The sequence below is a fragment of the Panthera pardus genome, unplaced genomic scaffold, assembly GCF_024362965.1.
Source record: "Panthera pardus isolate Hobbes unplaced genomic scaffold, ASM2436296v1 HiC_scaffold_25, whole genome shotgun sequence".
NCBI lineage: Eukaryota > Metazoa > Chordata > Mammalia > Carnivora > Felidae > Panthera > Panthera pardus.
In genome coordinates this window covers 49,822,081-49,894,169 of record NW_026526821.1, presented here as the reverse complement: position 1 = coordinate 49,894,169, position 72,089 = coordinate 49,822,081, and the positions used below count along the sequence as shown (strand labels likewise).

The 72,089-nt window shown below is 42.7% G+C and overlaps 1 protein-coding gene across 6 annotated transcripts; it reads right to left on the bottom strand.

Annotated features, from left to right (window-relative positions):
* Nucleotides 1-11,851: 11,851 nt before the first annotated feature.
* ENTPD6 (ectonucleoside triphosphate diphosphohydrolase 6) lies at nucleotides 11,852-50,478 on the bottom strand. Of its 6 annotated transcripts, none has more exons than XM_019437196.2 (16): nucleotides 50,318-50,477; nucleotides 48,897-48,994; nucleotides 47,939-48,029; nucleotides 37,958-38,278; nucleotides 36,286-36,362; nucleotides 34,065-34,208; nucleotides 32,857-32,932; nucleotides 32,162-32,197; nucleotides 31,172-31,260; nucleotides 30,307-30,386; nucleotides 29,589-29,653; nucleotides 18,757-18,858; nucleotides 16,107-16,247; nucleotides 14,419-14,475; nucleotides 13,122-13,234; nucleotides 11,852-13,011 (listed from the first exon to the last, which is right to left on the bottom strand). In XM_019437196.2, the coding sequence occupies exons 4-16, from the start codon at nucleotides 38,247-38,249 to the stop codon at nucleotides 12,913-12,915; spliced, it is 1,371 nt and encodes a 456-aa protein (XP_019292741.2). In that variant the 5' UTR covers nucleotides 38,250-38,278; nucleotides 47,939-48,029; nucleotides 48,897-48,994; nucleotides 50,318-50,477; the 3' UTR covers nucleotides 11,852-12,912. The 6 variants fall into 6 exon arrangements, with proteins under 6 accessions (XP_019292741.2, XP_053746456.1, XP_019292747.2 ...); XM_053890481.1 differs by lacking the exon at nucleotides 48,897-48,994 and adding an exon at nucleotides 38,926-39,071 and having other exon boundaries at nucleotides 47,935-48,029; XM_019437202.2 differs by lacking the exon at nucleotides 48,897-48,994.
* Nucleotides 50,479-72,089: the final 21,611 nt, after the last annotated feature.

Genomic DNA, 72,089 nt, shown 5'->3' with positions numbered 1-72,089 from the left:
GGGATAAACTGTATAAAAATCCTATAAGAGGGTAGGGTAAAGGGCTCCATTATTCTTTAGGGCTCCTTGAGTCAGATCTCCACATTGTCATGTGGGGGCACACCTCTTAGAGGACTGTCTCACTTGGGTAACAGTTATGGCAGGCCCCTCAGGTGGTGCTTCCTAGAAGGTACAAAAGAATCATCTGGGGGGTCATGTCAGAAGGCAGGTTCTGATACAGCAGGTCTGGGGTGTGGCTGCAGTCTACATTTCAAACAGCCCCCCAGGTTCTGGGAACGCACCCTAAGAGGCAAGGCCTTAAGGCATAAGCACTGCTCAGAGTTTTTAATGATGGAAATTACTGGAAAGGGGGTTTTGAAGAAACAATTTCCCACTCCCTGCTGCTGTCCTGAACAGGGAGGGGAGAAGGGCAGTTCCTCAAGGCAGCCAGGCTGGATGTAAGTGTCCCTCCAGTACATCCAACTATCTCTTCTGACTTGGAGTTTCCAGGCTGTGCTGTGACTCTGAGTGAGCATACCTATGGACTGTTAGGGACAACCAGTACCTTTTGGGGGACCAGGTATGCCACACCATAAATACATCAAATTATTTGTTTCTTAACTGGCATCTCCTAAGACTTGCTATATGGCAATTTACTGCCGTCTTCTTACCCCCGGATGAATGATTTAGCTGAGTTTCTTGACGTGCAGAGCTGAGGATGAGGTCCTAGACTTGTGGTCCGAACTCCTGCTGGCATCTCTTCTCTTCTCCAGGCCATGAGACTGTCTCACTACCCCTCTGCTCTTGTTCCTCCTTCCCAAACCCAGAGTCGCCTGGTTCCTATGGGCAGACCCTGGGCTTGGGGACCCCTTACTCACTGTTACCAGCAACCTCAGGTCTGCACCCACTAACATCACTGCTGGTGTTCTTCAGGGCCATATTGGGGCCCTGGCTTCAGTCTTGCTCCCACTGACCTTGATCTCATCTCGTTGGCCTCTGTAGTTTCTACATCAACAAGTGCACTGGCAGGTTGGTACTTTGAAAAACTGGTAGTATTCTTTTATTATTATTATTATTATTATTATTATTATTATTATTATTATTAAGTTTATTTATTTAAGTAATCTCTATACCCAACATAGAGCTCAAACTCATGACCCTGAGATCAAGAGTCGCATGCTCTTCAGACTGAGCCAGCCAAGTGTCCTGGTAGTATTAAATAAACTCTGAACCAGAACTGAACCTGCTCTGAACCAGCTATTCTAGTCCAAAAGAGATACCCAACAGAAATGAATGCTTATGCTGACCAAAAGGCATGCACAAAAATGTTCGAAACAGCCCTATTCAAAACAGTCCAGACTGGAAACCATGCAAATATCCATTAACTCTGGGGTAAATACTTTGTGGCATATTCCCACAGCTGAACAGTCTGCAGCCCAGCCCTTGAGAATGATCAGCCATACCCAGTAATCGGCATTAGAGCTCATCCTGTATGATTCTGTTTACATGATATTCTAGGACAGGCAGACCTCTAGAACATCAGCCCTAAGAATGGTGTTGAATTTTAGGGGTGGATACAACTGGGGACGATATGAGTCTGTGGGATCTGACAAAGCTATTGCAGTGTGGTGTGAACAAGTGTAAAAGTTCATTGTGTGCTCACTAGAAGCCAGCCCCATGTGGGGAATATCTGTGGGTGTGGTGAACACCACAGACTTGGGGGTAGGGCCCGGGGGGTTTACACTGTGCTGCCCATGGCCTTCCACCGTCTTCTTCCCAAGCTTTTCCTGTTTCCTTGTCCTCCCTGTGCAGCCAGTAGGGCTCCAGATCCTTTTTTAGGCCAGGAGCTTCCTGCCTGCTTCCAGATCAGGCAGCAATGCCACACAGGTTTGGTGGGCACATTCTCCCCTAAGCTCCCAAGGATTGTCTCAGGAACTGGTCCTCCAAGAGCAAGTCTGAGGCCTCCAGCTGTGTTGTTCCTTGTGGTTCTAGACTCCTTTTACCCATCCTCAGCTGCTCTTTTGGGTTCTCTTGCTAGGATTCCTGCTGTAGTTTCCTAATGGGCTTTCCTGCCTCCCAAATGCTCCCCAGAACAGTCCTACACAGGCTGCAGAATTGGACCCTTCCTCAGGGAAGGGCTGAGCCCAGAACTGCTCCTATAAACCCCAACCCCAACTGAGCAACCTTCCTAGGCCAGTGTCAGCCAGTCCCTGGCAGGTCTTGTGGCGAGCATGGGGCTAGCCCAAAGTAGGACCTGATAGGCAGGCAAGGTGATAGGAGGCACCGGACTACAGGGGGTCAGCTTTCTGACACGTCTGATTCCAAAGGGGCCAGGCAGAAGCAGGAGTGTCATAACTGAGGTGAGGGTGGGGAGGATCCCCAGAATTGTGGAGCTTGGGGCTGACTTTGTTGTTGAGAGGTTCTGTGAAGGACACACAGCCAGGCTTTACAGGCCTTCCCATTCTGGTTCTCGCTCTGCTGCCCCTTTCAGCCTTTCCCTCAGTGGACAGCATCCTAGCCCCTCACCCTCAGGGTCCCTGACTGGAGGAGTGGGATACTGCCCCTCTATCCCATGGGCACCAGGCCCTCAGTGAGTCTCCTGCCTGGCTTAGGGCTGCCTCTGAGCTGACTGCCTCTGCTTACCTAGAGCAGGATTAGCAAACAGCAGTCCTCAGCCATTGTATGGCCCTCAAGCTAAGATTACCTTTTACATTTTTAAGTGATCAAACAAATCAAAAGAATAATAATGCATGATACATGAAAACTATATGCAATTCAAATTTCAGCATCCATAAATCAAGTTTGATTGAATGCAACTGTAGTCATTCATTTACATTTTGTCTAAGGCTGCTTTCACACTTCCACAGCAGAGCTGAGCAAATGGGACAGAGACCGTATGTTCTGCAGAGACTGAAGTATTCACTATCTGCTTCTAACCAAGAGTTTGCTGCCCCTGACCTGGAGTGTGTCCCTAGCATTGCCTTATACTTGTGGATCCCAGTGGATCTATGTTCAGTGTGGCAGCCAAAGTGGACCGGGGCGGGGGGTGGGTAGGAGATGTGGCTGGCCTAGGTAGGATTCTTGAAGCCTCTTTAAAATTCATTACATCACATCAAGGAAATGCATGTTAAAACCACAATGAGGTAGGACACTGGGTGGCTCAGTAAGTTAAGCATCTGACTTCACCGCAGGTCATAATCTCATTGTTCCTGAGTTCAAACCCTGCATCTGGCTCTCTGCTGTCAATGTAGAGCCTGCTTCGGATCCTCTGTCTCCCTCTCTCTCTGCCCCCCCACCCTCCTGCTCACTCTCTCAAAAACAAATAATAGTATTTAAAAAAACAAACAAAAAACCCCACAGAGGGTTACCAGAACTCACCAGCTAGAATGGCTAATATTAAAATAACTGACAGACAGTACCAAGTGTGGATGAGGATGTGGAACACTGCAGTGTAAATGGTAATTCACATTGGAAAACAATTTGGCAGGTTCTTATAGTTAAACATACACTTACCATATGAACCAACCATTCCACTTTTAGTTCATATCTTGAAGATATTGTAGGTTTGGTTTCAGACCACAATAAGCGAATACTGCAATAAAGCAAGTCAAATGAATTGTTTGGTTTCCCAATGCATATAAAAGTTATGCTTAGACTGTACTGTAGTCTATTAAGTGTGCAATAGCATGATGTCTAAGAAAATGCATGTACCTCAATTAAAAATGCTAACCATCATCTGAGCTGTCAGTGAGTCAATTAATCACTGATCACAGATCAGAACAAATTTAACAATAATTTTTTTTGAATTATTGTGAGAATTACCAAAATGTGACATAGAGATACAACGTGAACAAATGCTGTTGGAAAAATGGTACCAGTGGACTTGCTCAGTGCAGGGTTGTCACACACCTTCAGTTTGTTAAACACACACGCACAATGCATTGTCTGTGAGGTACAATAAAGCAAAGCACAATAAAATGAGGTATGCTTGTATTCATCCAAGAGAAGTAAAAACATATGTCCACAAAATAACTTGTGCAAGACCCCATATTGGAAACAGCCCAGGTGGCTATCAACAGGAAAAGGAGGATACAAAGTGTTGTATATCGAAATAATAGACTACTACTCAACAACAAAAAGAAATAAACTGCTGATCTGCATGTTGATATGGGTGAATCTCACAAACATGTTGAGCTGAAAGCCAGACCCAAAAGAGCACATACTGTATGATTCCATTTAGATGAAGTTCCAGAACTGGCAAAAGTTATGTAGTTGTGATGGAAATCCGAACAGTGGTTGCCGGGTGCCAAGGGTGGGGGGATTGTCTAGGGACTGTCTGTGGTGAAAGAATAAGGGTATGGGCCACATGGCTGTTTTTGCCAAAACTGTTTGAACTGTATACTTAAGATCTGTACGTTCTACTATATATACCTCAACAAAAATTTTTTTTTTTTTTTATTTATTTTTGAGACAGAGAGAGACAGAGCATGAACGGGGGAGGGGCAGAGAGAGAGGGAGACACAGAATCGGAAGCAGGCTCCAGGCTCTGAGCCATCAGCCCAGAGCCCGACGCGGGGCTCGAACTCACGGACCACGAGATCGTGACCTGAGCCGAAGTCGGATGCCCAACCGACTGAGCCACCCAGGCGCCCCAACAAAAATATTCTTTAAAAAATTCACTAGGTCAGAAGTAAAGCTTAGAAGATCTTAAATACCAAACACAGCTTCCATCATGCAGGCAGCTTTTTGCAAGTCTAGACCTCAAGGAAGCAGCACCAAATTCCTTCTGAAATTCACTTTGTGTAAAGGAATTCCAGCTGAAGCTTTGAGTCAACTGTGAAGACTCCATCTAAGAGGGAAGTGAAGAAGTCTTGCAGAAAGCCTATTTGCTTTGTTGACAGTTTAACCTTGCTGTTTGGCTTGGGTGGAGTCCTGGCCAGGCACTCCCACTGAGTAAACAAGAGGATTGTTGGCTCCACAAGGAAATTTGGAGGATGGGAAGGCAAGGTCAGTATCCCTATTCTCAGGGTGTTTCAGTTCTCCTGCTTTCTTTCAGGTAGCCTTTTATTACTCAGTAGGCAGTTAAGAGACCCTCCCCAGAAACTCAGAACTTGCAGGAGCCAGGGGTTCACCAGATATCTGGGAGCAGACCTGACCCCTCCCCAGGAAGGGGATTTTCTCTTAGCCCAAAGGTCTAAGGGCTAAGGGGCCACCATGACAATACAGGAAAAAGTCTAAGGGTTGCCTTTCCATTTTGTTGAGTATTCCATTTGCTATGCAACAGCTTTTTAGTTTGATGTAGCCCCGCTTGTTTATTTTGCTTTTGTTGCCTTTGCTTCTGGAATCAGATCCAAAAATCATCACCAAGGCCCATGCCAAGGAGCTGACCACCTAGTTTTCTGGTCTCAGGTCTTCTGTTCTTTAACCCACTTTGGGTTAATTTTTGTGTATGGTGTGAGATAATGGTCCAGTTTCTTTCTTCTGCGCGTGGCTGTCCAATTTTCTCAGCACCACTTATTGAAGAGACTGTCCTTTCTCCACTGTATATTTTTGTTTCTTTTGTCATAGATCAATTGACCATACAATTGTGGGTTTATTTCTGGGCTCTCTATTCTGCTCCATTGATCTATGTGTCTGTTTTTATGCCAATACCAAACTGTTTTGATCACTACTGCTTTGTAATACAGTTTGAAATAAGGGCTTTGTTCTCCAGCTTTGTTTTTCTTTCCCAAGATTGCTTTCGTCGTTTGGGTTCTTGTGTGTTTCTGTACAAATTGTAGGAGTGTTTGTTCTATTTACCTTTTTCGTTTAAAATTTCTTTTGTTTATTCAGTTTTTTGAGAGACAGAGACAGAGTGTGAGTGGGGGAGGGGCAGAGAGAGAAAGAGACACACAATCTGAAGCAGGCTCCAGGCTCTGAGCTGTCAGCACAGAGCCCGACATGGGGCTCGAACCCGCTAACTGTGAGATCATACCCTAAGCTGAAATCAGACGTTAACCAACTGAGCCACCCAGGCGCCCGTGTTTTTTCTATTTCTGTGAGGAATTTTGATAGGACTTGCATTGAATCTGTACATTGATTTGGGTAATATGGAGATTTTAACAGTATTGATTCTTCTAACCTATAAATATGGAATATCTTCCCGTTTGTGTTTTCATTTTCTCCCTTCAATGTCTTATAACTTACAGTGTACTGGTCTTTCAAAACCTTCTGCACAGCAAAGGAAATCATCAACAAAACAAAAAGGCAACCTACTAAATGGGAGAAATTATTTGCAAATCATATCTGATAAGGGGTTAATATCCAAAATATATAAAGAAACCATACAACCCCATAGCAAAAAAGACAAATAATCCAATTAAAAAATGATAGAGGATCTGAATCAACATTTTCCCAAAGACATACAGATGGCCAACAGACATATGAAGATCCTCACCAGTCACCATCAGAAAAATGCAAATCAAAACCACGAGACATCACCTCAAATCTGTCAGAATGACAGATTATTGATATTGTCTTATTATCAAAAAGACAAGAAATAATGAGTGTAGGAGAGAGCATGGAGAAAAGGGAACCATTTTGCACTGTTGGTGGGAATGTAAACTGGTGCAGCCACTGTGGAAAACAGTATGGAGGCTCCTCAAAAAGTTAAAAACAGAACTACCAGATGATCCAGCAATTCCACTTCTGGGTATTTATCTGAAGAAAACAGAGACATTAACTCAAAAAGATATATATACCCCATGTTCCTGGCAGCATTATTTACAATAGGCAAGATCTGGCAACAACCTGTGTCCATCAGTGGATGAATGGATAAAGAAGATGTGGTGTGTACATCTGTCTGTGCATATTATCTATAATGGAATATTATTCGTCCATAAAAAATGGACTCTTGCCATTGTGACAACATGGATGGACTTTGAGGGTATTATCCTAAGTAAGTCGGACAAAGACAAGTACCATATGATCTGACTTATAGGTAGAATCTAAAAAACAGAACCAAAAAAGCCTGAGCTCATAGATACAGAGAACAGATAGGTGGTTGCCAGAGGCAGGGGGTAGGGGGTGGGCAAGATGGGCAAGGATGGTCAAGAAATTATAAAATAAGTCATGGGAATGTGATGTATAGCACACTGACTACAGTTAATAATACTGCATTGTATTTGCAAGTTGCTAAGAGAATAAATCTTAAAAGTCCTCATTGCAAAAAAAAAATTTTTTTACCTATGTATGATGACAGATCATAACTAGACTTACCATGGTGATCATTTTGCAATGTTTACAAATTTTGCTTGCCATACTATGGTGCTGCCTATTCTGGACATCTTACGTAAGCAGAATCATGCAATATGTGATCTCTGTATCTAGCTTCACTTATTAGCCTAATGTTTTCCATGTTCATTCATGTCGCAACATGTGTCCGTACCTCATTTTTACTGCCAAATAATATTCCAATGTATAGAGAGTCCTAGAAATCTCTTCATCCCCAGAAAGCTGAAAACCTTGGTTTACATTCCCACTTCTCCTTGTTGCTTTAGGATGAGCACTGTAGGCCTCTGAGTGTTGGCATTTTTACTTGCAAAACCATCTGATCCCTAGCAGACCTCCAGATGGATCTGGGGAACCACACAGCTGTTTTGAGCACCTAACACCTTGGAAGCTGTTTGGAGCCATCCCACTGCTGTGTTCCATGCCTTAAAATGAGGCTCTGGAGCTCTGCTGACCTTTAGAGGCTTCTCAAGACAAGATGCCATATAGGGGGATGTCTGCTCTGTGCTATGTAAATCCTGAGGCAGACACAAAGATTTACAGAGCTGCACTTAAGCTCTTAAGCGGAAACCTTTATCCACCAATCAATAACACAGAAAAGTGGGAATCAGGCTGTCAAAATGATAAAGAGGCAGTTAGGCCTGGAGCTAGTTTTAATTTTTTTGACTGTTTAACTACTTTTCTAAATATCACAAAACACATTATTACAGTGATAACGGATTCCTTAGTGGAGAGAGCTGCTTTTGATAAATAGCTTCATGCAAGACCGAATGTAAGGAGGAAAAATTAATCTTCCACCACCTCTAATTTTGGAGGCAATGTGGCACACTAATTTGGGGTTTGGAAGCCTCTGGATCTGTGTCTGGGTGGGGCCCTTCACTCTTTACTTGCTGACCTTGAGTCCTTAGGGCCCCTTGACCAGTCGGTGCTCCATGGGCTGCCATGACAGTGCAATCACTGGCTATTCCAAAAAGCAGTTGGCTCCATGCCTGACCTAAACACTCCACAACACAGGCCATTGTTATTTCAACTCAAAACTGAGGGACATTATGTGTAAGTATGCTTACCTGCTCATAACTTTCAAGATAATTTTCAAGGCGCATTCAAGGATCTTGAGAGTAAAGAGGCCTTAGAAGTGCCAGATATGACCTCTTATCTGGACAGGGATCCCTTCTTGAGTACCCTTGAGTGCTGGCAAGGGTGGGGATGTATATGACAGAGAGCCTATCTTCTTTTAGGACATCTTTCCTTGTTAGAAACCTGAAAATGGTCTGTAACTTGTGCCCATGTGTCTAAGCTCTGGCCTCTGTAGCAACAGAGGCAAGTCCAGGATCTCACAATCCTTACAATATTGAAGATGCTGTCAGATTCCCATCGGCCATAAAGCCTCTTTCCAGGACTGTGATTTTGTGATTCGTAACAGGAAACATAGATTTGGCCTTCATCCCTGCTCTTGGCCCCACAGCTCCTAAACCCTAGGGGGACTTCCTAAGTCATAAAAGCAATGGGAGCATCTTTTGTTATAACATTTGGTCTTTGGTCCCAGGTGCCATAAGCTCATTCAACCACCCCTGAGTCTATGTTAATGAGGTGATTTCTGGAAAGCCCCTAGGTGACCACAGGAAGGGGAACAGTTGCCAAGGAGAAACAGCCATGCAATCAAAAGGATGGATCTTTCAGCCTCCCCCACCCTGACCTCTGGAGGAGAGAGAGGCTGGAGGTTGACCTAATCACTAATGGTCAATTATTTAATCAATCCTACATAATAAAACCTCCATAAAAAATCCCAAGTAGGGGTTTAGAGATCCTGAGATCAAGAGTTGCTTGCTTTAATTAAACTTCTGGTTTAATTAACATGTGGAGGTGCTAGGAGGGTGGTATGCCCAGAGAGGGCACGGAAGCTATGGACCCTTCCCCTATGTCCTGCCCCACATGTCTCTTCCATCTATTCTCTGCAATAAATCAACAAGAGTAAGTCAACTGTTTTTCCTGAATTCTGTGAGCCTCTTTGGCAAATTATCAAATCTGAGGAGAGGGTCATGAAAACCACTTAGAGCCAGTTATTCAGAAGCACAGGTGACAACCTGGATTTGTGACTGGTACCTGAAGCAGGGGTGGGGGTAGTCTTGTAAGACTGAGCCCTTCACCTGTGTGGTCTGCACTAACTCCAGGTAGATAGTGTCAGAACTGAGTTGTAGGCCACCTAGTTGGTGTGGGAGTATTGCTGACACATCTAGCATCAGAGAAAAGTACCGAGAGTAGAAGGCTGAGTGGAGAGCAGAGAAGAGTTTTCCTCCACAATGACGAACTGCCCCAGGGACTTCAATCATTCCTCACACTTCATGCTCTCCAAACAAGTCATTAAAACAACCTTACCAGAAACTGCACACACAGTGTGGCTTCCCTAGGAGACTCTTCCTGACACTGCTATGATTCTGCACACTTCTGGGATTGCTCATTACCTTATTGCCAGCCTTGATTTTATCCCAAAATGGTATTACCCTAGTTTGAACATCACATTTGCCTTTCAGGGACTCTGAAATGGTTCTAAAAGTAAAATCCACCTTGAAATAATGATTTACTGTGCCTGAGGGTATTCATAAGTATATATTGGGAGTTCTTAAAGTAATAAAATCAAAACCATAAAAAACAACAACACTGTTGGTTAACTTTGAAAACTATCCCAGTGGGGTAGCCTTTCTAATTATGACACAAAACCTGGAAGTCATCATAAGTCTATATAAAAATATAAATTAGTTAAACTTAAATACATAAAAACAGTAAAACTGTGCATTGAGAAAAACACCATAAATTCAAAAAGTAATAAAATGGGAAAAAATTTGCCACACATTCTGTCACAATGGCTAATTTCCCTAATGTATAAACATTCTTCTAGTAAGAGAATGACCACAATCTCTCAGAAAAATTGGCACAGGGCATGGACAGATGTTTCACAGAAAAAGAAATGCTCTTAGACATACATATGACATGAATTAGGCCAGTGCACAGGAAAATTACCATCTGACGACATGGTCACAATTTAAAACATTCCTGTCTTTGGATCTGGCAATGTCAGCATGGCTCACGTATGGATGTGGTGCTGGAAACAACCTGATGCCGGGGGTCCTGTCATCCAGACATATGGATGACACCAGCCACTGGAGGACTGAGGCAGCTTAGTGTGCATCAACGGTGTAGCTGTTCTGAGTGAGAACAGGGAAGTGCAGGACATGTGGGCAGGAGGTGGTGTGTGGGACGTGCTAGAAAGATCTGAGCACATAGATGCACACGGCTTATGTGAAGTGGGGCACACCAGAGGGAACAAAATTCTTACTGTATCTCTAGTTTGACTTTTATATGTTAGGATGTGCATATGTAGTTACTTCTTTTTTAAAAAACAAAGCCTACTTTGTAATCACAAAAGACACAGCAAAATGACTTGCGTACTTTGCTGGAACTAAAAATATTCCATGACTTATTTGGTGATCTTTTGGGAAACTTCCAGTTGTTGCCACTTTTTCAGATGTGAGATCACTAACCTATAAATGGACCAAATCAATTTTCACTTTTACCTTCATACATTTGATCATGGCCTCTGGAGTTCCTTAAATATTTAACTTGTTAGATATTATAGAAGGAAAAGGCTGGGGAAACCCTGCCAAGGCAGGGATGGTGAGGTGCTGGTAGTTGGATTTTCTTGCCCTTTTCAAATGAAGGTTTCCTAGCTGTAGTCCAAATGTGGCTTTTTATTTAGGTAAAACACCTTCCCTTCTTTGTCTTTTTCTGCTTATGTCATATGCACACCTCCAGACCTCTGCCCCAGGGTTTAAATTCTGGGGAAACCACTGGGCAGAGGGTGATTAACCTTATCTTGTCAGTGGATTTTGTACTGGGGTCTTCCACCAGCCTTCTGAAGTTGGGCCAGTGACGATCAGACCACAGAATCAGGACGCTCAGAAAAGGGGGTAACTGCTCCCCCATCTCCGTGGGCACAGCACTTCAACATCAAAGGTTTTACACTTCGATCCCTCCCTGCCTCCACCCCTGGGGACGAAGGGCTCTTGGAGGTAAGGAGTAAAACTAACCTCCTGTATCTCTCTGCAGAGCCCTTTCCCCAACACAGGCCTCCACTCATGGGCTCATTCAGTAGTCACATCGGTCCTGGTCCTGCAGTGGCCCTAAGTAGTTGAGGGGCCAGACCCTATGCTCACACCCAGTCTTTGTCTGGCATGCGACCCCTTTCCAGCTGTCCCAGATTAAAGCCAGATCCTCAGAGAACACACTGCAAGCTGGGTCACAGCATCTTCTTGAGAACTCCACACTGCACATGGCTGCGGGTCACAGTCTCAGGGAAGAGGGGAGCTCTGCTGGGAAGACAAGGGGCTCGCCTATAACCACAGGCATGCATGATGGCCTGAGGATGCCCTCCCTATGCCCTTCTGTTGTTTTCTCCTTATGAGGCACACTGACAAGAGTTAATGTGCCACCTGTCACCTGGCATGGACAGTTCTTTGTTTCAACTATAGTAAACAGGGATCTCAGGGGCTTTTCCACCAGGGGATGAACATTGCTGATGCTCACCTAGAAGAGTGACTGGAGAAGAAACCCTTGTAAACCCTTTATTTTGAGTGGAACACATGAGGTTCAGCTTATTCCATATACCATACATTCACTGCAGAACGACTGTGGCCCCAGGGCCTATGTCTCACAGACTTCACGTCCCGATGCAAGAGGGCCCAGAGCCAGTGTCCTACAGAGGCCCCAGACAATGGGCATAGCCCTGTACCCCAGCAGAGCCTCAAGAAGGCAGTTCTGGGGATTGCAGTCCACCTGACCCACAGGGGGATGGTGTGTGTCTTCAACACTGCTCAGCTGCAAATGGCTCACGGTAGCAATACATTCACTGGGGCTCAGAACACAGCTGCTACACAAACACCCAGCACCACACAACAGAGATGTCACTCACACAGCACAGCCATAAATATTGTAAGCAGGTCATGCTCACATTCAGACCTCCTCTGAAGAGCTGGGACACACAGAGGTATTTCCCCCAGCCCTCTTCTACTCACAAGGCCAACTTCATCAGCTTGCCCCAAGCCATCCAAGAACCTGAGAAAACAGACCTCTGGATGACCTCGCATGTCCATAACCAAAGAGGAGGCCAATGCATTCAGGTCCGCCCTATTCATTGTCCCAGAGGACATGGTGGTTGCCACTTGGCCCACCCTGAAAGCAGCCAGGACAGCCTGTAAAACCTCCCCACCAAGTCTCTGGGGAGAAGGTGGAGGTCCACCCTGGGGATGAGAGGAGGGACCAGACAGGGGCAGGGAGACAAAACAAGACTCCTGTCACAGAAACACGTTACAGTCACCCAACCCTGCATACAGGGGAGGGATGGGGGATGGTGTGCCTGTGTCATACTAAACTTGACATGTGCCCTTTGCCCTGTCTGGTTTACTGCCCACCTAGGGCTGAGGCAGGAGGAGACACTAGGCCTGGTCATGTTCTAGCCCTCTGCCTGTCCAGGGGCAGGTCTGCAAGGCCAAAGGGAAAGGGGTGGCAGCCCGAGCAGTGGCTTCCTCCCAACACATCAAGGCGTTCCACACAGGTCTGTTCTCATGGAGATGGAGCCGCTCTGTAAGGATGGCTGGGGCAGCTTGGCCACTATGAGGCTGGATTCTTCTGTCTTCTCAGGGAGTCGATGTAATGAAAAATGGCCCCCAGAGCCCAGCTGGTCTCAACATTGTTGATTTTCCGAGTCAGCTTGAAAACACAAAGGAAGGCGCAGAGTGGGCATGGTTGGGAGGCTGGAAGCAGTACCCCCAGCCCTTGGGGTCATAAAGGGCACAGGAGCACCCAGAGACAGTCTTTACCTTCAGCACTTTGTTCTCTGGGAAGCCAAACTCTTGGAGCAGCAGGCTGATGTAGGTGAGGTCCATGCACAGAAAGGGGTTGCCTGGAGGATGGGTCTCCGCTGTCCTGCACACTGGGGGTGAGAGAGCCCTTTCCCAATCAGATTCCAAGTGGTTCATTCCTGGGTGGGATGGGGGGGCTCTATGCAGACTAGACTCCACCCACCCCAGGTGCCCACCCTTCACAGGGCTCTATGTTGGCCCAAGATTCTCACTGATTTAGAAAAGACTATAGCCCAGAGTGGGAAGGTGATCTGCCAAGAGCACACCAAAGGGTAGGGTCTCAAAGCTAACCAGCCTCCCCCGGGCCTGGCCTCCAAGACCAAGAGGGACTTGTGTGTCTTGTCTTGGTGTCATGGGCCTAAGGCCAAAGTCTCACAGGGCATAGCTCTGCACCTATGACTTCTAGATACCTCTCTCAGGGGTGGATCTGGGCTTTCTGGGGAATGAAAACACCAACAAATCTGGCTCAGAACATTCTACTCTTATTCTCAAGGAGGATGAACAAACCTACCAATAGCCTTCCCAGAATTCTGCTCAGAACCTTTTCCTGTTGAAAAGTCATGACAAACCTCTCTAAGTGACAAGAAAACTTGAAAAAAAAAAAAAGCCACTTTGAAGGGGAAGGGGAGAAAGGACTTTCTATAGAGAAACATATGAAGTTTAACTCTTTTGATCTGCAATTAACAACAACAACCAAAGAGCAGAATATTTACAGACAGCCTTCATTTCACACCCCAGCCAGCCAGATTGAGTGTGATGGACAAAGGAGGAGAGGAAGGGGGACTGCTGGGTCAGTCACCTGCAAACTCAAGGGGAATAGCTCTTCACTCCCTACATGTTGGGCTCTGCTGTGCAGGGGTTGTTGGTGTGACAATTGTGAATTTGCTGGGACAGTATCAGGGGAAATCCCTGAACCGCAGTGAAGAGGTGTCAGAAACAGTGAAATCAAGGGAGTCCATTCCTAACAACCTTAGAACTAGAAATATGCCGCATCACAGCCAGGGACACTGAGGCTCCCCTCTCCCCCTGCTGTGGCCACACAGGATGTGGCTGACCTGTGGTCTGGGCCCAGCACAGTGACCCCAAGCACCCTCTCCCACCTCTGAACACTCATCTGCCTGGCTGAATCAGGAACTAAATCCAGAAGTTCTCAGTACTGCCTCACAAGCACCAAGGTACATCTGCCACACAGAGGGACTGGGTCCCTGTCTCCCGCTCTGGCTCTTCTCACCCAGGCAGTGCAGCCATCACTCACCATACTTGGCTGCGATATCAAAGTCTCCCACGACGAGGCTGCCTCCCTTCTCCACATCTGTGGGATAAGACCAAACACCTGGTCTGCACCAGCATCCCTGGAGCACCAGCATGCCCTGAGGCTGGTGCCCATGAGAGGATGATGTAAGGCGGCGTATCCAGGCTGACTGCAAGTGGGGCAGTGGCCCTCCCATGCACTGATCATTTGTCCAAAGTGACGTGGCTGGGGGTGGGTAGGTGTTCCATGCAGGACACCACATGGGGATGATTAGCACAATCATGGGGCTTAGAGGGTCCCTCAGAGGAAAGGCACCAGGATCCCTGGACCCCAGAGACTGGGCAATCTCTTAATTTTAAGTTAAAAAAAAAATAAAAGGGAAGAATTGGATACATTTTCTCAAGCTGTGGCCCAGAGTTCAGCAATGGTATTCTGGTATCAATTTTATGAATGTGGAAAAAAAATTCTATAAAAAAAGTCAAATAGTGGTTTGCCAGGTCTTAGATCAAATGGTCAGAGAGACTTTACAGGGCTCTCCAGAAGGGAATGGCCCCAGCCTTCTGTGACATTCCTAGGGAGGGAGGCATGGCAGCTGTGTCTCCCAACTCTCAAGAATGGTGATTGTTTCTTCAACGCACCCCAAAACCTCTACTTTTCAAAGAGGAGCCTTGAGATATCCCACACACTTATGTTTCATAGGGGGCAGCTGCTCAGTGAGCTGAATTTTCCTTGACTTTGGGCATTTGCTCAGTCAGCAAATGTCACATTGAAGATGGATACCATTTCTGAAAACAGACCTAAGCAGCTCTTTCAGAGCCATGTGTGACCACAAAAGGGAGTTGGAAGAGCTTTTCTGAACAGGCCAGCATCTCCCAAGGTCACTCTGGGAGGTTGTTGGTCCCCTAGGGAAAGGGCAACCTGCAGCCAGTGATAAGGTGATGCTGGGAGGTGTCTCTTCAAGCCAGCCTAGGAGAGTGGAGTCCCCCAGTGTGCTGCCAGGCCAAATTTGTGTGTGGTAGGCCCTGAGCATCGTGATGTCCGCAGCCAGTGGCACAGTCAGGAGAGTGGGGATCAACTAACATTGCTCCAGGTATAGGGAGCCTGCAGGGGCCCTCAGTCCTGGCAGGTCAAGTGGCCATAGGGCCAGCTACCAGGAGGTAGCTTGTTCTATGCCAGAGAGAGAGACCTGGGGCCTGAGCAAAGGGTGAATAGAGATCATTTTCCACCTGGACTACCCACCCTTGGGTGGTAGTGTTCCACACTGGTCCCAGGCAGCAGGTGGCTCAGGGAGCCTGGAGACGCCACAGTGCCCATAAGCTCCTGAAGCTGGTCAGTGGGCTGACCCCTCCCCATGCCAGCCTAGGTGCCAGATGGGGAAAGATGGCCATGTAACCAAGGGCTCCCTCAGCTAGAGACCTGGGGGCCAGGCAGGAATGGCTGAGGGTCTGAGTTACACAGGTGCGTCAGTTCTGCCTTAGAGCAGAACAACTCAACAGCAAGTAACTGTTTTTGCACTGACATTGTATTACTAAGTGGCTCAAAAACCTGCTTTATTTTTGAAAAGGGGGCTTACTATTGCCTATACGGATGACAAGACACTTGCCCTCCTGTCTACTTCCAGTTGTGAGGGTCACTGATGACATGATTACTCTCTGCCGTGGGCCCTCTGCACACCTCAGCCCCACCCTTACCTATGAGGCCAACATTTGCTGCAAGGTCATAATAGTAGGAAAAAGCATAAAAATCCACATCCTTCACTTCTTCTGTTCTATGCACTTTGTTTCGAAGGATTTCCGACACTCTGCTGGCACACAGCTCATGGAGGTTCACTGCTGAGGCAAAGGAAAAGCACAAAGATAGCAGTTCGGGGGCTCAACACCTGGGCCACGCAGCCTCCAGGGCTCTGTCCAGTGATTTGACGCCCTGACCTGGAGGGTGTGGCAGGGCAAAAAGCCTGCATAGCACCTACCCTGAGTCAGGGTGCTCATCAACACCACACATATCAACAGCAAACTTTCAGGAGCCACAGTACTGTGGGCCCAGGTCAAGGGAGAGAAACCCAAAGCATGAAGGTGGCCAGAGACGGTGTGGTCCTCAACCCTGAAGGACATCAGCCCTTGGCTCAGCACACACAGCTGTCCTAATGCAGCCCAATGGGTTCAAGTTCACACTGTTTACTCTCTGCTAGCCCTTACTGAGCTCTGAACATGCAGGCTATCCCATCAGCCACTGTGGAAGTGGGACCTGCACCCTCCTTATGTCACAGATGAGGAAACTGAGGCCTAACAGGCAGCTTGCCAAGCTCACACAGCTGGCAATTAACCCCTTGCTCGGAAGAAGGACAACAGAGAGCCCCAGAGGTTATCAAACGTGGATATCCCATAGCCCACCCCTGGACTCAGCTTCCCATCTCCCCCAACAGACCTGTCCATGGCCTGAAGGCAGCTCCAGCCAGTTCTCCCCTTGTCCTTGTCCGCTGGATCTCATTTCCCTCCACTGTCCCTTGTCAGGACAGCCATACTTCCACTTCCTCATTCCTTAAACACAGCAGCCATCCCAGGGCTTTTATACTTGCTGCTCCTCTGGCCTGGAGAACTGCTGCTTTAGATCATCTGTGTGCCTTATTCTCCATCTCTTTAGGTCTTGGCTCAAACACCACTCCATGAAGTGAAATATGATATTTAAAACAGCTATCTTCCTCTCAGGTACCCCCTCCCCACAACCCCTTCTGTTTCTTTCTTCAAGTTACTTTCTTGTTTATCAATTCCTCTCACTGAAATGTCAGCTGTATGCCAGTGGCTGCAACAGGGCCTGACGCATAGGACGTGCATGAGCAGCTGGCTGAGTCGGTGACCTCCATGGTCAATAATAAGAAACATATATTTGGTCTTTGTTCTGGACACAGCTTCTAAAACCCTTGGGATTTCCCGAGGGATGGAGATAAAAGGAAGATCTTCTGTTACTCAGGATAAATCCGCCCCTTTTTCTCAAGTATACCTGAGTTTATGGGAATGAGTGGGCTCTTGTTGGTGGGTCCCTGAGTGGCTTCAGGATGGCAGCTGGTTGTCAGAGGAGCCAACCATGTGATTAGAGGGTTGGAACTTTCAGCCCACCCTTCAAAATTCAGGGAGGGCAGGGGGTTGGGGCTTGAGTTAATCACCAGCAGACAATGATGTAATGACCTATGCCTGTGTAGTAAAGCTTTATAGAACCCTAAACAATAGGTTCCGTGAGCTTCCTGGGTGGTGAACACATGAAGGTACTGGGAGGTGGTGTCCCCAAGGAGTGCAGGGAGGCTCCACACCCCTTCTCCAACACCCTGCCCTATACATCTCTTCCATTTGGCTGTTCCAGACTTGTGCCTTTTATAATAAAACAGTGATATTATGTAAATTGCCTTCCTGAGTTCTGTGAGCTATTCTGGCAAATTATTTGGGGGTGGTGGTGGTGGTTCGTGGGAACCCCTAATTTGTAGTCGGCTGGTCAGAAGTATAGGAGGCCCAGGACTTGCTATCTGCATCTGAAGCAAAGGGGGGTGAGGGGAGCCTTGCAGGTCTGAGCCCTTAACCTCTGCAGTCTGCACTAACTCCGGGGTGAGTCTGAACAGAATTATTCATGTGTGGAGAACTGGTGGGTGTGGGGAACTCCCTCCCCTCCCCTGCCCACATTTGGTGTCAGAAATGTGAGTAGGAATAGCTCTGTCACCAAAGACAGACAAACCTCATGCCCATTATGTCCAGCCTGGAAACAGTTCAATGTTTCTTTTAGCAAAAACTAAAGGAGCACAGAGCAACCGAAGACCACGTGGGGCAAGAGGGGTCAGGCTGGTGAGACAGCACACCCAATGTCACAGGCTGGGGGGGCTATGCCACCTGGAGCAGCCTCTCCTGTGCTCACCAGGCAGCCTGAGGTGATAGGTGGAGGGAACTGATTCCACTGAAGAAGCCATTTCTCCCTCTTTTCAGAGATAAGCTCACACTGCTACTGGGCCAACAGCCCCAACTTGGCCATTTGTCTTAAGAGTGGTGGAATGTTCAGGTCCTACCTCACTGGAGGCTTGTTAGGAAGTGCAGTCTTTTGGAAGAAAGTATGTGGCGACAGACAAGGGAGCCTTGTGCAGAGACCCCATGGGAGCCAACAGTTCCCAGTGTGTTCTGGCGAGGGCCTCCTGCAGCCCTGACAGTTCACAGAGGTGCTTCCATTTCAAGTGAGGGCTTGTCTGTGAATGAGGCTTGGCAACAGCCTCCCTGCTTCTGAGAGGTATTCAGAAGGTACAGGAGAGAGGGAAGGCTGCGGATCTTAACCCTCATAAACCACTGATGAACAAGAACTCCACCATACCTGCCTTCTGTCCTGAAATTCTGTATGTTATTTCAGCATGTTGCCACTCTCCTGTGAAACCTGGAGACAAACAAGGGCTAACCAACTCCTTTCCATCCTCAGCTGAAATAAAGAGAAATAAGAAGAAAGGCACGTTATCACAGTAAGAATGGGGCACACATGGATTCTCCCGAGAAGAGGCCTATAACACAGAGGATTATAGGCTAGTGAGGGGAAGATTTTTCTCTCTCCCTTAACTACCTAGAAGAATTTAGATAGTGTGTCTAGCCTAGAAACAGGGCTGTTACCAGAGATATTTTAATCTAAGTGACCTCTGTATGGATGGGCAAACATCTAATAACCAAACCTCTGTTCTTGTGTCCTGTGAATCACCTCCTTCCCTTTTAAAGCCCCCAGGCCCCTGGTCTATTTCTTAGCTCAGGATGACACATAGCCTCAATTGCCCAACTTGTCCTTGGTGTCATATTTCTCTGGGGCTCCCATACATTTGTAATTAAATGTCTTTCTCCTATTAATCTGTCTTATGTCAATTTAATTAATATACTAGCCAGAAGAACCTAGAAGGGCAGGAAAAATTTTTCCTCCCCAACAGTTGGGGAGCCAGCCAGGAAAAACTTCACTGGCTGCAAACTGCTTGTTCTGAGGCTGCTGCAGCTGAGAGATCCTGAGACTTCTGACAGGTGTGGCACAAGGTACGAATTTTGTCAGGCTCCTGAATCTCTGCCTGTAGGGTCCAGTGGAAATGAGTGGTGAAAATCTACCCCCACCCTTCTAAATTTAGATTAGCAGGAGAAAATATTTGTACAAGTTCCTTGGGTATGGTGACTCTGGTAAAGATTTATTATTAACACTCTTGACTTTTTTATTGATCCTTTTTGTTGCAGAGATGGTCACTGCTTTTCTCTGGTCTGTCATCATTTGTCATAAGAAGGAAGACCACAGGGTAGAACGCAAGCCTAGGTCCTATAAGCCTGCTGAGTTCACAGTTCCCACCAGACTAGTGTCTGTTTAGACAAATGTTGCTGTGGGTCAATATGCACATGAGGTAAAGGAAGTTGCTAGGGGACATCTTGGAAGCCAAAGCCACAAAACAGGTAGGCATGGGTCAAGCACTTAAAAGCTGTCAGAGTGCTCCCTGTCTAACCCAAAGACTCCTGTGTTAGGATGAGTTAGTCACAAAACAGGCCAGACTGACACTAGGTCACCTGTGAACCTTGAGAAAACTGCCATACGAGGTACTCTGTAAAACACTTCACAATCTCTAACCCAGCAACACATCCCTCTCAGGTACAATTTGGCTGAGACACCAAAGGCTCAGCTAAAGCTGTTAATGTGCCTATAAGGGACTTTCCTTTCATTTTGTTTATGTATTGAGAGCTTGTCTTTATGACCAGTGAGAATATTCTCTCTGTATACATCACATGCATCTCGGTGGCTAGCTGAGTAGTCTGTGGTTCCGAGACTTTAAGTCACAAGAAGCACTCTTTGTCTGACCAGGCCAGCTCTCAGGAGAGTTTGTCACAGGGGTCCTGGTCCATATGGGGTTTTTGTCATCTCAACCTTCACTGTTTTGTCAGTGCCGAAAAAGTCCCATTTTAGCAGTGCCTACCTGGTATCTGATTAGCAGGTGTGTGACTGGAGGTGCCTCATGTTCTCATGGGGAACTGGAAAGTGTTTTCATGACACCATTCTTACTGCTTGCAACAACAAAAGGCTTTACTTTCTTAGACTATTTCTGGGAGTAAACTTTCTGGATCTTATAAGGGCCCATCATCTTTTGGGACACTTCTTGTGTTCATGGTTAAGCCATAGAAAGGCTTATTGGTTTGAGTCACTATTGAGATTAATATAAAAATCCTGCTCACCAATGGCCAATGAATCCTTTGAATTGATAATATTTGAAAGAAAGAAAAATATTTCTGAGAGTTCTCAATTATTATCCTAAATAATTGTCTTATTGGTACCTATAGAAAGACCAAGTTAAAAAAAAAAACAGACACGAAGAAATGTAACAGCTAAGCTTTAGGGACTCCTTTAATAAGATGGGGCAGGGGGAAGAAAGGAAATTAGACTTAAAACAAAAATGAAAGTCCCCATCCAACATAAATTTCTTAAAATCTGGCCCTGTCTCCTCAGCAACTTCCCTTAACTCCCAAACTCGTCCACCTTCCCCAGAAAATCCCTTAAACACTGAACTGCTTACTTTAGCTTCCCTTTCCCTACAAGATTTACAGAGAGCACTCTGGCCTGATCTCTATGCCCAGGGTATACAAGTTACTCATATAAATACTAAAAGCCAAAAAACAAATTTAACAGTAGCACCCAAGGTAGACAATAAGGCTTAGAGAGAAAGCTCCTTGCTATAATCAGGCTCTGCTAGCTTTAGGTCTTCCTGTGCAATGTCCTTTACAGCTACATCCTAGATTCCCACCCAAATAATTCACATGCCCTAGATAGCAGATTTTTAAAATTATAAAGCCCTTAAAGGGCCTTAAAAGTCTTGACTTTCATTGGATTCTACCAAATTAAAAGAAAATCCCAGATTAATGTCCATTTACAACCCTACTCATAGGGATCTTGTTTGGGTGCTAAGGGGCATTCTTCCCATCATGGTTATATTGTAGTTATCAGACAAGCCAGATAGCTCCCTGAAAGTCCCTGCCCCCACCCAAGGAAACAGATGACTAGCATTTCTCCTAGGACCTCCTATAAATGATCAGCTGAAGGCTGATGTTAGGGGCTGATAGGCTTTTCTTCCTAAGATGAAGGTCCAAGGTTGAAATGTGCACTCAGAAAGGAGGCCTTTGTTAAAATACTATATATAGACTTTACAAAGGCATACTGCATTAATCCCGGAAAACATCTGCTGTTTGTCCAGACTGAAAATTGCCAAGACATTTAAAAGATTTTTTTAAATAGCTCTGTGGCTGGAGACCGGCCAGACTGGAAAATGATATTCAGAGACTGATAGGATTTTTTAGGTCTTTTCCTCTAAGCTAAAATGAAACTATGTTCTCAGAGGAAAAGAAAAATCTTCTGAAGCCTCTATAAAAAGTTTTATTACTAAAACACTACAAAGCTCTTATATATATATATATGTTTATATATATAAACATACATATATGTATATATATAAACATATATATATGTATATATATGTATATATATATATACACGTATATATATATAAACATATTAATATAGTTGGATGGGTGGATCAAACTATGATATCATTTAAGCTGCAACCCAATTCTTTTAAAGAATTGAGAACTGTCCTTGTCTTACAAATCTTTGCAAAACTAACAGTGCAGCTTTACAGGCAGCTCAAAGCTCACCTGTTCATTTTCACCAATCCTCTCCCCCTCAATTTATCATCAACATGCATTCTTCCTTGTGCCTTTGAAATTGAAATGTTAAAGTACAAAATTCAGGGAGGTAAAACAAAAAAGGGAATGGTCACTTGGAACTTGGGCTCATAGGAAATTTTAAGTGTATGGAAACTGTAAGGTCTCAGTTTGCATCTGTTGATATGTTTATGTATTGTATATGTATGTGTTGTAATTGGGTGATATCTTCTATGTCCAAATGGTGTCAACAAAACTAATTTGTAAGAGAGCTCTATTTAATTGGCTTAAAGAAATGAAGTGTTTACATAAATTGAATTCTCAAAAATATGCAGAAACTAGGGATGCCTGGCTGGCTTAGTTAGTGGAGCATGTGACTCTTGATCTCAGGGTCATGGGTTAGAGCCCACATTGGGCATAGAATTTACTTAAAAAAAATTAAGGAATAAAATACTTCTTTTTTTTTTTTTTTGAGAGAGAGAGAGAGAGAAAACGAGCATGCACACTTGCGAGAGGAGGAGGGGCAGAGGGAGAGAGAGAAAGAATCTTAAGCAGGCTCCAGGCTCAGCACAAAGCCAGATGCAGGGCTTGATCCCATGACCCTGGAATCATGACCTGAGCTGAAATCAAGTCAGTCACTCAACTGACTGAGCCACCCAGGCACCCCAAAGACAAAATCTTTAAAAAAAAAAAAAAAAGAAACTAACCCAAATGTTTTCAAGTTAATGTGATCTAGTATTAACCTTTAGTAAATAAAAACTAGTTTAAGTTTGTTGATTAAAACAGGCAGGTCTTCAGAAGTTAATCAGTATGGCAGAGTGCCTGGGTGGCTCAGTGGTTGAGTGTCTGACTCAACTCTTGATTTCAGCTCAGGTTACAATCTCAGGATTGTGGGACTGAGCCCATGCTGAGCATGGAAAACTGCTCAAGCTTCTCTCTCTTCCTCTCAAATTAAAAAAAAAAAAGTTACTAGTATGAAATATGAATATCACTATGAATAGCACTATATCACTTTTATTCCACCTTGGTTTACTTAAGGTCAAATAAGCTCATGCCATCTTTTACAAAAATCTATCAGCCAGAAAAATAGCTTGGGATGATGGCTGACTTTATCTAAGGTCTCATAAAGCAGTCTAAACACAGTTGTTAAGAACAAGTAAATTAAATAGATACAAGTAGTATATGAGATTTTTAGGTGAACTTTTCTGCAATAATTATGTTTTATGGTATGTGTACTTAAAAAATTTTCCCAAATCTTTTGGATAAGCTAAAGCTTTAAACTTTTGCTAAATGATGATTTAAGTTAAATTCACTGACTATCCAGACCATTTCTAATTAAGAGAAAATACTGGAACATTAATTACTGAACATAGATTTAGACACTTTTATTTCCTTTTACAGAAGAACTAAAAGGTATTTGGATCATGAGTAAACATATCTTATGCCATACTGAAAAAAAAAATTGTGCTATGAGGAAGCATATGTCTCTAAGAATTATTGTTTATTTATTTGGGGGGGGAGGGGCAGAGAGAGAGGGAGACACAGAATGTGAAGCAGGCTCCAGCACAGAGCTGTCAGCACAGAGCCTGATGTAGGGCTCAAATTCACAAATGGTGAGATCATGACTTGAGCCAAAGTTGGAAGCTTAACCCACTGAGCCACCCAGGCACCCCTAGAAATTATTAAATGTATTCATAAGTTTGCCAATCTAAACAATGCTGGTGTGACGTAGTTTACAACTGTTAACTTCTTAGGGGTTCTAAGAGTTAATTCTAATTAATATATGTAACTAAAATTACTAGCAATAATAAGGGAAACAACTCTGTATGCAAAGACAGTAAAATGTGCTTTCAGTAAGAAGAGGTATGAGGTATGAAGATGCATTTTTGTTAAGGAGAAAGAAAGTAAATTTGATCCAGGTAAAACTGGTTATTTCCAAATGGGCAGGAGAAGAATAAAGACCAATTAAATGGAAAGCTGGAAAGATAAAATCTTACCTTGTGTGGTTAAGTTGGCTAAAACTGAATGAATTTATTTAGGTTATAAAATGAAGCTTTAAAATCAGTAGTGTACTTATATGAAACCAAAATTGAATGTTCTTTCACCTACTAAAAGGACAAAGTTTTCTGGGACTAGTAACTGGCCTGTTCCTGATAAGACCGTGAAAGGCTTTTTGTTACCTTTTAAGTAACCAGCCTACAAAAACAAAGATTATGTTTTATCAAAAAATTTTGTTTTATCAGGTCTTTGACCAGTTTTGCTCACAACTATGTAACCTTCTGTTTTGCCCTCCCAAAGGATTTTACCTTTGTCACTTTGGTTAAACAGATAAGTAATGTTTCATAGTGATCAGTAATTTGTATTCGTCAAGTGTACAAATCTTGTGGTTTTTTTTGACAAATTTCCAAAATCAAATTCTAAATGAATTCTTTTTTGGCCTCCAACTAAGTTTGAGATTTTTAAGAGGGCAAGGATAACATCTCAAAATATACGCTCTCTCTATAAAAAGAGATGTTACACTGAGTTTATTTGTTATGTTAAATTACCTGGGAAGCATGTCAGATAAGTGATGATAAGCCTTCTTAGATTATAACATATGAGTAAATGTTACTAACATACATATTATAGAAATTGTTAAGAAATTCCTAAAATTCTGGTATGTCCTGGTATAATGTTGTGTCATAATTCTGTTACCTTAAAATATTGCACACCACAGAAATAACCAGACCTCTTTGCCAATTCCACTACCATGAACTCTCATCAGATCTTTGACAATGGGTATTTTAATGGTCACTTACAGTTACTATTTTTACTCTTGCAAAAGTGTTCCTACAAAAGGAGCATTCAAGAAAAGGACTTTTGACAAGTCCAGGTTTCTGATAACTTTATGATCATAAAACCGGGCTGGGTAAGAATTTCGAGAGCTAAAGAGAAAACGGGATTTAAGGGAAACAAGTACTAATTACATGGAACTGAATAAACTGAGGAGAATTATAATTTTTATGAGTTTTTGTTTGGAATATTGCCTGTTCTGTTATGTTTTTCCAGATTTAGAAAAAAATTTTTAAAAATATATTTATTTATTTTGAGAGAGAGCGTGCAAATCAGGGAGGAGCAGAGAGAGGGAGACCGAGAATCCGTTGCAGGGCTCAAAACTCAAACCATGAGATCAAGACCTGAGCTGAAACCAAGAGCTGGCTGCTTAACCAAATGAGCCACTCAGGTGCCCTTGTTTTTCCAGATTTAAGGAAACATTTTTTCTCTTTTTTCTTAAGCTATCAACAACTTGGTAAGATATACCTTTGTGAACAAAGATGAAACAATTACTTTTTCTCCCTATGTGATACTTCCAGAATTTAGAAACTTACTGAATATGCTTATTTTCATGGCAATATAGTTACGTGTCTAAGTTCAGTAAGAATCCATTCTCCTGGGTCTCCAGAACACAACTGGAAACACTGGCTATATTACCAAGGTTTTTACTAGAATGTCATATTTGAGAAGGATGTGTGTAAGCTCAGACATGATCAGACAATTTTAAGGAACTAAGGCTGGTGTTATGAAGCCAATGAAGCACCTTGAAAAAACTGGCCTGATTTCTTGCTTGAAGGGTTCCTAGCATGCTTACAGGTGAGTAAATGTTTTCTGGCAGGTGCAGGAACCTCATGATATTTTAGACACCTCAAGAAAAGAGGAATTCACCTAAACTATAGGTATTGCAGGTTAAGTCTGATGGCCTTGGCTTGATGGTTCTAGCTTCAAGAGGCCATTTTAAAAACTTCAATCTGAGATTCCTTATGAAAGTTCCAGCAAAGAGGATTAAAAGAGCCTATATGATGGTCAATCCCTATTCTTGCTGCACTTATGCAAGTAATCAGACCAAATTTATTGAAACTAAACTTAATCTGCAAACAAATTAGTCTTACTGCGTTTATCTCTGGTAGAAATGGGGTGGCTAGTAGAAACCACAGTATACACTTCTACTCCTGCTGTCTCTGGGGTTTTATCTTCTGCCTATAAGCTGGACTGGAGCCTCATTATTCTACTCTTCTCGGATAGCTGGCTATAACTCTCCAAACTAACATTTCCAGTTTTTCTCCTACACCTCTGACTTGGAATCATTGAGAGCTAAATTGCCCTTTTTTGAAGCCATTAAACCTAGACTGGACAATTGGATATAAATTTCAGAGAATCATCACAACAGCTCACATATGGATAATCTTCATGCCGGCTGCTATGTGGAGCACTCAGAAAGATCACCAAAGACATTCAAACTGCAACAGGAAAACCTATCAGTTTGCCGCTGTCTGCCCTCAGTCTGTCTGAAGGTGCTTCAAGCTGAACATCTAGAAAGCTTCTCAAATGGCTGCCTTCAGAACAGAAACTAGGATTACAATCTGCCAGTCATTAACCACTATGTTTATTTCCACAGAAATGTATTTTACTTAAATACCTGATTTCCGGCACCACAGGCCTAACTTTGGGTGCCCACCTGCATCACTGCCTCCTGAAATGAGACACAACTATCTAACTGAACCCATCCATTATCAGGACTAAGAGCCTGGTTCAGTGATATGGAACAATCTACTAGCTTGAGTTCTGGACTGTGAAACTTCTTAGAAAAATTTCAAAGGTAGGACTAACAGGGAGTTGAATAGATGACCCCAAAATATGCCACTTTGGCAGGTGGAATGTTTTGAGCTAAAGATAATCAAGACTCAGAAGATTCAAGAAAAACTTTTACCTTTCTCTTAAATACTAAAAGAATTTAGATAGGGGGTCTAGCCCAGAAAGAGAGCTGTTACCAGAGTTAAGTTGTTAAGAATGACCTCCGTATGGGAGGGCAAACACATCTAATGACCCAACATCTGTTCTTCCTATTGTCTTGTGAATGCCCATCCCCCTCACCTTTTTAAACTGTACTTTTATTATTTTATTATTAAGTAATCCACTTCTGTGACTGTCATGAAACCCAGGCGGGGTTAACAGTAATGAGTCCTAGAGGTAACTACACCCAACTATGGACTTTCTGGGTATAAGCACTATCTTCCCTCTCTACCTCAGCTGAAAACCCAGACTCATGAGGCCTTAATCCCAGCCTCCCTATTCTTGGAAGATGCCAAAGCCAACTATATAGCAGGTTTTTCAGAGAAGATGACTTTGTCTTCCCAGAAGACAAATGCTCTAGTTTGCTTTATGAGGCAGATAGTAACCCCCAAGCCCCAAACCCCAAACAAGTTGGGACCTGCACAGACCTCACTGTGCCCTCTTCCCCTTTAAGGCCCTAGATCTCTATCCTATTCCTTAGCTCAGAATGGCACGTAAGCCTCAATTGCCTGACTTGTCCTTGGGTATCATATTTTTATGGAGTTCTGTGCATACATAATTAAATTTTTCTCCTATTAATCTATCTTATGTCAATTTAATTAATAGACCAAAAGAAAAAATTTTCCTCCCTAATACTAGTAATGGAGGCATCGGAGAGCTAAAGGAACATGCTTCTTTTTGCCAGATTAGACCTGACCTGTGGAAGGATTCCAGGTCAACTAGGGGAGGCAAAGACTTTTTCTATCACAGAAGTTGCAGCAAAATCTCATCAGTTCTAGAAACATAGCCACCACAAGCTTACATGCACTGAGGGGCTTCAAGGTTCCAGGCATTGGGTCAAGTGCTATTCAGTCAATTGTCACAACCATCTTAATAAAAGGGGAGCCAACACTACTTGATTTTATGAACAAATGAGGCAGCGAGTAACCTGGCAGGGCCAAGACAATGCTATCATGCCATGCATCTGTGTTGCCCCACAAGACAAAACCTGAGCCCCACAAATTGCAAAGGAAGCATGGTGGTTGGCCTCCAAGGCTGGCCCCACGATGCCACCCCTCGAGGATGTGCATGCTGAGAAGTGAGTCCCTATGTCTGCCCTTGATTCTGGCCTGGGGCTGCTTTCACCATGGAATGTGCAGGATATGATGGCATGTGACTTCAGGGCATTTTCCTTCCTGATCTGCCAGGGAGAAATGCAGGCTGCTCTGCTGGGGGTGGGCCACATGGAGGAGCACTGAGTTGCAAGACATTCACCCAGACACCCCAGGTGTCACCACACAACACCCTAGGGATCCTAGAAGAGGTGCTGCCCAGCTCAAGCCTGTGCAATCACGAGATACAACAATGACTGCTTTTTGCTTGTTTAACCAGTTTGGTGTGTACTTGTTGTGCAGCAACAGATAACACAATATGGAGATGACTCCTCTGGGGCAGGAGCTGTCCACACCCTTCATGGCAGGTGTTACAGTCCTATGTGTCCCAAGTGGGCACTTCATGCAGATGACAGGACTCCAAGGCTAGCCATGGACAAGGCTACCTGCCTTCTTCTTCTTGGCTAAATAGGTGTTTTCTGGTCCCAGAACAAAGTCTGCAGGTATGCCTGAGACATGGACATGTTTCTGGTTTGCAGCAAAGGGGATAGATGCCATAATAAGGTTGAACACTAGGATTTGAAATAAGTGAACTGAAATAAGATGTATGTGAAAAACAAAAATTCCTGCCGAACATTACCACCTGTCAGAACAACCAGGCCCTTAGAAGAAGTGCAGAGAAGTGCTAGGCCTATGGAGGGGAGCGGGTGTGGAGCAGGGAATGGCAGGGCTGAGGGAAGGGCTTGTGGCTGGAACACAGGTGTGCACTCACACACACACTTCTGGACCAGAGGCATGGGTCAAGGCCTTTGGGCCTTGATCGATGCCATCAGTAAAGAGAGGCCAATGCCAGCATCAGATTAGTGCCCCCCAAATCGGGAAACTCCTAAGTGTCTCCTAAGTGATCTCCTAAGACCTCATAAGAGTTCATGTATCCTGGTGGCCAGCACCAGGCTTCTCCTCAGCCAGGCCAGTCAGAGAAGATCAGAAAAGGCCTGGGAGGAAACATCCTGACCTGACATAGGCTCCATCTCTAGTCCAATGCCATGTCTACAGGAAGGGCCAAGCCCATGTTTAATGATCCTTCACAGAGCAAGAGAAGATGGAGGGACATTCTCATAAGACTAGAATTGCTGTGAATAAGGGAATTCAACCCCAGCTCCAAGGCAGCAGCCTCAGAATCACCTCCTCATGGTCCCTCCTGTACTGTCATGAAGAATAATGTTCCCTCCAGATCCTTAAAAACCAGTCCATTCCAAACACAGGTGATGATTATACAGTTTCTTGGCTAAAATCCCCCAGCTCAGTGTTTGAGAAATAACTTCACTAGCATCTCTTCCTTTTGAAAAATAACTTAGCAGGTACACAGCTAAAACACATCACCATTCATCACCATCAGAGTGCCCACTGACAAGATGTGGGGTGCGTCCCTCCATATGCATCCCTCCTGGGCTCTCCCAGTCCCCCAGGGCCCACGGGCTACTATGAGGGTGGAGGGTGGGAGCACCTTTCCTGAAGGGCCCCTGAAGGCTGCTGAGCAAGGAGGGCTCTGAATTCTCATTCCACTCACCAGGTTTCCCCTCTATGCCACCCAGAATTGCTAGCCGTGCCGACATCAATCCGAGGCCCAGGTAGCTGTGGAAAGACAATCCTAGGTGAGGGACTGGCCTGCCAGAGGAAGCGCTCGGTGCCATCTTCAACTCCACCTCCAGTATGGTCACCCGGCCTGGATCCAAAATAAATGGGAGAGGGAGGAAACCTGTGCCGAGGCAGCAGATTTTCTGCTCCTAGAAGCCTCTCTTTGTGGAGTTCAGGCCATTCAGTTCAACAAATGAAAGCCTATTAATTGACAAGAGCTTGCTTAGGAGCTGCGGGCACCAGTGAACAACACAGATGCGCCTTGATCTTTATGGAGCACATGTGCTTTATGCCAATAATCTACTAAAGGTGCCACGTAGTAAATAGATGGCTGAGAAAATTCCTGCACAATCCATGGGCTCTTCCCACCTTTTGGAAACCTCTTCCAAAGCAGAGGAGAATAAGCACAAAAAAGAGAAATGTGATTTTACTGTAGGTGAATTGAAAAATGAAGCAGGGAGAAGGCAGGAGAAGGGAGGAATAGCAGGGAGGAAGAAGAGGAGGAGGAGGGAGAGCCTCCAGTGGGGCATCCAGCAGAGGGGTTTCTGGGGCCTGGCCTGTTTGTGACCGGGTGCTCTGGCCACTGCACAGGGCTGGCTGAGTCATACTCCTGGACAGGCAACCCCTCCGCCCCCACTCCCAAAACAAACCTGTAGGAATAGAGCTTGTAGGTCCGATTAAACATCTGGAGTGACGTCAGGTAGCCAGGCGGGGAGGTCTGGAGGGTGTCCTGAGGAAGAATGTGAGGATCACTATCCTTCCTGCTGGTCTTTCATTTGAAAAGACCAGGGTATATGGAAACCAATTTTACAATAAATTTCATATAAAAAAATAATAAATACATGTCCAAAAAAAGAAAAGAAAAAGAAAAAGACCAGGGTATTCACAGATGTATTCAATTAAATTAGTTTTTTGTTAAGTCACATGTTATGAAAGAGTCTGGAACAAGCAAATGAAAAATAAAATGTCCAAAATGAAAAACTATGTTTTTCCTCCTTATAAGCAATATTTACCATTTTGACAAATATGGCCCAATCAAGACAATTATGAGTAAATTTAAATGTTCTTCCACCGAAAACTAAGAATAATAATAAAGCGGTTGGTGAGGAAGGCACTGTAGTTAACTATGGTCTTGACTGAGAGCATTTTTATCTCCTTTACAAGGTCTATCACACAGGGCTTGAGCTCTCTCAAGCTCTACTGGCCCCTTAACTAATAGCCCCTTTTCTGGCTGCCCTGGTGGGGAAGGGGAGCATCTCACATCTTATGGCCCAAAGGGTTCCAGGTAGCATCTAATTTATTATCCCATTGAAGACCAAATTTCCATTTTTTTTCCCTGGGCAGAGTTAAAATCAAGTGAAGAAGCATTAACTGTGAATGCTTCAGGACAGGAACTGACTACACAGGCCCAGAGGCTCCAGTTCTATGGGCCTCCCCTAAGGGGCTGCAACTCTTGGGGACAGGCAGCCTTGGGGGGGGGGTAGGGGCCACAGTGGGGTGACAGAGACCAGTTACCTCGACTCTTGGAAGGAAGGTGATCTGAGTGGACCCTCCACCCAAATCCAGCATGCCCACACTGCTCCTTCCTGGGGTTTTCAAACTGCCTGGAGCACAGTGAATAGAAACCAAAATAGCACTGTCACGTTAGTAATTAGACCAGAACAGCCAAAAAAGTAAAAAGAGTTTAGGAGCCAGGCCCCTCAGTGAAAAGAAGAACAGAGAAACAGCTGTATTTAACAATCTCTATGGAAGGATGCACTACATGTTTCAGGGACATGAACGTGGCTCCACTGGCTGTGGCTTTAACAATACAGGATGACACTGATCTTCAGCAGAGAAGTGGGGCCTGCCCTTATCTACTGCTCACCCCTCAGAGACAGACTTCCATGATGTCCCTTTATGCCCAGAGGCATGCCTTCCCCTAACTCAGCACTCCCAATCTGGCCCCTAACATGGCTCTCCACCCCAAGGGGCAAATTCTGCCACAAAGCTTCTTTCTTTTTCATATATGCATCACACACGCTAGTCTTTGCCATAATTACAATAAAGAGACAAAAATCAACATGTACTGAGAATAATCTAAGAATAACAACAACTTGCCACCTCGATCCAAGAACTAATGTTTTTGTTCCCTGTTCTGTCTACAGCACAGGAATTCAATTCTAAGGTGATGAGCATACGCCACATTTACTATGTGAAAGCATGACTGGTTTTATACATGACTTCCCTAAGAAATGAGAGGACAGGGTCCCAGGCAGGTATGGCTCCAGGACAAGAGGCTGGAGCCATGCTGGTGAAAACCAAGCGTACAGAGAAGCTGCTTTTCCTAGCATTTTTATCTGCAAGTTCCATGCTTGCCCTGATGAGCCCCCAACCCATCCCAACACCCTACTTTGGGTAGCAACACTGGGGAACCCTAAGGGGTTAAAGACTAGAAATGAGGCTGCTGCTGTCAAGAATGGCATCTGCGGACTGTCAGCTTCTGGCGGGTGGGGAGGAATGTACCTGTTAGGAAGTTGACGGTGATCCACGCTGAAACGCCTATAAGAGAGGGTCACAGACAGCATGTGAATAACCTCAGATGCTGTAAACAACACATGCACTCAACTGACCACTTTCAGATTCCAGGAGCTGGAAGTGAGCACCCATCACTCCTCAGCCTCCAGACCAACTACAGGAAGAGGAATCAGTCATCAAGTCACCAACAGCTTCTGGAAGACTGTTCTAGAAGACACCACACTAAAACAATAAATACTCTGTCAAATGTTGTATCTCTCCCTCCTATTCTTTATCATCAATTTCCACTTTTTGGAAGAGAACCAAATGTTGCTCTCCCCTCCCCTGGTCATATTTAAAATCAGGGGCTGGTGAGGAACCTGACCTTTTCTCTTTTAGCAATAACAATGTAACAGCAAACTTCTAAATAGGGTAGCAAGTGGGGATTCTCTCTAAATGTTCTTAAAACTGAAGAGGATTTGTTTTCAGAAACTTCATCTGTGCCAAGTTTGGAGCTGGTCAAGATGAGAACCCATCTCTAACACTGGCCCACAAAGATCCTCTGAGACAGTAGAACTGTGAATTGAGTGGGACTGCCATTTTTGTTTGCCTGTGTCTGACCAAGGAGAAAGCTCCCACTCGGAAGCCAACAGCAGCCCTGCATACAGCCTGTCTCGAGGGACAGAGAGCTTGGGAGACCCTACCTTCATCCGTTCCATTCATGATGGAAACACAGTCATCTCCCACAAGGAAAGGCGATGCCTTAAACACTTCTTTCACCTAAATGTAAAGAGACATGTCTTTATCCTTCAGAATCTAGACTCAAAGTTCCCAAATATGCTGTGTTTTCAGCAGGTGGTGACAAAACAGCAAAGGACGGCAGCTGTTGCTGTGAAGTAACAAAACTCTTGTTTTAAATTTCTCTAATCCTCAGCAAGTGGTATCCTCCTTAATCTATTCTCTGGGCTGGCAGAGGCTACCCTGAAGAGCCCTGTCTTCAAGCCACTTTGGGCTAGAATTGCTCAGGGGCATCCTGAGCCTACTGGGCCCCCAAACACTGCCCAGCTTTAGGACTAGAGATGAGGGGCGAGAAACCCCTCAAGGCAGAGTTTAGCTTGGGACTCAGGAGACAGTCCCACAGAGGGAAGGTGAAGGCAGAGGAGCAGCTGCATTTGGGTGTATTTCCTTTTTTTTTTTTTTTTTTACCAAGTATTGACACACAGAAACTTCAGTACTCTGCACATTCCAACTGCACTTGTGGCCCACCATCTGACTTGAGCATGCAAGGTAATTTTTATAAGGGACTTTGAAAAATGTGCAAAAATTCATCATTTAGCAGTTGCACAGTTTAGAAACAGTACAGAGGATGAGGGGACCATATTGTTGAGAGCAGTTTCCCTAATGTGCCTGACAATAAGAATCATTCAGGCACCTGTTAGAGATAGGGTCCAGAGCCCCTTTACAGGGCTGCCGCTGGTTCTGGGGACAATCCTGGCCATTTGAGAAACGAACAGGGCCGGAGAAGGCTAAAGGCCTCCTCAGCAGTTACATCTGTGGATCAGACCAAGAGGGATACTAGCAGTTTCCATGAGAACAAGCAGGCTGGAGATGAAATGTCAGGAACTCGGCTTCCACAGCCCTCTACAAGGAACAAGTCTGCATGGAAGGAAGCCCTTCAAAAGGCTTCAATGTATTTTTAAAACAAAGTTGCTGTTATCACAACAGATTCATTCTAGAAAACACAAACAGCTAAAAGTGATGCTGTTAACATTTTGATGTGTTTTCCTCCTCAAGAAGCTTCTACATAGCCCGTCTGACTGCTTGGACAATGGCTGAATATTTGGTGTTTCCAGATATCATAAGCTATGCACCTCCGCCCCCCCTGCCCCCAGGGGTAAATGGATAAGATCACCTTTTGCAGTAACTTCTGAGCCTTTTCTCCTGGTAATAGACGTAAGCCAGCTGTGGCCTTGAGAACCAAGGGGGTAGCCTTCCAGAAGTCAAAAGGAACGTCTTTTTTAGCAACATCCAGTAATTCCTGAATTCCCGAAGTACTCTGTGAAGGTGGTAAAAGTAAAGTAGAATCTGTCAAAGATCAGCATACAGGGTCACAGATGCTCCCCCAACCCTTTTGGTTTTATTAACTCATAAATACATTTTCTTCTAATTTTCCAAATTGGCAGAAAATGACTTAAGTGGTGCTGGTGGGTGTGAGGGGCAACAGGGACCAAGTGAGTACAGAGAAACACCCTTGGCAGTGGAGCATGGTGGGATAAGGACACACACAAGAGGGGTCTTGCTGTTCTATACTCTGGCAACCAAAATCCCACCCAGCCCCCATCACCAACCCCCAGTGGGTGACCTCAGATGAGCTGTGATTCTCCTGGACATCATGAATGAAATCTGGGGTCTCTCATGGTGCTAAAATCCCATGAATAATTACACAGAGGAATCATTTACACCTGCCAGAATGCTTGAGGTCCAAAAGTTGGCTAGGGCCCTGTGTCAGTGCATAGGTGGCAAAACAACTTTGGTAAAGTATTTCTGGGCATTATCAATAGGTACAATGCTGTGGGGTGGTGTGGGGGAGGGCAATTTGACAATGTCTGTCCAAGAAAACATACATTCCTTTTACTCAGAAATCCCATTGTAAGAATTCATCTGAGATAAATGCCCTTGCATGTGTGGGTAATGAAGTTCATATAAGGTGACAAACTGCAGCCTTATACCATTAAGAGTAAAGTGCTAGACATTATCCAAATGTCTTTCAGGAGGGGACTGGTTCTGTAATTTAATGTGCCCGCACATACTGCAATATCATTGCCAGAAAAATCAAGGAAGCTCTTCATATCCTGATAGTAAATGTTCTCCATGTTATACTGCTGAGGGACAAAAACAAAGTATGTAACAATGTGAATGCCATTCTATTGTAAAAATAGGGGAGGGGGAAGAATATAGATGTATTTGCTCATGGGTATATCACCTAGCCCTTGAAGGACACATAAGAAACCAGGGACACCAGCTCTCCTGGAGGGGACTAGAGAGGGAGGAGAGTTCTCATTGTCTGCCCTGTGAAGCTGTGAAATATGTCCCACTTGAATGTGTACTGCCTACTAAAACAAATAAGAGTTTAAAAGTCCTATAAGTTTATTCTAAACACACCTAATTTAATCATGTGTAACCTTATGGTTACTCTAGCATCACTCATTTCAGTTTTGTTTTCAATTTTAACCAAGCCACAGGAAAGCAGGGTGTGACTTCACTGAGATCAAGAGACACTTGTGGGCAAAAATGATACATCAGTTTTTAAGACATATTTGAGCCAAAAGGCATGTATAGGTATATCACTAACTAGTCTGTTTCATCAGTGCTTTAGTGGAAATACAGGTGTCCAGTATTAGTGCAGCTATAAGCTTTAAGGACTCAAAAAATATAAAAGCTACAAGCTTACAAAAATCATTGTTTGACAGTTTAAATAAATCTTTCACACTTACTTGGTTTTGTGGACTTTACATAATACATTTTTAACTTCAATTTTTTGTGTTAGTCAACTTTTGTCACCCTCAATCAGAGGAACTGAAACAAAAACAAACTCTCAAATAATGCTTTTTTCTTAAAGCAATTTTTTTAAATGTTTATTTTTGAAAGAGAGAGAAACAGAGCACAAGCAGGGGAGGGTCAGAGAGAGAGGGAGACACAGAATCCAAAGCAGGCTCCCGGCTCTCAACTGTCAGCAGAGCGGGGCTTGAACCCAAGAACTGTGAGATCATGGCCTGAGCCAAAGTTGGACACTCAACCAACTGAGCCACCCAGGCGCCCCTCAAATAATGCTTTTTGTCAAGTTTGTAGGCTTTGTGTTTTTGAACCACACTAAGACTTCTGGGTGGCATGTGTGTTGGCTGGGGGAAGGCCCTAGGGTGGGGGCAGCGGCCCTCCTTGAGCCTCACGTGCAGTACCAGTTTCCTCCAACTGATCATTCTAAACAGCAGGAGATCTCCCAGGTTAGTACTGTCAGAGATGCTTTTCTCTGTGAAGAAGGCCTACTGCACTCAACAGAAAGGGAGCTGGCTTTAACAGATTACACAGTTGGAAGACAAATGTGAAGAACAACAGATGTGAGAGAAAATAATTACCTTTTCAACATCATCAGCGTAAGCAGAAAGACCTGGCTTCAGTGCTTTGAAGGTCTCATGGGTCAAAGTGGGAGTTTCTAAGGGGGAAACATGTTTAAAAAGGTACATGACAAATATATACATGAATATATAAATATATACAACAATGGCTTGCTGCCCTTTTCAAAGCAGATGACTGAAATCAGACCAATCCCAGGGTGACTGGGATGCTGCCTCTTTAGTTCAGATAAACAAGATGAATGTTAACACCTGAGGCTTTGGTCAGAACTTTTTTTTTTTTTTTAGTCAACCTTACTGAGGTATAATTTATATACAAAACTGTATCCATCTAAAGTGCTAAATTTTAACATGGTTTTCGTGAAATTAACAGAGGAGCAGGACAGATGATTCCAAACTGCAAACATGAAAATCATTTCTCTGTTCTAGGATGGATGTAGTACAGGTTCTGAAAGAACATTTATTTTTTCCCTTCTTTTAAACCATAAGGGGCCTGGACTCATGAGCATATAGCAAGGGAGTGTTCAGGGGTACACTGGTGGCCAAGGGATGCTGGTTCAAATTTGGACATGAAGACCCAGGAGGAAAAATCAGGGACAGAACTTTTTGAAAGGATGTCTCTCCAGAGATAAAATACTGGAATATGGCTATTAAAGGATTACATTCTGAATATGAATTGTCTTAAAAGCTTCAAAACTGTTATGGGAAGTATGTGGGTCTGGCATATAAAACTTTAACTACTGAAATGAGTTAATTAATAGAGCAGATGAAGAGTAGAGAAAACATGCCACAACAGTTTTGGAGAGAACTACTAATGGTGTCTGTTGCCACCAGCTCAAAAACAGTGTCTACCCAAAAGGTTTCGAGGGTCAGCAAAGAACCAGACACGACCAGCAGACCTACTGAGCAGCCAGGGGGAAAACACTCACTGGCTAGAAGCTGGAGGGTGGCCCTCAGAGCTGGAGGGTACAAGGGGCGCTAGGGAAGGAGATCAAAGTGGGGAGGGAAAGAGTTCAGAGCTGGGCAGTGACTGTGTCTCTCCACAGGAGCAGTTAGGGGCGAACATACACAAACTCCCTCCTCCTTCTTGCCGGAAGCCTGTGGTCCCCACCCTAGCAAGCAAAGCTGATGGGGCTCAGACTCCAGCTCCCTCCGCACTGCTGAGGCCACTCTCGTCTGTCACCCCCCTCTCCTCCTGGACCCACTGGGCAGGACCATGTCAGCCTGGGTCCTAGGTCCGTGCCAGTTCATGACTTACCCAGACTGCTGCCTCATACCAGTCTGAGTTTGGGGCAACTTCCTGCCTTAACCTCGCCCAACGCAGCTTCTGGCTTAAGTCATGGTCCTAGTCATCTGACATGCTGGTAAACACTGGGACAGGACAGGACACCCAATACCCTTGGGGATCTCAGTTGCTCTGAGGTGGTCACCAGATGCTAGTGTGAGTATGGACAGTCTGGTGCTCCAGGGAAATTCAGATTCCTGGGCCCCAAACCACACCGGAGCCAGCTTCTCTGGGAACTGCATTTTTGACAAGTTCCCAGATGAGTCCGAGGCAGGGCATCCAGCCCACATGCTGATAAACCATTGTCTCTAAGTGGAAGAGATCCCAAGAGCTCTGACGTGAGCAAGGAGAACCATGCAGTGAATGGCCAGGGCCCTCTGCCCAGCATACCTCCAGGCTGCCGGGCGAATTGGAAGATGTGCACACGGGTGCCAGTGCTTCCTGCGTCAAACATGATGCCATAGAAAACCTCATGACCATGTGTAGCTGTCCCCAGAGGACTATGAGCCTGCTGGCCCCTCCGGGCCCCAGACGCTACCTCAGTGATGCTGAAAAAGGCCTGGGTGGCGGAGGCCCAGTGCCACTTGATATAGGCGACATAGATGAACAGGCAAATGAACAGCCCCAGAGGGTAAGCCACTTTTGTCATCTTCAGGTTCCCATTATTTGGTATTTTTCTCATGTCTCTATCTGCTGAGGACTGTGCTGAAGCTGTTGGTGAAAAGGGAGGGAAAGCAGGAAAAACACGTTAGCAAGCTTCCAGGGCGAGTCAGACAAACATTTGCGCTTGGAGACAAAACATTCAGCCAGAAACTGGTCTGCATTTTTCTGCCTGGAATGAGAAGCTTCATTTGGTCTTCAAAGAGCTTCTAGAAGGTATGAGCCCACTTTATAGAAGAGAAGAGGGGGCGCCTGGGTGGCTCAGTCGGTTGGGCGGCCAACTTTGGCTCAGGTCATGATCTCGCAGCTCGTGAGTTCGAGCCCTGCATCGGGCTCTGCGCTGACAGCCTGGAGCCTGCTTCAGATTTTATGTCTCCTCCCTCTGCCCCTCCCCTACCCACACTCTGTCTCTCTCTCAAAAATAAATAAACATTAAAAAAATTTTTAAAAAAGAAGAGAAGAGGAACTGAAGCTAGTTATATGTATATATACATATATATATATATAAAGTCTTTTATATATAGAAAGACTATAGTCTTTATAAGACTAGATAATCTGTTCGAGGTGGGAGGTCTTGCTGAGGCTGACTCGGGGCACAGATCCACAGCTGCCAGCTCTAAGGCAAGTGCTGTTCCAGACGAGTGGCTTTTGGATTTATGGGCACTTTAAAAAGCCAGATGTAAATGGTATCCCCAAACCTCTCAGGGTACAGGAACATGTGTCCAATCCATTCTTTCAGTTCTCGCTTCCTCTTCTATATAGGTGTTCACTTCTCAGAAGGCTTAAAGTCCCATCCTTTGGGGACTACAAAGAGCCCCAGCCACGTCTGAGAAATGCAGCTCATCTTCCTGGAAGTTTCACAGGAGATGTCTCATTTTACTCAGGCAGAATACTCCACCAAGGAGGAAATAATGCCTATGTGCTTTCCAAGCCTATGAAATCCTACCCGAGCAGCAAAAGAAACTAACTCCGCGCCACTGTCTTTGGTTCAATACCCCTCAGCCCCTCAAATAAAGCATTCATTCAAGCTTTCTTAGCAGCTTCTGGTATAAGACACCATGTGGGAACCTGAGGCTTCAAAGAATAAGAAGCAGGGTGCTTGATTCTCAGGGCTCCCTACCCTTGGGGAATGTCCACCTGTCTGTCCATCCCTCACTCTGTAAGTTGTAAATGGAGTGGACTCTCCTAGGAGTAAGGAGACAGGGAAGTACAAAGCTGAAAGCAGGACATGGGTTTATACTCTGCCCATAGCAGCATGTGACTATGGGCAAGTTAACCTTCATGAGGGCTGGTCTCCTCATCTGTAAGGGGGAAAGCTGCTTCGTGATGCTGTTTGGGGATACAATGAGATGTGTGATGTGCTCAGAAGAGGACACAGAGAATGTGCCAGCCCATATTCAATGCTGGCTTTATAGCAGGGTAGTGGGAGGTAACACCCCCCTTGGAACCAGGGACAGTGACAGGCAGGAGTGCTGGAAGATAGTGTGACTGCACTCTCTGGGAAGGAGAAAAGCAGGGGCCAGAGTTAAAAGTGCAGGGGGCAAGCCTGTGGTGGTCTTCACACCAACCTTGAGGTTGTCTGGGCAGAGGAGAAATGGAATGAAAGTGGCCCTTGGGGTGGTGGGGAAGGGACTCCAGGACTTCTGTGGCCACTCCTTTCCAGAATCTAGCCCTGCAGCTAAACCTGGATGCCCTCAGATCCAAGAGCGCTGCCCAAACCTTTGGATGTCTCTGTGCTCCTGCTCAGGGGGACACCAGTGGCCCACCACCCAAGCTTAGGCAGGGAGCAGGACAAATCACACTTACCTGAGCATCTGCTGTGCACAGGGCTGAGGGAAAGTCTATGTTGGCAGGACCAAGGAGCAAGCCTCCTCCCCACCCCTGTTCCTGCCTAACTTTGAGCCTCTCTTGGGTCTCACTTGGGAGCTTCTTACTGCTCTAAAGATCATGGTGCACACCCTGGATCCTCACCAGCCTTTGTAGCTTTCTCTCATCCTCTCTTGCCTTTGCTCATAGTGCTCTGAGAACCTAGTGCCTCCTTCTGTCCCTAGAACTCAGCTCCTCTCTGCCTCAGTCCCTTTGCACACACTGTTACCAGTTCCCAGAATGCTCGTGCAACAACCCAGTCAACCTTGTTCTCATCCCCAAGCCTCAGCTGAAATGTTATTGTCCCCACCATCCCTGACCACCCTCAACTTGAAAGATCCTCACCCCCATTATGCTCTCTCTGTACTCCCTGCCCCCTCTGGCCTGGTACCCCCATAATCTGTAACAATGCCAGGATCTGTGGGATTAATTCCTGAAGGTCCATGTCACCCTCTAGGCCATGAGCTTCAAGGTCAGGAACTTATCCTGGTTGTGCCACTGCAGCTCAGTTGAGAACACAGGTCCCTATCTAGAAGGGTGGAGTATGCGCCTCTATCCCTGTCTACCTCCCACACTGTCACCAGACACACAAGAGTCCCTATTTTGGGGTGCCTAGGTGGCTCAGTCAGTTAAGCATCTGACTTTGGCTCAGGTCATGATCTCACAGTTTGTGAGTTCAAGCCCCACATCGGGCTCTCTGCAGTCAGTACAAATCCTGCTTCAGATCTTCTGTCTCCCTCTCTCATGTATATGTGTTCTCTCTCTCTGAAAAATAAACACTTAAAAAAAATAAAAAGAGTCCCTGTTTCAAATCCTTTAATGAGGAGAGGAACATCAGCAAGACAGTAGAATAGGGAGCTCTAGGCCCTTGCTCCCCCACAGAAATATTAGAAAAAAATTGGGACTGGCTGTAATATTTTATAGGCATTCTGAAAAACAGTCAAAGATCCATAGATTTCTACAAGCAAATGCTGAATCAAGAAATCACATTCAGAATGTTCGTTAAGTTCAGTGGTGTTTACTCATCCTTGCCCCCACCCCTCTCTGCACAGTGCAGTCTAAAGGAAGCAGCAGCTCAGTGTCTACCTATCTCCTTCCTTCAAACTGGAGGGATCAGAGCAACATTCTAACCTATCTTCAGGCTGCCCAAGAGACAGGTCTCTGTTTTGCCTGACTTGGAGCTCAGAGCTCCAATGGGGGAAAACCGTGGAACGCAGCTATGGGTACTTCTTATGAAAGTCACGGGGTGACTGCAGAACCACACATGCTTGGGGCAAGAGGCCAGGTTTGTGTGTGTGTGTGTGTGTGTGTGTGTGTGTGTGTGTGTGTGTGTGTGTAAGAAACAAGAGAACATTGAACACCTAAGAAGGAGTGTGGATGGAACCGTTTAAGAAATTAAGACATTTAGGGGCGCCTGGGTGGCTCAGTCGGTTGAGTGCCGACTTCGGCTCAGGTCACGATCTCGCGGTCCGTGAGTTCGAGCCCCGCATCGGGCCCCTGTGCTGACAGCTCAGAGCCCGGAGCCTGTTTCAGATTCTGTGTCTCCCTCTCTCTGACCCTCCCCCATTCATGCTCTGTCTCTCTCTGTCTCAAAAATAAATAAACGTTAAAAAAAAAAAAATTAAAAAAAAAAAAAAAAGAAATTAAGACATTTAAAAGCAACCATAACATATGGGAGAATTGAAACTAACACACACACAGGCCCAGGTAACAATCCTGAGAGGACCTTAAGCCTTTGCCCTGGACTGACTCGAAGGCTCAGACACATTCTGTTAATTAGTGAAGATCTTTCATGGCACAGAACCAGTCTGCAAAGCCTCAGAGAGGTGGCTATTTTCTTAAATGCTCCACTTTTCAACAATAGAAATCACAAGGCATACCAAGATACAGGAAAATTTGGCCCATTCAAAGGAAGAAAAGGTGGCAGAAACTGTCTCTGAAGAAACATAGGCATTGGATATACCAGATAAAGACTTAAAACAACTGTCTTACATATGGTGAAACACAAGAACTGAAAGAAATATGGAATGTGACATATGACAACAAAATGGGAATATCAATGAAGAAATAGAAATTATAAAAAGCAACCAAATTGTGGGGCTAAATATATTGAAAAATTCACAAGAGGGGTTTAACAGCAAATTTGAGCAGGCAGAAGAACCAGTGAACTTGAACATGGACATTAAACTTATTGAATCAGAGGAGCAAAAGAAAAAAAGACATAAGAAAAGTGAACAGAGCCCAAGGGATTTATGGGACACCACAAGGGACCAACAGGCACATTTCAGGAGCCCCGGAAGAAAACACAGAGAGAAGGACAGAAATAATGGCTGAACTCCAAGGAGGATAAACCCAGAGACTCATGCTGAGATACACTGTAATCACACCACTGAAAGCCAGAAAATAAAAGAAGGAATCTTGAAAGCAGCAAGAGAAAAGCAATCCATCATGTACAAAGAATCCTTAAATAATAAGATTATCAGCCCATTTCTCAACAGAAACTTTGGAGATCAGAAAGCAGCGGGATGATATATTCAAACTGCTGAAAGAAAAATCTGTCAGCTGAGAATTTCATATTGAGTAAAACTGTCCTTCAAAAATGAAGGTGAAATTAAGACATTCCCAGATAAATGAAAGCTGAGGGAGTTCTTTGCCAGCAGACCTGCCCTACAACAAATGCTAAAGGTTGACATGCAAGGACGCCAAACAGTAACAGAAATCCATAAGAAAATATAAAGATCTCCAAAGAAGTTAAATACGTGGACAAACACAACAACCAGTATTAGTGTATATTTGGTTTGTAACTCCACTTTTTATTTTCTTCAGCATTAAAAAAAACAAATGCTGAGGGGTATATGGGTGGCTCAGCTGGTTAAGCGTCTGACTTCAGCTCAGGTCATGATCTCACAGGTTTTGAGTTCAGGCCTCTCATTGGGCTTCGTGCTGACAGTGTGGAGCCTGCTTGGGATTCTCTCTCTCTGCCCCTCCCCAACTTGCACTCTCTCTATCTCAAAATAAATAAAAGTAAAACAAAGCAAAACAAATGCTGTGACATCAAAAACAAATTAGGAAGATATATGATATAAAGGAGAAGAGTTAACATATGTAATTCAAGCTAAACTGGGATAAATTTTAGAATACACTTATAATTTCAGGATATTATATGTAATCTCTGTGGTAATCACCAAGAAAATATCTAGAAAATATATATAAAAGGAAATGAGAAGGGAATAAATACTGTCCTTAGAAAAGAATCAATTACACCCAAAGGAAAGCAATAATGGAGGAAATGAGGGACAAAAAAAGCTATAAGACCTACACAAAATAAAATGGCAAAAGTAGTCCTTCCCTGTCAGTACTTTAATTTTTAAATTTTTTAAAATGTTTATTTAGTTTTGAGAGAGAAGAGACAGAGCATGTAGGAGGAAGAGGCAGAGACAGAGGGACACACAGAATCCAAAGCGGGCTCCATGCTCTGAGCTGTCGGCACAGAGCCTGACAGAGGGCTCGAACTCACGGACCGTGAGATCATGACCTGAGCTGAAGTGGGACACTTAACCAACTGAGCCACCCAGGCACACCTCCCTGTCAGTACTTTAAATGTAAACGGATTAAACTTTCCAACCAAGATACATAGAGTAGCTGAATGGATAAAAAAACAAGATCCAACCATATCATTCTACAAGAGACTTACTTTAGATCTAAGGGCATATACAGACTGAAAGTAAAAGAATGAAAAGGATTCCATGAAAAGAGTAACCAAAACAGAGTAGAAGTGGCTATACTAACATTAGACAAAACAGACTTTGAATCAAGAACTGTCAGAAAAAATAAAAACATACAATGATAAAAGGGTCAAGTCTCCACTAACATAACAATTATAAACATATACAACAGAGCTCTTAAATATATGAAACAAACAGAACTGAAAGGAGAAATAGTTGTACAATAATAGTAGGAGAATTCAATATCCCACTTTCAATAAAGGATAGAAAAACCAGACAGAAGATCAATAAAGAAATAGGGAACTTGAACAACACTAAAGACCACCTGGACCTGAGAGGCACATACGGACCACCCAACAACAGCAGAATCCACATTCTTCTCAAGTGCACATGGAACATCCTCCAGGACAGACAAGATGAGAAGCTACAAAACATGTCTTAATGTATTTTAAAAGATCACAATCAAAGTATATTTTCTGATTACAGTGGAATGAAACTAGAAATCAATAGAAGAAGGAAAGCTGGAAAACTAAACACCACACTCTTAACTAATGTGTCAAAAAAGAAATCAAAAAGGAAATCAGAAAATACCTTCTGACAGGTGAAAATTAAAACACAACATACCAAACCTTTGGAATGCAGTGAAAGCAGTACCAAGAAGGAATTTTATAGCTGTAAATGCTTACATTATAAGAAAGATTGCAAACCAACAACCTAACTTTACACCTTAAGGAACTAGAAAAAGAACAAATTAAACACAAAACTAGAAGGAAGGAAACAATAAAAATTAAAGCAGGATAAGCAGAAGATAGAAAAACAGAGAAAAATCCATGAAGCCAAGAAAAATCCATGAATCCAATTCTTTGAAAAGATCACCATAACTGAACCTTTAGCTATACTGACTAAGGAATAAAGAGAGAAGATTCAAATTATAACTAAAATCAGAAATTAAGGGAACATTACTACTGATTTTACAGAATGAAAATGATTATAAGAGTTTTATGTTCAACTGTATACCAATAATTGGATAACCTACATGAAATCAATAAATTCCTAGAAACACAACCTACCAAGATGAATTATGAAGAAATAGAAAATCTGAAGACCTATAACTAGTAAGGAGATTGAATCAGTAATCAAAAATCTCCCAACAAAGAAAACTCCTGGACCAAATGACTAGTGATCTGGTCACTACTAATTTTACCAAACATTTTAAGAAGAATCCCAAAATCTTCCCCCAAATTGAAGAAAAGGAACGTTTTAACTCATTCAATAAGGCCAGCATTACCCTAATACCAAAGCCACTACAAGACAAAGACACTACAAGAAAATACAGACCAGCATTCCTTATGAATAGTGATGCAAAAATCCTCAACAAATAGCAGCAAACTGAATTCAACCACACAGCAAAAGGACCAACTGGGATTTATTCCTAGAATGCCAGAATGGTTCAAGATTTAAAACCCATCAAGGCAAATATATCATATTAACAGAATAAAGGGGAAAAATCCATATGATCATCTCAATCAATGCAGAAAAAACATTTAATAAAATCCAACACTTTTTAATAATAAAAATAACCAGCAAACAGGAATAGAAGAAAATACTTCAACATAATAAAGGCCATATATACAAACCCAACAACTAACATCAGACTCAATAGTGGAAGACTGAAAACTTTTACTTTAAAATCAGAAACAAGAAAGGATGTCTGTTTTCAACACTTCCATTCAACATAACATTGGAAGTTTTAGCCAGACCAATCAGGAAAGTAAAAGAAATAAAAGGCATCCAAAGTGGGAAGAAGAAATAAAATTATCTGTTCATAGATTACATGATCTTACATGTAAAAAACCCTAAAGATTCCACAAGGAAGGAAAATAACTGTTAGAACTAATAAATTCAAGGTTACAGGACACAATATCAACACATAAAAATCAGTTGTTTCTATACACTATAATGAACAATCTGAAAAGAAAATTAAGAAAATAATTCTATTTACAATAGCATCAAAGGAATAAGATACTGAAGAATAAAATTAACCACCAAGGTGTACCTGGGGTGGCTCAGTTGGCTGAGCATCTGACTCTTGATTTTGGCTCAGGTCATGATCCCAGGGTCATGGGATCAAGCCCTGCATCGGGCTGTGTTGAGCATGGACCCTGCTTGGGATTTACTCTCTCTCTGCCCCTCTCTCCTGCTCACACATGCTCTCTTTCTCAAAATAAACAAACAAATAAATAAAAATTTAAAAAAGAAAAAAGTTAACCAAGGAGGTGAAAGACTTGTACCCTGAACACTACAGAACATAGCTGAAAGAAAACTGAGTCAAATAAATAGTAAGATAACCCGTGTTCATGGACTGTAAGACTTAATATTGTTAAGATATCAATACTATCTGTAATGGTCCACAGGTTCAATGCAATTCCTATCAAAATCCTAATGACTTTTTTGCAGAGACAGAAAAAAATAAATCCTAAAATTCATAAGGAATCTCAAGGGACCCCCAAATCACAAAACAATCTTGAAAAAGAACTAATTGGATGCCTTATACTTCCTGATTTCAAAACATACTACAAAGCCACAGTAATTAAAAGCTTGTGGTAGTGGGACACATAGACCAACAGAACAGAAAATCCAGAGATAAAACCTTACATACATGGTAAAATGATCTTTGATAAGGGTATCGAGACCATTCATGGGGGAAAGGATAGTCTCTTTAAGAAATGGTACTGGGAAAACTGGATATACACACACAAAAGACCGAAGTTGGATCCTTTCTTTATACCATATACAGAAATTAATTCAAAATGGATTAAAGACCTAACTATAAAACCTAAAACTATAAAACTCCCAGAAGAGGGGAGCGTAGGTGGCTCAGTTGGTTGAGTGTTTTGTTTTGCTTTTTTAAAAAGATCTTATTTCTCTTGTCTTTTCTCCACATCTCTACAAAATCTACCCAAGATGTTTACTGCCACTCTAAACCCTGGCAGCTAGAGGCTTCTCTCTTGGGCTCTTCGGTGCTCTACACATTTCCCCTCCTTGAGTAAGCGGTATGTGGAGCTATTCATTTGTGCCTTTCTTCCTTCTGGTTAGAGTGCCTCTCTAGAAGCAAGGACCAGCCCACTCATTCCCAACCCCAACACAAGGCCAGAGCCCACAGCCAGTAAGCCAATACTTGCTGGTAAAGGAGGCTAGATGATGGCTTAGCAATTCTCTGGTAGTCAGGGAAAGATGGAGCCATCAACAGGGCTTCATGACCCAGATGATGGCCACCAACAGAAGCAGGCTGTTTGGGAAGGGGCTGTTTGGGCAGGAGACAATAGTGACCAGGTTTTCTACAAGTTTGAAATTACAGCAGGGCATGGGTCAGAAATGGAACTGACCCTTGTGAGAGAGCAGGTTTGGGGCTGTGACCTGGGGAACCATCTGCACTGAGATGTTAGCTAAGATTAGGAATGAAGAAATCAATTACAGAGAGAAGATCCAGCAACAATCAAGGCTGAGATGTGACCTGGGGAATGCCCATCCCCAGGCAGCCAGTGTTCACCCTACACCCTACCCTCTCACAGGCTTCCTTTCGTTAGGTTACTGTAACCCAGAGTTTTCCATTGCTAAGAGATGATTAAACAAAAAAGTATTTATAAAGAAAGCTCTAAAGCAACTATTTCTAAGGATGAACAGTAAGGACACAAAAGTAATACTAACATCTTCCAACTCTGATGGTGCTTTTTATAAGACTCTTTCTTGCCTTTCTTTCTCTCTCTTTCTTTCTGTACACTCTCTCTCCTCTTTTGCAACCAGAAGGCTGGCACCACATTTGCCTGTCTGAGCCACACGGGTAGAAGACCCTTTTTCATAATCACATTTTATCATGTCCTGTGTTAGTCTACGAACCATGTCCTACATGATCAGATTAACAGGTGGAATACCAAATTTTGAGGCAAAGGTTGCTCTTTATTACATTTGTCTACCCATTAAAAAAATACACTTTACATATGCTATATCCTGTTACCAGAGGCCTACAAGGCTGGCACTTATACTACATAACATATGACTTACATAACTTATTGCCATATGACAGCACCAAGGCCCAGAAAATGTTTGAAAACAGACTTGCCTGGAATCACAGAGCTGGCACGTGGTGAGGCACAGACCAGACTTTCTGGCTTCTGTCTCCAAATCAAATGTGCTCCATCACTTCACTTACCCTATTAATGTAAGACTCTACTTTAGACAACAAAAAAATACTCACATGGAATTACACATCATCATTAAAGTTACACACCAAGAAGTTTGGCATGACATAAACAGAGTCCAAATAGAAAATAACATTTAGGAAGCATAGAGCCAGGAACAGCCTGGCCCACAGGAACCGCCACATCCTGGAGACCCAAACTTAAAAGCCAGTTTCACTCCACTGGGTTAAGATGTTTGTTCAGTGATACTAGTACTATGAGACAACCTTTGGAGGGGAAAATTGCATTTCCATGGGCACCACTAACACCATAAGTGTAAATGTGTTGATCAGGCCCTCCCTAGAAGGAAAACAATTCACTTTAGCTTTGTCCTTTAAAGGAAGAGTCTAGAACAAGGCTATAAGGAAGGTAAGCCAGGTGGGGAATAAAGAGTAGGCTGGGAGTAGGGTGGGGCAGGATCTAAGGTGTGCAAAGGCAAAAAGAGGTTTGGCTTAGCATATCTTGCTTCCAGCTGACTCCAGCTGGGGGCTACCTTCCATCAGAGGGAGGGTGGGGTCACAGAGCAGAATTTGGGTGTGGAGCAATGGTGCCCGAGACAAGTGCCTGGCCATCCATTGGCTAGCGTTCTAGAAGCTAGGGAAGGTAGCTGAGCTTCTGGAAATACAAGCTCATCTGATTTGGATCAGTGGCCCCACAATATGTTGGCCAGTTTCATCAAGGTTTTCAGTTAAAATACACAAAAGGGCCATGTATGCAAATGACTGTCACATATGCTAAAAACCTATCCAAAATTAAATGACATTAACAAACCACTACTTATTCTCCTGGTAGGTTTAAATGGATTTTTCTCCCCTTCTCTGAAAAAAAAAGCATACATACATGAGTCAGCCCTGTTAACATCACCCGGTGTTTCCTTTTCACAAGACAGAGTGGGAGGGGAGGTTCTTCCAGATCTCTTTACATGGTTGTCCACCTCTCTGGTTTGTCATATGAGGTTCCACAAGGGAGAGAGACACACACCTTATTAGCCAACTGATGCTTATAAGGGTGGGGGGGAGACAGAAACAGTTTCTGGATTTGTATCACTATGCTTTTCTCCCCCATGAACCTTGTTAATATGTTGGTGACAGCAACACAAGAACCTCCCCCAGACAAACCCTAATCCCTCCATCCATCATGAGTTTTGCACAGTACGTCAGAAGGTCCTTGTAATCACAGTTGATATCCACCTATCCCCAAGCAACCTCCTTCCTAGAAGTTTCAGTTTCCTTCACTGGGTGGCTATGGGTTAGGACCTCCATGGCATCCTGAAGGATGTAGGATATGTGGCATGATATGCATGATTCTGGAATACAAGTGTCTGGAGAGACAACTGAAACTACCCAGGCACTTCTGGGTGACTGATTCCTTTGGGTGGATGCCCAGGATATGGGGTCTGTGCCCACATCATCTACAAAACAATTCAGGCTTTTCCCCAACCCTTAAAACCATTCTATGGCTTCTAACTTAAGATAAAAAACACCCTTCCTTCCATGGTCCCTGCCCATCTCTCCCTTCTCTTCTACCTTCCTGATGCTTCAAGGCTTTCCTCTGAAGGAAGTCCAGCTTGGTGTCCAGCTCTATCCACCTCTGGCCTCTCTCTCTCTCTCTCTCTCTCTCTCTGGTAGCCTGGAGCACTCCTGGCTCATGCCTCAGCTCAGGCAGAACCGACTGACCACCCTATGAGGTCTATTCCTGGTCACTACAGCAATGCCAGAGTTTATTGTCCTCACATCCGCAGTACTGTCAGAATGGCATGATCTTGCCCGTTACCTGGGCTTCCCACCTGGGCTGTGAGGCCCAGAAGGGAATTGGGCCTGCCAGTCCTTCCCCTACTGGATCTCCTGCATCTGGCACAGCTCTGGGAACCGGTCAGCAAATGCTGCTGAATGAATGAATGTAGCAGGGCTCCAGCTTCCTGGGGGCAGAGACCCCTACTATTTGGCCCACCCAGTTTCCAGAACACGAATCGCTCCCCTCACGGGTCAGCGGAGCCCAGAGTTCAAGGAAGACTAATGGAACCAGGACGTTAAGGCAGCAGGAGGTTAAAGCCGGGTGCGAATGACCCTGATGTCGCCTGCAAGCACTGCCGCTAAAGCCCGAGGAGCCGGCAGGCGCGTGGGTCTGGACCCCTCCTCCACTCCGCGCCCCCGCTACGGGCGGCCCACGTGCAGACCCCCGGGTCCGGCAAACTCCGCCGGCCCCACACGCGTCCCCGCCCCCCCCCCCCCCCCCCCCCCCGCTCTCCCCCCTGCACTTACCCTGTAGGGTCCCCTCTTCACCACGGAGGGAGGTTCCCTTTCGCGGAAGCTGGCGGGCTACCCAGGAAGCGTCCGACTCTCCTCTCCTACCGGCGTTACCAGGGCCACCACCCACAGGCCAAGAGCCGGCGGATCCTGGGAGCCTAGGCCCCGCCTACGTGCACGTCATGTCTTTGGCGGAGCATAGCAGAACGTTGCGGATCCAGCGCGCAGGAGCGGCGTGTGGGCGGGGCTTAGCTGGATCCCCTGAGCGGTGTGGCCGTATTTTCCGCCTGGGTAGGTATTTGTGGTTCCCTGCTGGAGGCGGTTCGGGTAGTGTTGGACTTGAATGAGGTCTCGGCCTGTCTGGCCTCCACCGCCCAAGTGCGTCCTTCACGGGCCGTGTTCGGCTCCTGCCCTGTCTTGTAGGGGTTCCTCTGTGCAGTAGAGCCGGCCATGGTGCTGGCCAAAGAATTACCACCGCAACCTCACAACTTTGACCTTAACTAGCCTGTGGAAGTTTTGAATTTTCCTTGGGTCCTTTCATAGCTAAAGTCCCCTCTCTTTTTTTTAAGATAATATGTGATGGAAAATGCAACAGAATAGACAGCACGATAAATCTCCTATTCTTGCCCCCCATTTTCTTTCTTTCTTTTTTGTTCTAAGCATTTTATTTTTATTTAATTAATTTATTTTTAAAAAATTTACATCCAAGTTAGTTAGCATATAGTGCAACAATGATTTCAGGAGTAGATTCCTTAGTGCCCCCTACCCATTTAGCCCATCCCCCCTCCCACAACCCCTCCAGTAACCCTGCTTGTTTCCCATATTTAAGAGTCTCTTATGGTTTTGTCCTCCTCCCTGTTTTTATATTATTTTTGCTTCCCTTATGTTCATCTGTTTTGTATCTTAAAGTCCTCTTCTGAGTGAAGTCCTATGATTTTTGTCTTTCTCGGACTAATTTCACTTAGCATAATACCCTCTAGTTCCATCCACATAGTTGCAAATGGCAAGATTTCATTCTTTTTGATTGCTGAGTAATACTCCATTTGTGTGAGACACACACACACACACACACACACACACACACACACACACACATTCCACATCTTTATCCATTCATCCATCGATGGACATTTGGGCTCTTTCCATACTTTGGCTATTGTTGACAGTGCTGCTATAAACATTGGGGTGCATGTGCCCCTTCAAAACAGCATACCTGTATCCCTTGGATAAATACCTACTAGTGCAATTGCTGGGTCCTAGGGTAGTTGTATTTTTAGTTTTTTGAGGAACTTCCATACTGTGTTCCAGAGTGGCTGCACCAGTTTGCATTCCCACCAGCAGTGCAAAAGAGATCCTTTCTCTTGCCAACATCTGTTGTTGCCTAAGTTGTTAATGTTAGCCATTCTGACAGGTGTGAGGTGGTATCTCACTGTGGTTTTGATTTGCATTTCCCTCATGATGAGTGATTTGCAGCATTTTTTCATGGGTCAGTTGGCCATCTGGATGTCTTTGGAGAGGTTTCTATCCATGTCTTTTGCCCATTTCTTCACTGGATTATTTGTTTTTGGGGTGTTGAGTTTGATAACTTCTTTATACATTTTGGATACTAACGCTTTATCTGATATGTCCTTTGCAAATATCTTCTCCCATTCCGCCGAGTGCCTTTTAGTTTTGCTAATTGTTTCCTTAGCTGTGCAGAAGCTTTTTATTTTGATGAGGTCCCAATAGTTCATTTTTGCTTTTGTTTCCCTTGCCTCTGAAGTTGCTGTGACCGAGGTCAAAAGGTTTTTGCCTGTTTTCTCCTCGAGGATTTTGATGGCTTCTTGTCTTACATTTAGGTCTTTCATCCATTTTGAGTTTATTTTTGTGTACGGTGTAAGAAAGTGGTCCAGGTTCATTTTTCTGTATGTCGCTGTCCAGTTTCTCCAGCACCACTTGCTGAAGAGACTGTCTTTATTCCATTGGGTATTCTTTCCTGCTTTGTCAAAGATTCGTTGGCCTTATGTTTGTGGGTCCATTTCTGGGTTTTCTATTCTGTTCCATGGATCTGTGTGTCTGTTTTTGTGCCAGTACCATACCGCCTTGATGATTACAGCTTTGTAATACAGCTTGAAGTCTGGGATCGTGATGTCTCCTGCTTGAAGTCCGGGATTGTATCTCCTGCTTTGGTTTTCTTTTTCAAGATTGCTTTGGCTATTCAGGGTCTTTTATGGCTCTATACACATTTTAGGATTGTTTGTTCTAGCTTTGTGAAGAATGCTGGTGTTATTTTGTTAGGGATTGCATTGAATATGTAGATTGCTTTGGGTAGTACTGACATTTTAACAATATGTATTCTTCCTATCCAGGAGCATGGAATATTTTTCCATTTTTTTGTGTTTTCTTCAATTTCTTTCATAAGTTTGTATAGTTTTCTGTAGATTTTCACCTCTTTGGTTAGATTTATTCGTAGGTATTTTATGGTTTTGGGTACAATTGTAAATGGGATTGATTCCTTGATTTCTCTTTCTGTTGCTTCATTATTGGTGTATAGGAATGCAACCGATTTCTGTGCACTGATTTTATATCCTGCCACTTTGCTGAATTCATGGATCAGTTCTAGCAGTTTTTTGGTGGAATCTTTTGGGTAGATTCCATATAGAATATCATGTCACCTGTGAAGAGTGAAAATTTGACCTCCTCCTGGCCGATTTGGATGTTTTTTATTTCTTTGTCTTCTCTGCTGAGGCTAAGACTTTCAATATTATGTTGAATAACAGTGGCGAGAGTAGACATCCCTGTCTTGTTCCTGACCTTAGGGAGAAAGCTCTGTTTTTCCCCATTGAGGATGATATTAGCATTGGGTCTTTCATATATGAAAGATATGGTCTTGAGATATGATCCTTCTATCCCTACTTTCTTAAGGGTTTTTATCAAGAAAGGATGCTGTATTTTGTCAAATGCTTTCTCTGCATCTATTGAGAGGATCATGTGGTTCTTGTGCTTTCCTTTATTGATGTGATGAATCACATTGATTGTTTTGTGGATATTGAACCAGCCCTGCATCCCAGGTATGAATCCCACTTGGTCGTGGTGAATAATTTTTTTAATGTATTGTTGGATCCTGTTGGCTAATATCTTGTTGAGGATTTTTGCATCCATATTCATCAGGGAAATTGGGCTATAGTTCTTCTTTTTAGTGGGGTCTTTGTCTGGTTTTGGAATCAAGGTAATACTGGCTTCAGAGAAAGAGTTTGGAAATTTTCCTTCCATTTCTATTTTTTGGAACACCTTCAAAAAAATAGGTGTTAACTCTTCCTTAAATGTTTGGTATAATTTCCCTGGAAAGTCATCTGGCCCTGGACTCTTGTTTTTTGGCAGATTTTTAATTACTAATTCGATTTCTTTACTGGTTATAGGTCTTCAAATTTTCTATTTCTTCCTGTTTCCATTTTGGTAGTTTATATGTTTCTAGGAATTTGTCCACTTCTTCTAGATTGCCCATTTTATTGGCGTATAATTGCTCATAATATTGTCTTATTATTGTTTTTATTTCTGCTGTGTTGGTTGTGAGCTCTCCTCCTTCATTCTTGATTTTATTTATTTGGGTCCTTTCCTTTTTCTTTTTGATCAAACTCGCTAGTGGTTTATCAATTTTGTTAAATCTTTCAAAGAACCAGCTTCTGGTTTCATTGATCTGTTCTACTGTTTTTGTTTGTTTGTTTGTTTGTTTGTTTTGGTTTTGATAGCATTGATTTCTGCTCTAATCTTTATTATTTCCTGTCTTCTGCTGGTTTTGGGCTTTATTTGCTGTTCTTTTTCCAGCTTTTTAAGGTGTAAGGTTAGGTTGTGTATCTGAGACCTTTCTTCTTTAGGAAGGCCTAGATTGCTATATACTTCCCTCTTATGACTGCCTTTGCTGCGTCCCAGAGGTGCCCCCCATTTTCTTAACTCTTCCTAGAAGTCACCAAGATTGCCAGCTCCTGACTTGGGTTAGTCATCTACAGAGGCCCCCAGTGTACTTAAGGATAATTGTGGTAGGGGCTGCCCACATGTCCCCTCTGTGGGTCCCAGTGTGTTCCTGCCAGAGCTGGAGCCACCTTCCCATCTTCCCTTGTGGCTGGTCTGCCCAAGTGACAGTGTATGGCCAATGAGCTGTGTGTGTGCCCCTTCTGGGCCTGGCCCAGAAACCCATTCCATCATGATGTTGGTTGGGGGAGACCCGGGGAGGGCTGTTAATGGGCTCCTGAAGCACATGGTGCTCCTAAGTCTGTGGTCAAGAGGTGGCACTTTTGAGAATGAGTGGGTGCTACCCAGACAGTGTGTAGGGACAATGTGCATATACTAGGACTAGGCACAGGGCATGTCATCATTGTGAGCACCTGGTTGCACACTGCCCTTCTTCACCAGTCAAACCACTGAGACTTGGTTGTTTATATAGCAGTTAGCCCATATGGTCCCTTGTTCCAGACACTTGCTATTTTGAATAATGCTATAGAGTCCTGAGACTTTTTGTGTGCGTGTGTGAGTGTATCTTTAGGAAAAATTCTTAGAAGAATTGCTATCATAAAGGATGTGTCCCTCACCCCCTTTTCTTTTAAATATTAGATACATGTGGCTAAATTGCTCCTTAGACATTGTAAACTAACTGATACGCCCACAGTTATGTATAGGAGTGTAGGTTTCCCCACGTTTTCCCCAGTGGAGTCTTTATAAACCTTTGGATCTTTGCCAATCCAACTGTTATAAAGTTCTATCTCACAGTTTCCATTTGAATTTATTTTAATATTTTGAAATGTCTACTCATGGAAATGTGATGACCTTTCTTCTGTCCACCTCACTCATAACATTACCTTCACCATATTTCACTCTTAGAATTTCTAGAATTTGTCAATTTTACTGACGTGTGTTTGCATATGCTGTTCACTGCTTGGAAAGCTCTTCCCCCAGGTCTTTCCTTAGTAAACTGGTATGGTTTGAATGTTTGTGTACCCCCCAAATTCATGTGTTCATATCATAACCCTTAAGGTGATGTATTAGTGCGTGAGGCCTTTTGGAGATGAATGTGATTAGTACTCTTGTAAAAGAGGCGCTGGAGAGATCCCTTGCCCGTTCTGTCATGTGTGATTACAATGAGAAGCTAGCCCTCTGATGAAATCAGCCCTTATCAGACACCAAATCTGCCAGCACCCTGATCTTAGACCTCCAAGACCCTAGAACTGTGAGAAATACACGTTTGCTATTTATAAGCCACCCAGTTTATGGTGTTTTTGTTATAGCAGCCCGAATGGACTGATACATAGATTCTTTCTTATCCTTTAGACTCAGCTCAAATGTCACCTCTTCCAAACAAATAATTGTTTGGAATATAAATCTAGAGTGGTTCTGTTTTTCCCCTCTTTCCATTATTTACTTCATAGTATTTTTCAAACCCATCATTAATTAATTGTTGGTTTGTACACCATACTGAAAGGTAAGTTACACGAAAACAAGGAAGTGATTTGTCCTGATGGTTGTTTGCATGGCCAGCACCTAGCATTCTGTTTGACAGGTGGTAGGTGCCTATAGCAAACATGGTCACTTTATCTCCTCAGCCCACTTCTGACTTCCGTTCTCCAATGGTGGTGGAGAGTTCCCACGAATGCTGCCACCTCAGTTAGCTCTTTGCTGTCCTCTTTAGAGCTTACCTTAGAACTTTATCTGGAGCTGGCACAGCCTGGAACTTGAAGGAAGTTAACCTATAACTTATTGGGGTTGAATGCCTCAGCCTTCCATGCTTCATAGGGGCTGTATTGAGCTTTAGTTGCCCATGGTGGTAACTAGCTCAGTCATGCCCAACCCCTTGGGTTGACTTTTCCTTCTGCCTTGGTGCCCTTTCCCAAATAAACTACTTACACCTAAGCTTTTGTCTCAGACTATCTTTGAGGAAACCCAAACCAAGGCAATGCTCAGTAAATATTTGTTGAAGAAATGCATAGATTAATTATAGTGTTTCTTCAGCTTTCACTGGTAAGCCCGGAAGAAGCAGCTCAGTCCTGCAGGTGGAAAATGATGGAAGCCAATCGACACCTATTGTGGACATGCAGGAAATGGGACAGATAACTATGATATGGGCTGTGGCAGAAAATGTGTACAAGTGCTCTGACAGCAGGGAGGTGTAGCAAACATTGTCACCAAAAGCCCTGCTTTTGGGAGGTGAATATTTTAGAAGTGGTAGATGAATGATTAAATTCCCTCAGTTTACCCAATGTGACTAAGGACAGAGTGGAGTATGCCCACTATTTTGTGCAGCTGCCTGTTCATATTTGTCCATCTACTCACATCAATCCAGGAGGATATCTGCAAATCTGTGTTACACAAAACAGTATAACATGGACTCCATAGTGTCCTGATAGTAGATGGTACCACAGTATCCCTTACCCATATCCTTCCTACTGGAAGCACCAGTGATTCTCCCCATAACAGCTTTCTTTTGGCCCAAGCATGCACAACAACTGGAAGTGCTAGGGAGCTAATGTTACCCCTCAGCCAATGACAGGTGTGAATATCTTAGATCCATTGCCGCTCCCTTCCTTGCCCCTCAAGTGGGACAATACTCTGGCATGTTCTACAGTGGAATTGAGCCCCAGTTGTGCAAAGTAGTGACCCATATTGGCTTTCTTCCTATCCCTGTCTAACTTTCCCACTCTACTGGTGTTCCCTGGGGTCACCTCCCAAGTAAAATACACTCCTTTCTCAGGATTTATTTTTATGGGGTGGTTTGTTCTTTTTTTAAAAAGAAATTTTAATGTTTATTATTGAGAGACAGAGCATGAGCATGGGAGGGGCAGAGAGAGGAGGAGACACAGAATCCAAGGCAGGCTCCAGGCTCTGAGCACAGAGCCCAACATGGGGCTTGAACTCACAAACCGCAAGATCATGACCTGAAGTTGGACGCTTAACCGAGAGAGCCACCTAGGCACCCCTATGGGGTGGGTTGTTCTAAGACACCCATTGCTCATAGGTCATTTTGATAATAATACCAAGTAAAATATCTTAGTCATTTATGATTCCTTGAAGAATATAACCACAAATTACTACTTTCTCATCCAAATTCTTTTTCTTTAACTCTCCAGAAAAGTCAGATCCTCTGCACTCATGGCTAGTCTTCCATTTTTCAAAATCTAGTACACACGTAGAAGATGTGAAGGAAACCTTATCCTTAACTAGAGGAGGTGGACTTTTTATTTCTACCTGCCATGTTGGTCGTCACAAGATCTCCTTTGACTTCCTGATATGTGCTCAACAGAGGCCACCTGTACCATAATGAAAATCTAATTGGGACACCAAGAAGTGCAGGTATAAGAAGCATAGGTAAAGTTCTGGGTGACTGGGTTAACTATCAAGAGGAGAGACAGACTGGTGTGGATGATTGTCCTGTTTAATTCCTCAAGTGGCTGTGTATTTGTTCTCCTCCCCTCTGTGGAGGCCCTTAACTTTTTAATCACTAAATATGAAGATGCCCTTTGTCAGATTAAGAAAACTTCCTTTTAAGAACTTTTAGTTTAGTTTAAGAGTTAAAAAAATCATAGTGGATGTCAATTTTATTTTGTGCATTTTATTAATCTATTGAGGCAATCATATGAGTTTTATCCATTATTTTGTAAATGTGGTAAATTAAATTCTTTTTAAAAAAGTATTTAGTACATTTTTGGGAGAGCACAAGCAGGGGAGGGGCAGAGAGAATCCAAAGTGGACTCTGTGCTGACAGCCTGACAGCAGCAAGCCTGATATGGGGCTCAAACTCACAAACTGCAAAATCATGACCTCAGCTGAAGTTGGACACTCAATGGACTAAGCCACCCAGGTGCCCCAAATTCTAATGTTGAATCATTCCTGATTCCCAATAGAAAGTATGTTTTTTTTTTGTTTTTTTGTTTTTTTATACATTGTTGGATTTGATTTGCTAATATGGGCTTTAGGCTCTTTGTTTCTATGTTCATGAAAGAGGTTAGCTTCTAATTTTCTTTCATACATTGTACTTATTTGGATATATGGTCATGGTTATATTGCCTTACAAAGGGAATTGAAAATTAAAAAACAACAACAACAACAACCTCCTAAGAGAGTTTGTGTCGTTTTGAATTTTCTATTCCTTGCGCATTTGAGAGAATATGCCTGTTTTCTACGTGAAACATTTTAAACTGCTGATTCCATTTCTAATCATTCAAGTGTTCTATTTATTTTTCAGGCAATTTTGGTATATTTCTGGTGAAAAATTTTCCCATTTCACCTAAGTTTTCAACTTTATTGGCATAACATTGCTCATATCTTATCTCCTTAGCATTTGTAGTTATAGTCTCTCTTGCACTAATAATATTACTTCTTTTTGCCCTGTTTCTTTTTCTTGATCAACATTCCAGAAATTTAAATATTTGGTTACATTTTCCCCGCAAGAACTAACTTCTAGCTTTGTTAAACAACTCCATTATATCTGTGTGATATTTTAAAATTTCTCTCATCTTTATTTTATCTTTCTTCCTACTTTCTTTGAGTATATTCAGTTTTTTCCTTTTTCTAATTAATCATCTCATTAATATTTAGCCTTCTTTCCTAATGTATTTAAAGCTTTAAATTTTCAAGTACCACATTAGCTCTATCCTACAAATCTTGCTATATTGTCTTTTTATAATTGTTGGCTTGAAAAATTTTCTAAATTCCATTACAAAATCTCTCTGTTCCATGAGTTATTTAGAAATATGTTTTTAGGAGTGACTGGGTAGCTCGGTTAAGCATCTGACTTCGGCTTAGTTCATGATCTTGTGGTCTGTGTGTTCGAGCCCCACATTGGGCTCTGTGCTGACAGCTCGGAGCCTGGAGCCTGCTTCGAATTCTGTGTCTTCCTCTCTCTCTGCCCCTCCCCTGTTCACTCTCTGTCTCTCTCTCTCTTAAAAATAAACATTAAAAAATTAAAAAAATATGTTTTAAATTTTTTGAATTAATTTCTAAAATTAACCTTTTGCTTAGTAAATTCTCACCTGATTGCATTGTAGCCTGGGGATGTAATCTCTATAATATCCATTCTTTGAAAATTATTGAGAGTAGCTTTGCATCTACTAATTTTAAGTTGCATTTGAGGAAAATGTGTGTGTTTCAGATGTTGAGTGAATAAAATACCCACTATATCACACTTGTGATATTGATAAGCTGAAGTGATGAAATGAGATCCCACCATAGGTCTAAAGAGAATAGAAGATGATTGTTTGCCATCCTAGTGACGCAGGGCTGGGAGCCCTGCTCCCTACCATCTGTCATCTTAGGACCCAAGTTCATGGGCACTGCTATGCTCAACATGTGCTGTCTAAGGCCATCCTCTCAGCAGCATCTACATTCCAGTAGGCCAGGAATGTATCTGTTTTCTTCACCTTTGTTCCTCCAGACAGTGCCCAGCATACAGTATACATTTACTAAGTATTTGTTAAATATATGAATTTGTTAAATATATGAACCAATGAATGAAGAAAAGATGCCCTCCTAGTTAACATACTAGCAAAATTTAATAAACATGTTTTTTTTCTTTTCAAACTGCTTAATTATTTTCAATTGGCGATACATTATTATGGCTTAAAATTTTAAAGGTACAAAATTATGTACAGCAATAATTTTCTCAGCTTCCCAGTTCCCCTTCCTGGTTTACAGCTTGTTTATATTCCCCAGAGGTATTTTATATATACAAAAGCATCCATGCGTATATATAGACTTGTTTCTAATGTATTTTTCAATTATAGTAACATGCATCATCCTTAACCTTATATATTCCATTATTTCTGAATTCACATTTCTGAGGATGTGTCAGTTTGTTTATGGGACATTAGGTGGCAGTATATTACCAGAAGATGGAGGCAGAGTGGAGGGTGAGAGTAGGAGTGGGTTGTGTGTGTGTTGGGGGATCTTTCCAAAAATTGAACAGCAGTTTCACATGGTTATCCTCTGCACAACAGGTCTCCTGAGCATGTGTGTCTGTGCATGTGTGTAGGTAAATGGCTACCCAATTTTAATAAATGAGGGCTTGGTTGAATTTTAAATCTATTATAAAAGTTGAGTGTAAAATCTGACACAGAACTTTAGTTTGTTGAGAAAAACACAATTTTAGAGCCACTCCAGACTCCCCTACAAGCCTTCCAAGATCATGCATGTGCACATGTTTCCTCCCTCAAAATTGTTAGCCTCAAATGATTTAAACCCACACAGTACTTATAATCTGAGGTGTTAAAGTAACAATGAAAGCACCCTTACTTTCTCCATGCTTTAGATTTTCCCTTGCTTTAAAAAATTAATTGACTCCTTTTCCCACATGTGGTCCTTGCCTCAGGCCCACAGCTACGCTTCCCCTCTCTCCTGGTGACAATGCCTCCCCCATTTCTCCTACTCCCTTCTAGTGAAGTTCTAGGAAATGTAAGGATAGAAGTGTATACATTTCCTTTAATAAAACCCCTACTTTCATCAAAGATTGCATTCTATGCACATTATTGTATATACATTTTTCATTTAACAGTATACCCTGGAAGGGCATCTGGGTGGCACAGTCAGTTGAGAGTCCAACTCTTGATTTCAGCTCAGGTCATGATCCCAGGGTCATGGGACTGAGCCCTGCATGGGGCTCTGTGCTGAGCATGGAGCCTGCTTAAGATTCTCTCTCTCTTTCTATCTTTCTCCCTCTGTTTCTCTCCCTCACTCACACAAACACACTCTCTCTCTAAAATAATTATAAATGATGATACACTATATATCCTTGAACACATGCCATCTCCTGTCTTTTTACCTTTATAGGCAAGCCCAAACTCACCCCATAGAAAACACACAAAAGGTAATTTTAAACAAGGCCTTTTTGATCTTACTATGTATTCCTTTCATTTCTATCTTTATTCTATACACATTCCTTTCCCTCCTTTTAATTCCTATTATTCTTCTTGTCTCACCAATCAGTACCCTGCATCCTCTTGCTTTTTCCCTTAAGGTGACCTTCAGCCTCTCCCACTAGAACAGACACACTCTGAGGACCTGGACCTGGGACTCATCTGTTTGCATTCCCATGCTTGGCCCAGTGGCTGGCAAATTCAGATTAAAATCTGGATTTGTGTCTGCTGGGTAAACAAATTTGTATGCCAATATATTAGATCTTAGGATTGTTACAAATATGTAACACCCTCAAGGATCAAACATCTGTCTGCTAAACAGTTAAGCAACAAAACTATATATAATAGACTGTATGGAGCAGACTAATTGCTTAACCTAAATGCTATAATTAGTATTCTTACTAAGGTTCTTCCTAAGGCACTCTCCTACATAGCCAGTGCATTCACCAAAATTAGAAACTTAACACTAATGCAGTACTATCATGGAACCCACACAGACCAAGTTTCACTGGTTGTACCAAAAGTGTCTTTTGTAGCAAAAACACAACAGAACAAAAAATTCTTTCCTTTATCTTTCTTCCTTTGTGGTTCAGAATATAATTCTGGATCATGTACTGAATTTATTTGTCTCTGCCAGTCTTTTTCAATCTAGAATAGACCCTCAGCTTTTCCTTGTAATTCATGACCTTGTCATTTTTGAAGAACATGCACCAGTTACTTTGTAGAATGTATCTCAGTTTGGGTTGGTCTGATGTGTCTTCATGATCCAATTCAGGTTATGTATTTTGGGAAGAAGTGATTTACCACAAAAGTGATGTGTTCTCAGCGCATCTCAGAGCCCTGATGGCTCATTATTGGTGATGTTAACTTTACTCACTTGGTTGAGATAGTATCTGCTAGGTTTCTTCACTTTGTTACATACACCCTTCAAATTAATTCCTCAGAAAATGATTATTATCTTCATTCTATAGATGAGCAAACTGAGGCACAATGATGTAGATACCTTGCCCAAAATCATACTAATAAGCCAGGATCCCAACCCAGACATTCTGGCTCCAAAGCAAACACTTTTAGCTGCCAAACCAAAAGTAACTTGTTGGGGCTAGAAGACTTGATGTGCTTGGCCTGTGGAGAACCACTGGAGGGCAGAGAATATGAGGATGGACAGAAAGGTGGAGTGGAATGGGCTAAGCTTCTTTATCAGTATGTCTGGCTTGGGGCTTGGTGCATTACTCTGGATAATTTTGTTAACGGTGGCCTGAGGATGGCTTGTGCTGACCTGGCTGTCCTCTGGAGTGTCAGAGCTGGACCGGTTTGGGATTACCACTCCAAATCCTCATTCTGAGGGTAAGTTCCTTGTAGTTGTTGGGAGGTCATGATGTTCCCCCAATCTTGATTTCTTGGCTATATCCATCACTTACATTGTAGAAGCATAGTGAAAGAGTTGTTATAATTGAGTCATGAACAAAAAGAGTTGATCTATATTTTGGAATGCCATGTGAACAAGAGCTACAGACCTGCTTCACAAATACATCCCTGTTTGTTAGTGTCCAAGCTCATCTAGGGCTAGAGACTCCCAGGTTTCAAGGCTTTATCTGAGCAGCCCTACTCCCGATCCTTTGTTCTTCCCTCCAATTCTTTTGACCTGTCTTCTCTCAAGCCCTTTATGACCCTTGAAAGGCTCTTAATTTTCTTTAATGTTTATTCATTTTTTAGAGAGACAGGGAGACCCAGAATCTGCAACAGGCTTCAGGCTCTGAGCTGTCAGCACAGAGCCTGATGTGGGACTCAAACCCATGAACCACAAGATCATGACCTGAGCCAAAGTTGGACACTTAACTGACTGAGCCACCCCGGTGCCCCAAACTCTTGAAAGGCTCTTGGTCATCACTGTCTTGATTCCCTATTGCTGACCCAACTGTGTCCTTATAACCTAGACTTCGCCATGCACTCCTTCTCCATACCTGGCAGAGCTCCAACTTTCATTCAGTCGAATTTCCTCTGCTCCACAGTAATATTTCCAGATTCTCAGTCTTAGTTTGGGTCCCTTTGGGAACCAAAGTCTAGAGCAGGAGGCAACTGGGGTATACATCAGCTTCTGTCAGTCATTTGCCAAGCTTTAATTTCTCTGCATATCTGGCCTGCTGTACATGCAGGCTCCGGAAGAGCCCTCAGGCACAGAGACCAGACAGGACATTTGGAGTTAACTATAGTTGATATCGGAAAGGTAGGATTTGGAGGCTATTTATGAGGGTACTGGAAACCTGGTTCTTAGTTAATATCTTAGGGCATTAGAGCAGAAAGGGAGTTCAGAGACAATCTAGTCTACTTTCTCCCCCTCCCCCAATGGAATCAGGGATAAACATTGTATACTCTTATAAAGAGGAAACTCAGATGGAAAAATTTCCTGAATTTCCTCAAATTCCCTGAGCTTCACTCTTTTTTAATTTTATTTTTAAAATTTATTTTTATTCTTGAAAAATTTAAATTCCAGTGTAGATAACACACAACATTATATTAGTTTCAGGTATACAGTATAATGATTCAACGGTTCCACATATTACTCAGTGTTCCTCAAGTAAGTGTACTCTTAATTCCCTTTGCCTATTTCACCCATCACTCCACCCACCTCCCCTCCAGTAACCATCTGTTTGTTCTCTGTGGTTAAGAGTCTGATTTTGGGGTGCCTGGGTGGCTCAGTCAGTCAAGCATCTGACTTCAGATCAGGTCATGATCTCACAGTTCACGGGTTTGAGCCCTGCGTTGGGCTCTGTGCTGCTTCACATTCTGTTTCAGATTCTGTATCTCCCTCTCTCTGCCCTTCCCTGTTCACGCTCTCTAAAATAAATAAACGTTAAATTTTTTTTTTAAATATTAAAAACAGAGTGTTTTTTGGTTGGTCTCTATTTTTTTTCTTTTGTTCATTTGTTTTGTTTCTTAAATTCCACATATTAATTAAATCATATAGTATTTGTCTTACTCTGGCTTATTTTGCTTAGTATTATACTCTCTAGATCCATCTATATTGTTGCAAAAGGCAAGATTTCATTCTTTTCATGGTTGAATAATATTCCTGTGTGTGTGTGTGTGTGTGTGTGTGTGTGTGTGTGTACACATCACCTTTTCTTTATCCATCCCACTATTGATGGACAGTTGGGCTGCTTCTACAATTAGGTGTTATAAATAATGCTGCTACAAACATAAGGGTGCATGTATCTCTTTGAATTAATGTTTCTGTATTTTTTGGGGTAAATATCCAGTAGTGCAATTACTGGATCATAGGGTAGTTCTATTTTTAACTTTTTGAGGAATCTCCATACTGTTTTTCAGAGTAGGTGCACCAGTTTGCCTTCCCGCCTACAATGCACGAGGACTCCTTTCTTTCCATATCCTCACCAATACCCATTGTTTCTTGTGTTGTTGATTTTAGTCATTCTGACAGGTGTGAGGTGATACCTCATTGTAGTTTTGATATGTATTTCCCTGATGAGTGATGTTGAGCATTTTTTAAATGTGTCTTCTTGGTCATCTGTATGTCTTCTTTGGAGAAATCTCTGTTCATGTCTTCTGTCCACTTTTAAATTGGATTATTTGGGGGGTTTTTTTTGGTGTGTTTATGTTGAGATGTATAAGTTTTTTATATATTTTGGATACTAACCTTTTCCTGAATATGCTATTTGCAAATATCTTCTCCCATTCAGTAGCTTGTCTTTTAGTTTTATTGGTTGTTTCCTTTGCTGTGAAGAAGGCTTTTATTTTGATATAGTCTCAATAGTTTATTTTTGCTTTTGTTTCTCTTGTCTCAGGAGACCTATCTAGAAAAAAATTGCTATGTCCAATGTCAGAGAAATTACTGCCTATCACTCTTATCATATGTAAAATGAAGATTAAAAATAATATCTAACCATTGGGTAGCACAGAGTAAACAACAAATGTTAGGTGTTACTTTAGGAGAAAAAGGCTTGTTGTACTAGTTAGCTATTGCCACAGTGCTATGTAACAAACCATCCTAAAACTCAGTGCACACAGTAGTAGCATTTCTGAAATGGTGGTGTAATGAGCACTGCAGACCCTTTCCCAAGCAAAACAAGCAAAACTAGTAAAACATATTTAAAAGTAATAGCCACTTTAAGCCTGAAAATTCTAAGGGCATACAGCATATGGAAAAACACTTATTCAAGAAATTCTACTAACTCTGGGTAAGAACAGTGAGTGTCTGTGGCACTGAGGCATGATCATGATCTGTCTCCTCTCCCTCCATGAAGCTCTATTTTAGGTGGGTATAATCAAGAAAATGGACTCCTCTCCTCAGTTCTCAATCTTGGGTTACACATTCACCCCAGGAGGGAAAGACTACTAACATTTCTCATCTCCCTCCAGCTCCGTGTTGCAGAAGTTCTATTTCAGATAAGAGTAGCCAAGAGGTCTGTGGCTACCCTCTTCCACCTAGGCGCACCCACACGTAGGGCACAGGTTATACCCCAGGTATGGCAGGCCAGGAATACTGGGTCCCGGTTGCCCTTGCCCCAGCTCATTCATAAGCTAGACTTTCCATTCCAGAAAAAGCAGGCTGAGAAAACCTCAGAAAGCTGAGGGGCTATATCCCTGCTCTAGTGTCATTCTAGTAAAGCAGGAGCATCATTCTAAGAGAAGGGCGGGGGGGACGATTGTCCCTACCTCCAGAAACAAGGCAGTGGTGCAGAGGTTCTGTGAGGAAGAGAGACAGGTCATAAGAATAACAAAGACTTTGTAGTTCTCCTCAAGAGGACTGACTTTACATGGAATAGAACATGGGGAAGTTCAAGCCTAATCATAGTCTCAAAAGCAATGGATCGAGCTCTGTACTCTTCACTGACACCGAAGACCCTGCTTCAGATCCTCTGTCTCCCTCTCTCTCTGCCCCCACCTCAAAAATAAATAAACATTAAAAAAATTTTAAAAAGCAGTGGAGATTTTGGTGGCTAGCAATTAAGAGGAGACTGGTAGCAACAAGGGAAATGGTGGGCCAGTTATGCTTTCAATAGAACCAGGGAAAGAGGTAGCTAGGAAGATCCCCACTGGAGTCAGAGCAAGCCTCAAACACTGATTCAAAACCTACTTTAATCCTTTAAAGGGGTCCCAAATTTGACTGGATCAGATTATAGAGCAATTTATGCCCCAGAATGTTGTCAGAAACAACAGAACAATCAGCTAGCAATTAGTGGAAGTTAAATCTGGGTACAATATCAGTAGAGACAGATGATCTAGAAACATAAAGGAAACATTTCTTTCCTCAGAGAAAGAGAAGTCAAAGCAAGTCCAACTAGGACCATTGTCATCCCTGGACAGAGGAAGGGTCAAAGTGACTGTGAAAGTGTCGAACATTGTGCTCTCTGAGGAGTGAAATAAAAGGTTGTTCATATGAGGGGAAAGAGACAGTGAAAACTTCCAGACAAATCAGTAAGCAAATATGTGATTATAGCCTTGGAATAAGTGTCCAGAATTGCTACAATATATTATCTAAAATGTCCAGTTTTCAATGAAAAAGAATGAGATATGCAAAGAAATAGGAAAGGGTGACCCATTCACAGGAAAAACGTAGTAGTAGTAGTAGTAGTAGTAGTAGTAGTAGTAGTAGTAGAAATTATCCTTCAGGAAGCCAAGATGTTGGATTTACTAGACAAACACTTTAAACCAGCTATTGTTCAAATGAAAATATGTCTAAAGAATTAAAGGAAAGTAGGAGAACAATGTCTTGCCAAATAAAGAACATCAATAAAGAGATAGAAATTATTTTAAAAGAACCAGAGATTCTAGAGTTGGAAAAAGACAATTTCTGAAGTGAAAAATTGCTAGAAAAGTTCAATAGCAGTTTTGAACTAATGTAATCAAGAATCGGCAAATTTGAAGATAGATCAATTGAGATGATCAGTCTGAGGATTGGAAAGAAAAAAAATGGACAAATGAACAGAGTATAAGAGACCTGTGGGACACCATCAACCGTACAAACATACACATAATTAAATTCCTAGAAGGAAAGGAGGTAAAGGGGCACAAAGAAGATTTGAAGGAACAATAGTAATAAACTTCCCAAGTTTTATGGAAAACATTAATCTGCATATTTCAGAAGCTAAACTATTCCAAGTAGAATCAGTCAAAGAGATCTACACCAAGACACACCATAAACAAACTGCTGAAAGCCAAAAACAAAGAGAGAATCTTGAAAGCAGTGAGAGAGAAGTGATTCATTACCTAGGATGGATTCTCAATCAGAAACCATGGAGGCCAAAATGACACTGTCTTCCGAGTTTGAAAAGAAAAAAAAACCCACAAAATTTATATTCAACAAAAATATCCTTCAAAATGAAAGAGAAATTAAGACATTTTCAGATAAAACCCAGGGAGTTTGTCACTAGTAGACCTGCCATACAAGAAATGCTAAAAAGAGTTTTTCAAGTTGAATATAAGGACACTAGACAATAATTTCAATCCACATGAAAAACCAAAGAATACTGAAAAGATAAATATTTAGATTAAAATAAAAGACAGTATTCCGTATTTTTGTTTGTAAGCATTTTCCTTTCATATATGATTTAAAAGACAACTGTATAGGGGTGCCTGGGTGGCTCATTCAGGTAAGCTTCTGACTTGGGCTCACGTCATGATCTCACAGTTTGTGAGTTTGAGCCCTGCATCGGGCTCTGTATTGACAAGTCAGAGCCAGAGTCTGCTCGGGATTCTGTGTCTCCCTCTCTCTGCCCCTCCCCCACTGTCTCTCTCTCTCAAAAATAAATAAATATTAAAAAAACCACAACTGTATAAAGTGATCATTATAAAATTGTATTGATAAACTCCTTACATATAAAGATGTCATTTGTTTCACAATAATAGGACAAAAGAGGGAGCAGGGAACAGAGCTACACTGGAGCCAAGTCTTTGTGTATTACTGAAATTTATTAGCCTTAGTCAGAACTAGATTATTACAAAAATTTTGTTTATTTTTATTTATTCATTTTGAGATAGAGAGAGAGCAAGCAGAGGAGGGGACAGAGAGAGAAGGAGACAGAATCCCAAGCAGGCTCCATGCTATCAGTGCAGAGACCAATGCAGTGCTTGAGCTCATGAACGATGAGATCATGACATGAGCCAAAAGCAAGGGTCATACGCTTAACTGACTGAACCACCCAGGCACCCTGGGCCTAGATTATTTTAAGTTAATAAATTCATTGTAATCCCCAGGGCAATCACTAAGAAATTATCCAAAAAAAAAAAAAAAAAAGAAGAAAGAAATAAACAGCAAGGGAATTAAAATGATATATTAGAAAATATTTAAATAGAGAAGGCAGTCATGGAGTAATAGAAGAACCAAAAAGATGTAAGAATGTAGAAAACAAATAGCAAAATGTAAGACATAAATTCTACCTTATCAGTAATTATTTGGAATGTACATAGATTAAACATTCCAATAAAAAGGCAAGGATTGCTGGAATGGGCTAAAAATGATCCAACTGCTCTATAAGCCAACCAGGAAAAGAGTTCCTTTATAAGCTAATTTATTAATGCTCTCTCAAGATAAGGCAACATTACACAATTAATTACATAATGAGAAGGAGAGGTCTTTCTGGATCACAGACACATAAACACACACAGATTGCTTCAATTATAGCCCTTTTCCCCACTAAATGATCTTGCCACCTTTGTTGAAAATCATTTAACATATATATACAGACTTACTTCTGTGCTCTTTATTCTATTCTATTGGTTTGTTTGTCTTTATGGTAGTATAGCTGTGGATTTCATAGATACCCTTTAATAGTTTGAGAATGTTCCCTTCATTCCTAGTTTTTATCATGAAGCATGTTGGATTTTGGTCAAATGCTTTTGTGTCTGAGATAATCATGTGATTTTGTCCTTTTTTTTAATTATTAATACAGTGTTTGACACTGACTGATTTTCATATAACCAATCTTGCATTCCTTGAATGAATTACATTTGGTCATGCTACATAATCTTTTTTATGTGTTGGTGTCTTTGGTTTGCTGGTATTTTGTTGAGAGGTTTGCATTTATATTCATAAGAGAGATTGACCTATAGTATTCTTTTCTTGTTATGTCTTTGGTTTGGGTATCACAGTAAAACGTGCTTTGTAAAATTAGTTGAAAAATGTTCCCTTCCATTATATTTTTGGGGGTGAAATTGCATTGTGGTTTTTTTTGTTTTTGTTTCTTTAAATTTTGGGTTTAAGCCATCTGGGCCTGGGGTTCTCTTTATAGGAAGGTTTGTTTGTTTTGTTTGTTTGTTTGGGGTGGAGGTTTTTTTTTTTTAAATATGAAATTTATTGTCAAATTGGTTTCCATACAACAACATATCAAAAATTCACAAGAGAATTTCAATAGCACATTTGAACAGGTAGACAGAAGAATTACTAAATGGAAGATGAGACAATTGAAATTATCCAAACCATAAGAGACTCTTAAAAACTGAGAATAAACTGAGGGTGTGGGTGGGAGGGGTGGGTGGGTGATGGGCATTGAGGAGGACACCTGTTGGGAGGAGCACTGGGTGTTGTATGGAAACAGTCACTTTCCTCTTGCTACTTTCAAGATTCTCTTTTTGTCTTTGTCTTTCAACAGTTTGACTATAAGGTGCCTTGCTGTGGATTTCTGAGTTTATTGAGCTTGTTAAATGCGTAATGTCTTTTATAAGATTTGGGAAGTTTTCAGCTACTATTTCTGCAAATATTCTTTCTCTCCCTTTCTCTCTTTCCTCTCCTTCTGGGACTCTCATTATGCATATGTTGGTATGCCTGATTGTGTTCCACAGGTGACTTAGGCTCTGCTTATTTTCCTTCACTGCTTTTCTTTTCTACTCTTCAGCTCAGGTCATGATCTCGCTGTCTGTGGGTTTGAGCCCTGCGTCAGGCTCTGTGCTGACAGCTCAGAGCCTGGAGCCTACTTCAGATTCTGTCTCCCTCTCTCTACTCCTCCCCTGCTTGCACTCTGTCTCTGTCTCTATCTCTGTCTCTCTCTCAAATAAAAAAACATTAAAAAGTTTATAAAAAATAAAAACAAAGAAAACTGGATCTACACATGCCAAAAAAAAATGAAGTTGGACCTTTACTTTACAACATATATAAAATGTAACTCAAAATAGATCGAAGACCACAATGTAAGAGCTAAAATAAAATTCTTAGAAGAAAACAGAAAAAAGCTCCATGACACTGGATAAGACAGTGATTTTTTGGATATGACACCAAAAGTACAGGCAAAGAAAGAAAAAATAAATTGACTACATCAAAATTAAAAACTCTTGTACACCAAAGACAGAGTGAAAAAAACCCACAGAATGGGAGAAAATATTTGCAAATCATATACTTGTTAAGGGACTAATATATAAAAATATCTACAACTTCACAACAACAAAAAACAACCTGATTTTAAAATGGGCAAAAGACTTGAGTGGACATTTCTCTAAAGGTATACAAATGAACAGTAAACACATGAAAAGATGCTCAACATCACTAATTATTAGGGGAATGCAAATCCAAACCACAATGTGATACCATTTTACATTCATTAGGATGGTTATTATTAGGAAAACAAAACAAAACAGAACAGAACAAATCTTTTTTTTCCCTTTTTTATGAGAGAGAGAGTGGGGGTGGGAGAGTGGGAGGGGCAGAGGGAGAGGAAGAAAGAATATCCCTTGATCTCACAACTGTGAGATCATGACCTCAGCCAAAATCAAGAGTCAGGCACTTAACTGATTGAGCTCCCCAGGCACCCTGAAAATAACAAGTCTTAACAAAATGTGGAGAAACTGGAACACTTCTGCACTGCTGGTGGGAATGTAAAATGATGTAGCTGTTACGAAGAGCAATATGGCAGTTATTCAAAAAATTAAAAATAGAATTACCATATAATCCAGCAATTCCAATTCTGGGTATATAACTAAAATAGTTGAAAGTAAAATATTTGTACACCCATGTTTATAGCCCCATTATTCACAGTAGCCAAAAGGTGGAAGCAACTAAAATTTCCATCAATGGATAAATAGATAAACAGAATGTAGTACACCCATAAAATGGAATATTACTCAACCTGAAAAAGGAATAAAATACTGACACATGCTACAACATGGATGGACCTTGAAGACATTATGCTAAATGAAATAAGCCACACACAAAAGGACATGATTCCACTTCCTCTAATACGAAATATCTACAGTAGTCACATTCACAGAGACAAAAATAAAATGGTGGTTACCAGGGACTGGAGGTGGGAGAGAATGAGAGTTAGAGATTAATGTGGACAAAGTTTCAGTGTAGGAAGATGAAAAAGTTCTGGAGATGGATGGTTGTGATGGTTGCAGAACAACGCTAATGGACTTAATGCCACAGAACGGTGAACTTAAAAATGGTTGTGTGATGCATTATATGTTATATGTATTTTATCACAATAAAAAAAACACAGTTAACATCATATGCAGTGGTGGAAAACTAAATGTTTTTACCCAATATTAATAACAAGACAAGGGTACCAACTCTTGCAACTTCTATTCAACATTGCACTGGAGATTCTAGCTGGGGTAATTAGACAGGGAAAAGAAACAAAAGGAAACTTCTTTGGAAAAAAAGAATTAAAATTACCTCTATTTTCAGATGACATCATCTTATATATGGAAAATCCTAAGGAATACACTCATACACAAAAAAGCTTTTAGAACTAATAAATGAATTCAGCAAAGTGGCAGGATATAGGACTGATATAGTAAAACCAATCATCCTCAATGGGGAAAAACTGAGAGCTTTCCCCCTCAGATCAGGAATACAACAGGGATGCCCATTCTCACCAGTGTTGTTTAACATAGTGTTGGAAGTCCTAGCCTCGGCAATCAGACAACAAAAAGAAATAAAATGCACCCAAATTGGCAAA

What these genes read in the sequence shown, in the direction of transcription:
- ENTPD6 (XM_019437196.2), bottom strand. Translation starts at nt 38,249, where the DNA reads ATGAGAAAAATACCAAATAATGGGAACCTGAAGATGACAAAAGTGGCT. An exon ending in ATTCGCCCGGCAGCCTGGAG is followed by an intron (nt 36,363 to 37,957) that starts GTATGCTGGGCA and finishes TTTCCCCCTTAG; the next exon opens with AAACTCCCACTTTGACCCAT. An exon ending in CACCGTCAACTTCCTAACAG is followed by an intron (nt 31,261 to 32,161) that starts GTACATTCCTCC and finishes ACTGTGCTCCAG; the next exon opens with GCAGTTTGAAAACCCCAGGA.